General features: G+C 34.2%; 2 protein-coding genes across 2 annotated transcripts; both read left to right on the top strand.

Moving 5' to 3' along the window:
* The first annotated feature begins 20,668 nt into the window (after window positions 1–20,668).
* Window positions 20,669–60,118, top strand: LOC149797585 (uncharacterized). The gene is made up of 4 exons (XM_089960778.1): window positions 20,669–20,950; window positions 30,150–30,318; window positions 53,269–53,328; window positions 59,685–60,118. The coding sequence occupies exons 1-4, from the start codon at window positions 20,717–20,719 to the stop codon at window positions 60,116–60,118; spliced, it is 897 nt and encodes a 298-aa protein (XP_089816904.1). The 5' UTR covers window positions 20,669–20,716.
* LOC149797586 (uncharacterized) lies at window positions 30,784–32,616 on the top strand. Its single transcript, XM_089960168.1, has 4 exons — window positions 30,784–30,805; window positions 31,013–31,139; window positions 31,740–31,958; window positions 32,442–32,616. The coding sequence occupies exons 1-4, from the start codon at window positions 30,784–30,786 to the stop codon at window positions 32,614–32,616; spliced, it is 543 nt and encodes a 180-aa protein (XP_089816294.1).
* Window positions 60,119–68,004: the final 7,886 nt, after the last annotated feature.

The raw sequence follows: 68,004 nt of genomic DNA, 5'->3' as shown, positions 1-68,004 counted from the left end.
CATTTCTTTTCAGTCTAAAGTGTGGATGCATCACAGCTAAAATGACACGCAAAGCACATCAGAGTTTCTATTCAGTCTAACATGTGGCGGCATCACAGCTAAAATGATACACGAATCTCAATAGCTCTGCATTGCAAATGAAAAGAAATATCACACAGTAAATCCAACAGAAATATAAATCCTGAATGAGAAATTCTGTACAAAAATCATTCTATATAAGAAGATAAAAATTAGTAGCAAATCAATACAATGAAAAGATTTGACATGAATCACTGTTTTATCGAAATTCTCAAATTTATTGAAATAAATCAGCTGTTCCAATCAAGTTAAATCAGGAACTATGTAAGGATCCTTTGTAGAAAAATATGTGACCCCCATTTATGAGAACACATGTAGAATAGCTGGAGTATCCAAGTTGTAGCAATCTAAGAACTATCCCTAACTTTCAGATGTACCAGAATATCGTAAACTGCTAGTATTTAACCAGTCTTTACTCATGTCATGCCAAATATACTCCATCTTTGATACGCTGGCAAAGCATATAAACCTCGTTAATATAATTAGGGCCGTTAGCCAAGAAACCAATGACAATGATTCAGTTAATAAAACTAGGCGCTTTATCAATCATTAGGACTGTCTTGCTACATTTACTACAAAATATGGATTTATATCTTCAATATCCTTCACCGTATGAATTACTTGACTAAATACAGAACCCTCAACACGTTTCAGGCAGTGCTTTACTCTCTTGATATAGGGTTACGACTCCATGGCCTTGAACTACGTAATAGAAAAGGGTGAAATCCGAAACATGTTGTAAAATGCAGAAGACAATTTATTTCCGTACAATACAGCTGTACAATTTTAAACAGATGCCGCCACACGTGAGACTGAAAAGAAATATTACACAGTAAATCCGACAGAAATTTAATATGAAGAATATGATTCTTATGATGTACTTGTACATAAGAATATCACAGCTCGTTTTATTTCTTTATCTTTTTTTTTCTGAATACCTTTGCAACGTTTTCGGATTAGTTGGGTTCATTAGGGTTGATATAACCTCTCCGATTTCAGGAATTCATGAATCACTGTTATTTATTAATTCTTTCATTTTAAACATAAATTATTATTTTAATTTAAACAAAACGTGTTGGTTGTGATGGTTGTCACTTTTTCTTTTTATGTATTTTAAGCCCCTATTTAGATATAATAACGACTGTTTATTTTCTTCTTGCATTCAACAGTTCTGCTTTATTAGTCCTTTATTGCGATGTGTAATTGGCTATACTCTTTCAAATGTGTGATCCCCCTGAGCTAATTATCCCAATTATAATGTAAATAAAAATTGCACATTGGGTTGACTATAAAAGGGGAAAACAGAAACTCTCCAAATTTAATTTTTAAGTTGTTGTAAGGTATATATATATATAGAGAGAGAGAGAGACAGAGACAGAGACAGACAGACACACAGCCAGACACACAGACATAGATTGATAGATATATATTGATAGACAGACAGAGGATAGATAGATAGGTCGATAGGTCGATAGATAGATAGATAGATAGATAGATAGATAGACAGGCAGACAGGTAGACAGACAGACAGACAGGTAGGTAGATAGATAGATAGGTAGGTAGCCCTACGCCCTAGGTCCATCTAATTTCAGATTGGGCCCGCTCTGTTTTCTAAAGGAGGTGCTCGTCGGGCTTGTCAAAAGTAAAGGAATCTAACTTGGTAGAGAAACCTTTGATCGAGCTTATGAAATGCGGAAATGTGTTTTCAAGATGTTGACATAACTGCCATAACACACTCAATCTGATTAAAGTCGGATCGTAACCGTCCTACGTGAAGCGGAGATAGACTTTAATCAAATTGTAACACGGCATGTCATGATAAAAATCACGATTTTCTACTCCAAGACCCCTATCAAGGTGTTGTTTCGACAAAACAATTTTCAATGAATCTTCGAAACCAGAAAGAAAAAAAAAACACGATCAGTATATACACGTTACGCATAGCATAATCGAACTGTAAACAGTCGTGACTGGAGCTGATATAAAACTATCCATTGGGCACGGTTTTGATTAAAAGGCAAAGCGGTCAGGTATAAAATACATTTTCATAAAATTATTTAATCGGCTGACAAAGCTAGTGACATGTTGTTTGAGAACTGTAGTGTGCTAATTTGCATACGTACGTACGCTCAGGACATGGAACAATGAAATATAGGTTAATCAAAGATATGCAAGATGCCTGATGCAGAACAAAAGTTATTATGTTTCATTGCTTTGAAAGGGATTTTTTAAGCCATATGTATCATAAAGTTTTGACAAGTTTTTGAACAGCGGCAACGTTTCGTTGAAGTCTGATCGTACTGCATACACAAAACGCAAAATTTGATAATTTTAATTGTCAGAATAGTGTTCAGGTGTGATTAGTTTTTTGAAGTCGATGTGAAGCAATTAGCTATCAATAGTATCCTTTACGCCCAGCAAAAAATAATTTGAGAACAGGTCGACGGACTTTTATATTGTGAAACTTGCCAGCAAAACAATAAGATGGTGGAGAGGCAATTACATATTGACGTACCTCAACTTGATTATGTCTATAATTGGCTCAGCGAATCCATCAGTGAAGTTTAAACACAGGACAATCCAGTCTCTAGTGAGTATAGCGATGAACACCAATAACACTAGCATTGCCTTCAAGTCCCCCCCCCCAAATGAATTTATATTTGAGTTGTATGAATTGCAGCCCTGAGTGACAAATAATATTAAAGACGGGGAAATGTTGGGCGTATAGAAATTAGAGATCGGGCTTGTGGAATTTCAGTCAGGGTTTGTGATTTATTTTTTTGCGTCACTTGGGCCTGTGTCTAAATCACATTTTTATCGAAAGCTTTAAACCTTAAAAAGCATAGTACATGTATATGTATGTTGATATTTTTTCCTGATGGAAAAACGTGTTGATTCATGATGTATTGATTTCGTGATAACATATATTTAATAATGTATGTTATTTTTGTAAATTTGTAATTACCATTACGTAGATGTTGTGCCAGTAATCATACTAGTATACATTGTTAATGAAATATATGTCCAATATCATCGACATGGACAAGTATCTAACTACTTTGACTCATGAGAAAAACAAATAATCACTTACACTAGTCTAAAGTTTGTCTCCTCAGTTTCGTACTCTACCAAATCAATATCAATGCAATCTGACTTAATACGTAACCCGAAGATAATAGGGACATGTTACACGCACTAATCTACGAGATAAGAAGTAACAACCGCTCAAATCATTAACACTCCTCGTTTCAGTTTGTACCTGACTGTAACTGAACAATGAATACTGACTTTTATTGAAAGTATACTTTTAGCAAAATGTCAAATCTATTGTTTTTAGAACCAAATCGTCTTTAACATTATGACCTTACAATTGTACTTAAAAGAAACGATGAAACGGGTATATACCCATTGGTAATGCAAGTGGAATGAGAAAGAGCTGAACATTAAAGGTAAACGAGGAAGTAAAGAACAAAGAAAGCATGACCATAACGTTTAAGGCTATATCATAAACGATAATCAATAAATTATTAATGACTGAAGATCACCTAAAATGATTCGCGAGAAGTCATACAATATAAACCATAAATGATGAAAACTAGTAACTATCAACGAAACGTGGGAAACAGCAATAAAATTGTATCATTGCATTAAGATGTATGTTATTGACTATTTATAGCAGATAAAACTGTGAAACCTGCTTAAAACGAGTGGGGCAGGTCAAATAAATGTTATGACCATATTATGACGGCAAGCATTCGTGTTTAACTGTGTAATATATTTTGTTACAAATGAATAATAAATGAACGTCACATAAATCATGTTCTACCTTTAGCTTTTTTCCAACCGTCTTAATCGCTCCGACTATTTAGAAATTAAATTGTACATGACGTCAAGGTTGACAGATTACAAGCAGAGGAGATTAGACGAATTTGTCAATTATTTCCACATGTACATATGCATAAAAACACATATCATTGATTGCGAACTATAGTTTACTGCCTTGTGACATATTAACTTAAAAACTTTATTCCATAGATAAATATAACTTTTTTAGTTTTTATCTTTCTTTTTAACTTTGTCAACATCTGTACACATACTTTTTAACGATCTGTCTGAATATCATTGAGGACATTTTATAAGAACAAGAAAACATATCGTCTTAAAGTATACTTTTTGTATATTGTTGTATTCGGTTTGATAATTTACAACCTTCCGTTAGAATGGTTAACAGAGAACTGGATTGAAACTATTCATTATCTTCGATACCAAAAATAAAAATGTGGTTTCGCACTTTCAACATGTTCCATGTTTTCAGTTGAACAAGGACAACATTCTGAGGAAATGAGCAAAGAAACAAATATTGTTTCGAAAGTTATATATTCAGTTCTTTAGAATAAAAATAAGAAGTGTCGTCAGATTGTGTTTGAACACACCTATCTGTATACATCAAAATGAATTAAACACTGGTGGTTGATACCTATATTTATATTCATATTTTTCAGAAGGACCCATATCTACTAGATAATGAGTAATCTTTCAAACCCTTTCTATTAGTGTCAAACTTTAGTACGAAGATAGTGACTATACCTGACAACCTAGCTTATACACCTGTTCATTTCAAAGCAATGCTCGTTAGGAATGTAAATCTGGCGATTCATATCATCATAGTGTCTTACATCTGTTATGCAAAAGTAGGATTTAGCAATGGAAATTAGGGGATCATGCTAATTAATGGATATTAAATGACATGTCTAACTGTGTAGTTCCTTCCCGCCGTTACGTCATTTAAATAAATAATTACATCTTATGTATACTGCAGGTTACCGTGGTAAAACACTGATATTTTTCACAAGGCAAAGCATAATTTATTAAAAGGTGTATTGGTAAAATTCTAAAATATTTTAATTATTTCTAAACGCAAAACTATTATATATATATATATATATATATATATATATATATATATATATATATATATATATATATATATATATATACATACATACATACATATATACATACATATATAAGGAAGTGTGTTTGTATGTCTGTGTGTCTGTGTGTGGGTGTGTCTGAAAGAGAGAGAGAGAGAGAGGGTATACATGTGTAATGGAGAGGGTTGGGTGGGATGGGGAGTGGATTCATTTTACTTTTATTGGGCCTCGTAAATGTACCGCTCACGTACCAAAGTAAAACTCATATATCCAACCATGTGTTAGTCAGATAATTAGACACAAATGTGTTTGAATAACTGTGTCAATATAATGTTTATCGTTACGTAAGGGTTAAATCCAAGGTTTAATCAGACTTAGACACCTGATTAAAGTAACAAACCTGAGATCCTTTCATTATGGATCTATTCAAATAGTCTGAATCAACGACATGGACCAAACTGTGTACCCCTAAATGGCATAAACTACGCAACAAAGAGCAGCACGTTTCAAATACCATTACAAGTGGCAAGGAAGTTCCCTCATAGTGAATATTAATGAAAAGCGTGTCAGATGATCCAAATTTAACGATAATGCCTATTTCGGCTATATTTGAAATTATTCTCTGCATACTTAGTAGATTACCTTTTTTGGGAACACGGGATTAATGTACATAAATTCGCAGTGTTTTTCTTTTATTATATCAGGAAGAGTGGTGACGCATTATGTTATATTTTGTCTAAATTGTATCAACTAAATGCGCTATGCATTTTCATTTCTCGGAATTTCATTCGACCATTGAAAACTTCGTTGCAATGTATTCTATTTTTATTATTTGTTACCATTTAAGGCATTATCTCATAATCTATCTTTCGTTGAATTTTTGGCTGCTCATCTAAACAGCCTTTGGTCTCTTTTATCCAGTATTTTCTCCTTTTGTTTAGGAAGTTTCGACAAAATACAGCCGAATGATGCAATAACCCTTAAAATGTATGTAAGACGTCCTTTCGCACTGATGCAATGAAATAAATAGATGTATTGCAGAAGTGCCGTCCCTGATTTTTGCCATCACTATTAACAAACATATCGCTGAATACAGTCTTATATATGATCTCACCTTCGCTTCATACGCACACACAAACGACCACCTTAGGTTCACCTTCATCACAACTTCTTCCATGAAAATCAAAAGAGTAATCAATCAGAAGAAATGTTCAAGCACAGCAAATATAAACAGTTTTAATATATTTTAGTGTTTATAGAGGTCACATTTAGTCAACAGCTTTCTAAATCTCCTCTGAGTATTTAGCTGGCTGGAAGACAAGCAAATACCATTCTATTGTTAATGATCAAGTACTTAACCTTTATCCATATCCGTTTATTTCCTGATTATAAGTAATGAAGTAGTTCTTGTTGCAAATATAGCAACGGCTGATGTTTCTGCTTTAAACGCATTAAAATTATATTGATCCATATATATATATATATATATATATATATAGAGAGAGAGAGAGAGAGAGAGAGAGAGATATTCATAGTAATGCTATATTATTGCATGCTAGATCACTTCAAACTGCTGGAATCAGAAAATTCGGATCATTACAAGAAGCTATTTTCCACAATTTTGGCGATGTTATTGCATATAAAATACGCACATAATTAATGCGTCATTTAATACAATATATTGACAACTGAATCTTAATCTAAGGTAATATTCTACATAATTTATAAATACTGAGCGTATCAGGAGGCTCAAAACATAGCGATGACACGCACCAAAATATGACCGATGAACTTCCAATGTACTGTGAGAGACCATCCATTGTCCTTACACAAGATTTAAAGTTACTTTGCATGTTTGTCACGATATATAAGAATCACCCTTGTGCTCCCGTCTTAGAGACACCAATTCTTTTAGCATGATGTATAGTATTATGTATCTTAAATTCACTGTGCACCTGTCTTGGGAGAATATTTCTACACTGACTTAATGGAACTTTATTCGGGAGCAATGGTAGCAAAATTGCGATGTAAAGGAAGGTACAGTCTGTCAACCTGCCAATTATAATTTTAATCGTCATGATTACCATAGTCATCAGAAATATAGTAGTTGTACCATTCAACATATCATCCAGTAACTGCAACTACGAACTGAGTTACTAATTCCTTTTGTTCGTTATGTGGATTTGACAAGTCGGACAAAGAATAAAGGTGCAATGGAAGAAATGTATTGAATGTACATTAGATCTAATGCAACATGATACCTACATATGAAACATGTATCGTGTGACACTAATGGCATGTTTGAAAAGCCCATTATCCCGTGCAATGTAATATATTTTAATACAGAATTTGAATGTGGGTCAAGAGAGGTTTCCATGACAATACCTACACAAGCAACTATTCCTTAAAGTATTTCAGCAAAGCCCATCCTATTTACATGATCACTATTACCAGCTGAAACTTCTTCCATCCCTCTCTTCTCACAAATCACTGATTCGTGTATTATTTAGTAATTATGTCTGACAACTGCACAGACTTGGATCTCTTTAATCAACTCGTTTGAAAGTCGGTTAATGTTTGCAGCCTGAAACTTTGACGATAGTGCATTATCCAGTACTTCGGGCTTTTTCCATGAAAACATTATATTAATGACATTTTACATATCTCTCTCTAACTTTCGTCAACTTTATTTCTTGTTTTAAACTGTATTATCGGTTAAATTAAATCCTACATGATATTCACTGCAGACTCCTTTTTTGAATTATAATCATAAACCAATTATTATACAGTCATATATTTTTCTGTTTTTTTCCTCTCATTTTGTGGCCTGAGCATTCGTTCTTCCATCTTTCTGCTAATCCTTCTGTGCATTTCTTCCCTCTTCTTCTTATGACAGTGACAGGTTGCATTGTATACGTTGTATTTTAAAATTTTGTGAAATTAATCCCGTTGCGCTAAAGTACGAGGCAAAGTCCGTCGTATCGTTGATTTTATATCTTACATTACGAATATCATACTTTACCCTGTTCAAATATTTCACATACGTATATTTTACGCTATGTCCTGTTTAATATTTCACATAAGAAAAACATCGGACTTTTCTCATTAGACCTACATCTGTACAAAGTAAGGAAAGGTTAAGCTGTAATGATTTCTTATTTAACAATATCTCTATTACATCTGGAACGAAGCTATCACAATAATGTTTAGTTCGCTTCTTGTGTCATTCATACACTGCAAAATTATCCGAGGTTTGTGCTACAATGCTTGTATTAATAAATATGATAAAAACAGTCTAAGGTATGATACTTTCACAAGTCCAATATAAGTAAATTTGTATTTTTGTGTATTAAGACTGTTTCTAAATCTTATATTATCCGAGGAAATTGAGCTAAATCCAGGCCCAATATCTGTATAGTACGTTATCTTTTGCAAATGTAAATGTTAGATTTGTTCGCCATAAACTAGATTTCGTTGCAACACATTTTGATGACTTTAACATTATTACACATACGGGTACTCATTTGGATAACAACATTACTGGTGATGAGCTAAAGTTATAGGGTTTGATCAAACACATCGTGGGGGAGGTGTAATGGTATATACTTCAGAAAATTTGATTTTCAAGCCACGTACCGATCTATTCTTACGTAATCTAGAAAGAATGGGGGAAAATTATGTGTAAAATGTTTGAAATACTTATTACTTGCATTCTACGTTTCCCGCCCCCCCCCCACCCCCCCACCCCCATCTGCGTCGTCGTCACACTTCCGGGACTCGCTCGATATCGCGATGAGCGGATATTCAATATCTGTGATAATATTATAATCACGGGTGAATTAGAGGACAACCTATTGATCAATGCTGAGTCCAGGGGGCTCCGAGAGGTAAATAATGCTTAAAAATATGCAGCATATAATAACTGACCCGACCAGCATAACATATACAAATGCAACCCTTTTGGATCCTATTATTATATCTCCAACCATATGTTCGTCATTCCTGAACTATCTATGTTGATTTATGTATTTATCGTCTGCAGGGTATACTCAGCCATTTAACAGCAGTCATTAGCAAGGTGCAGAGCCTACAGTCTACCGGGGAACTTTGTCAGTAGACCGCTGTTCACAATGTGTGATATGGTATTTAGAGTACCCATCAGACAAGGTTGACTGCAGAACGACCCGATCCTGTCCAGAAACTGTTCAGCGTGGTCCACAGATGTGGAAGGTTGAAGCAAGGAGGGCAGACAGATAGCTCAGCTAAGAGAGTGATTTACAACACTCCATGCTGAAATATATGCCATATCTTCCGGCAACGTGCTAACTAGATTGGATGTCTCGAAGCCAAGACTGCTGGATGATCTCTTGTGCTAATATAAATGATCGCAAGGAGACATGCTTCTTCATTATTCGACTGTAATATAAATATACCACCAGTTATAAGAGAGAAGTATGGCTTTATCATTAAGCAGATTCGAACAAATTGAATAACCTTATATCAAGCATAGACTGGACAAATAATTTAGGAGAATATAGTGATGTAAACGAAGCCGATTCGCAGTTACATCGTCGTATATTAAATTTGCTGAAGATTGTCTAATATTTCGCACAGTAACCGTTAGGATGAGTGACAAATGTTGGTATGACAACACAATTGGCAGCAAAAGCAGGAAGCAAGACTTCATGAAGGAAAGATATTCCTAGTAATAATAGGCCTACAAGTCATTGAGAAACATAGAAAATATTATATAACAAAGTCAATAAAAAGATTAAAAAAGCAAAGAAAACAGTTATTAGTAACACGGGAAAAGTTGATTTTCTTGGTGTTAACTCGAAAGATTATTGGACACTTGTTCGTCACTTTGGCAAAGAAAAGTATTCAGCATCAGTAACAACAGTAAGGGGTATTAATATGGATGGATCTATACATGTAACGTTTGTTCACGTCGAAACGGCAGAATCTCGTAACATCTTGACATTACTTTGATCAGTCTAAGAACTTGGATCAAACATAATGATAACTGCCCTAAAGACACTTAAATAACAATTAAGCCGAAAGACGGTAGAAAGGATATATATTATATACATCGGTCTCTAATTAGAATACGCTGATGTTCTATGGGATGGATGTTCGAACCGAAAACTTTCTCAGATTAGAAAAACTACAATTAAAAGCAAGGAGAATTGTAACTGGGCTTACTAGACGAGTCTCGTTTTATAAAAAATGTATAAAGAAACTGGTTGATCTAACTTGGCAGAGAGAAGACTGGTTCACAAACTTGTATAAGGAATCTCTCATATTTTGATAACCTATTAGCACCAACGGTTGGTGCGACACATATGTATATATTTAGAAATAGAAATAACTTAGATCGACGTAAGTAAAAATGAATTCTTACACTCTTCTCTTCATGTTTGAAACTCACATCAAGATTCATTAAAAAGTGAAAGTAAGTATTCTATCTTCAGAAGTAGAGTAGAATCAAAGACGATTCCACTGTCTCCCCATTATGTGACCGGAAAAATTGAAGTATACATTCTGCGTACTATAATTAGTAATAATTGTAGTGATTTACTTAATGATTTATATTCTGATCATTTGAGAGATTAGTGCATTAGTTGCGTGCTGTGATGCAATAGAAAAGGCACACCATTACATATTTATCTGCAAATACTGTGCTGAACAGCGTAGGAACTGATTCAGAATTTAAATCATGTCATGTACCCGGAACTTCTTACTAATAATGCATTATCCAGATCATCTCGCTTTACAGCGAACGTTAATAGGAATTTATTTGACTTGTTCCAAGCACATATTCAAGACATGGAACGCTTTCCATAATTAAGGAGTATTCGCAATTTCTCTGCGCTAATAAGTAAAGCTAATTTTAGGTATAATCCACAAAGACACGATTTTATTAATTTCTCAGGCACTTAATTAATTTGGGTGCATATACTAATGACCAGCTTCTGGCACGATGATTATATTGCCATTAATGATTTATTATTAATTTCTCTCTCTCTCTCTCTCTCTCTCTCTCTCTCTCTCTCTCTCTCAACCATTTTGTCTGAATCATGCATCTTTTCTTATAAATGTATAAAACCAAATTAATGTACTGTTGATATGTATGAAAATTTCATATCGATTGTAGCGCAAGCACTAATTCTAAGTTCTGAAAACTTGTAACCGGACCCAATTTGTATCGATTTATTGCAATAAAATACGGTTGAACAATTGCACATTGTATAGACTCGACCATTGATGTTGTAAGATATAACTTTGTTCGTATTAACTATTGCTATATATATATATGCTGCCAAAAAGCTTGCTTTACCGACGCTACGCTAATAACTATGCTCGAAACTAGTGTATTGATGCGCACAGCATTGTTGAATGATGACAACTGCACAGTAATTTTGAGCCGTCGAAGGCACAATCATTCCTAGTCAGAGATACAGTCTCGCAACAAAGCAACTCTTGTGGGTGTATTCTAGCTTTTGATAAATAATGCGACAGATAAAAATTCATGTCCTATTAGGATGTCAGTTGTGAACCCGTTTTACAAGACTTGACTGATGATTTCTACAATTTATTCAATATACATTCTTGATGGTGTTAAAATATTTACCACAATAACTTTATCAAAGCACGGTGTTGACCACAGTAAAGCAGAATTCAAATTTGACTTTTGAAGAAAGAAAATAGTTACAGCTCTTAAAAATAAAGATTTCGTTTTTACTTTGCCTCTACAGGGTTGATAATATTATCTGGTAAAATTATATGTGGCAATTAGGTAGTCGATTGCTTGCTAAGTGAACAAGGACTAATAATTTCTACAGATTCTCCGACAGCCATTTAGACCAATTGACATTTTGAACAACTTCAAAATATGGCGTATTCGGTTTTCAGGGCATGCGTAATTGCTGCAAGGGAACAGAGTTTTCATGGAATTCGTTTCACGTCCTATTGTTCCATAGGTATACCATATGCTAATTATTGACACATGCAAATGATCAAACTGTTATATAGTTATATACGATACGTAAACCACATATGTTATTCATGGTTTTGGCATTAAACTTTAAATGAAGGTCACAAATTATAGAGATCAGTCTGCTTTAATGAGAAACGAAAGCACGTGATTAGCGACATTATTACAAATTTCAAGCCAATTAACTCAACGGAAACCAAAACCACAACAGGCTTCTATCAACACGACAATATCATATGGCATCAGAACATTCTGTACATTACGATGCGTCATTTGACAGCTAAAATTAAGATATGATGATACTCTCACGACCGAACATTATTTCACAGAGTGCAAAATTAGTATAGATTTTATTGCAATTTTTACATAATGTGTATAATTTATAAAAGTATATATACTGATATGCGCTCCATATTCTGCATCGGTATGATACCATTTTGTGTGACATGAGCAGGAGAGTGGTTTAGTAAGAAAAAAATCTTACTACCGCAACATTGCCGGTGACTATTGGGAAAGTTGGACTTGCAGTTGTGTTCCTTACGAAACTAACCACTATAGGCTGGCTTGAAACCATTGAAACGCATACAAATATATTTCTTCGCTGAGGACATTTAGGTTACAATATCCGAGATATATTATGTATTTGAACTTATTTAATTAAGTGTCTGCATGTATTTGAACTTATTTAATTAAGTGTCTGCCTTCTTATGTCCAGTACGAAGTGCCGCATAGTGAGACGTCATAACAAATCAGCATTTTATAGCTTACAATATAAGATTCTCATTACAGAACAGTTAACCAATCGTGCCAAAAACATTCAGATAGTTTGACCCTTATTAAAAGTATGCGCATGCGTGACATAACAATAATTAATATTATTAAAAATGTTCAAAGTGAAAACTACATGAAGTGTTAACATCAAACGTATTTACAATACATTTTAATTTCAGTTTCAAGAACAATTGAACATATTTGCAAGTTGAGATAGAACGTTACTCTAAACAACAGACACGAGAATATATCTTGAAAACAAATGTAACATCTGTCAAATAAACTGAAGGTGGAACAATTCAAACTGAAGAATCCGTGACGTATATTGTTCCTAAATCACCAGACAGGATACTTTCACCGAAGATAAAATATCCAGGTAGAGTTGAATATGGGGATAATTTAGAAAAATAAAAGCGGAAACGTTTAAACACGGCAATGGGCTTTCATTGACGTTAACACAACCCATAAACATACAAATTAAGTTCAAATCTGATTGTAAGTAACGATATGCTTTTCAAAAAATCTGTTTCGTCCTTTGACTTTGAAGACGACCATGACTTCACAGAATACTTTCGTTTTTGTGACTATGTGAGTAGTTGATCAGGTCAATGACTGATTTTAACTGTCTGTGGTACACGTGTCAATTGATGACACCTGGGTTTGATTGATAAATAAAGGATATGCAGTTTTACTGCAACCCGGCACTCTTCTGCACTACCTCTGCATTCCTTCTCCGTTCACAATCTGCAACTCTAGTATGGAAGACACTCTCCAAGATGGAAAACTGTTGAGTAAGATCTTCTCAAGACTCAGTGTCAATGTGGAAATGTTTTAAGGACTTGATTGAAGACGCGGATTTAAAATAATACGTCGACGACAAGGAAGCGCGAGGTATTCCACTCAGAACTTAATATGACGATCATATAAAACGTTTTACCAGTTTGCATAATAGTTTTCGTGAAGCAGATAGAGTCTCGTACGACTTTTTGGGAATACCCATGGTGATCAATCCTAAACATGCAGAGGTTGCCACGCTGCTGAAAAACAACAAAATACGCCTGAGTGCCATCTAAGCAATCCGCTTCGAAATCTCTCGACGTTTTGGAATTATTCGTGACGAAAGATCAATAGACGAACAACTCGCTGTTATGCACCGTGACCTCAACGCGGCACAATCACAGCTGAAAAATGATTGCAATGTCCTACAACCATTCGGGGATCTACTCAGTGCCGTCGAAACCGATTTAGATAAACTGACAGAACTGACAATTCCTCTTGATTTGTTTCTATATTTTTTAAATGATGTTGCATGGCAATTTTCATCCCTCTGTGTTAAATTACATCATTACGCTGATTGTTATGATTTGGATTAATATCATGCCAACATAATTGTTGTTGTAAATTAATCTATCAGATAGGGAACTGATTTTGGATGGATTATCACCCTCAATAATTCTGATCAACTATATCTTGCTGAGGTAACTTAATTACGTTTACGTGCATGAGACATTGTTTACAATCTTTCACTCACAGTTTTGAACCTACTCGTACCGGATTTCGGACAGCTCTTCAATTAACAAGTGTTTCGTCTTTAGGCTCGAATAAACAGCAGCACAAGAAAGAGATAAAAAAAAACAAGCTTTGAACAATTTAATAAAAAATACTGTTAAAATGAAAAAATAAGAATTTATGGTTTCAAGAATCAAATCCAAAAATAATCAAAGAATAATCTACTAATAAAATTTTTTTGAAGGACTAATTGTGAAATGCTCTAGTGAATTAATATTCGAGTTCCGACGAAGAATCCAAGACGGAAGGCGATGACGTATGATGTTACCTGTACTGTGCTGAAGTCTACTGTTCCTTTTAGCAACAAGAAATATCACTCCGGTTTTGGAAATCCGAATAAATTCTGATAAGTGATGTCTCTGTTGAAGAATTTCGTATGAGCACACGTATATTATCAGGAACAAAGAATTAATACTTTTGAATCCGAATAATTCGAAAACACTCCACACGACACGGCAGATATTTTCCATTGTAAAAGCCCAGCTGAGATTGTTTCTCGAAAACGATGGTTTAAAACTTGAGTTTTACGCTTCGGATAAAGGCCACGTGATCATCTTTACATATATAAATAAGCACGTAGACTCTGCATGCCTTTGATGAGAACCAATCATTTTACTCCAAGAATAAACATTTTATAAAGTTGTTTACTTCACTAAAAACTATTTACAATCCTAGGGTCTAGTATCCAATACATGCTCGATATCACTCTTATCGCTTACACAGTAAAACAAATAAAACAAGAACTTGCTGACGTGACCATCACGAAACCCCAACCAAGGTCGGGAACCAGGTCAGGCTTATGATTACAGATATGAACAGTCAAGTTCAAACTATTTTCTGGAAAAAGTATGAGTTCTTAGTAGACAGAACTACATTATTTTGACATATAATGACATAAGAAATATAAAGATTTTAAAACTTACAAACAATTAAATCAAATAAAAAAATCAAATCAAATATACATAAAACATCCCCCATAAAGAAAAATGAAGATTTGTATGATAAATCTTTCTTTTTACCACAGACAAATTATACATGAGGTTAAAAAGAACTCATATAAATTACACACAGTGTTCATGAAATAAGACATTGTTATACACGGAAAGTGCGTTTGCTTTTAAATAATCATTTCCCTTAATGTGGCTGATGCCAATATCATATGCCCGTAACAACAAGCTCTAATTTAGTAGTCCTTGATTTTTATTATATCTTGCCGATGAAAGTAAGGGGGTTCTGGTCACTAAACACAATAATTGAAGAAGGAGATGAACTAAGGTAAACTTCAAAATGTTGTAATACCAATATAAAAGCCAAATGTTCCATCTCGATTGTTACGTAAATTCTTTGATGCTTATTTAATTTTATAGAAAAATAGCACACTGGATGATCAATACTATTTTCATTTTCTTTAATCAAAACGGCTTTAACCCCAACATCACTTGCATCAACAGACAGTTTAAATAATTGGCTGAAATTTGGAACTGTAAGAACTGGCGCGATTTTAAGAATGGCTTTCAACTTGTCTAAAGCCTCCTGACATTTTTCAGTTCAAAGGAACTTGATTTTCTTACTAAGTAAACTTGTCATGGGTTCAGCAATTATAGAAAAATTGAAACAAAAGTTCCGATTGTATCAGGCCATACCTAAAAATCGCGTCGGTTGCTTTTTATTAACAGACACGTAAAATTCAGAGATAGCCTTGACCTTAGCATCTATTGGTTTAACTTGACAATGTCCCACGAAATGTCCTAGACAAGTTACACTAGCACGGCAGAACTCACTTGTAGATAAATTAATTGTCAAACATGCATCAGTGAGTCTGTCAAAGAACTTCCGAATTGTTCCTAAATGTTCTTTAAAGGTGTCTTTGCACATGATGACATCATCGATGCAAGCATCACAATTGTCTAGACCAGAGTTAATCATATTCATGAGACATTGAAATCTACTTGGCTACCCTTTCATCCCAATCGGTATTACTTTATATTGCTAAAGTCCATTTGGAGTCACGAATGCCGAAATTTCCTTTGTTCCTTCCGTTAGTGGAATTTGTAAAAATCCTTTCAAAAAGTCAAATTTGGTAACATACTCGGCATTTCCGATCATACCAATACAGCCATCGATTCTTGGTATTGGAAATGAATCTGTTTTTGTCACACTATTCTCCTTCCTATAACCAGTACAAATAAGGAAAGTGTTATCTGGCTTTGGAACAAGTATGCATGGTGAACTCCAGTCACTTTTACTCGGCTCTATAAAATCATTCTCCAGCGAATACTGGATTTCTTTTTTCAACTACTCCTGTTTGAGAGGGTTCATCCTGTACGGGTGTTGTCTCAGATGCTTGAAATTTACAATTTCAATGTCATGAAAAATTGAGTTTGTTCTTGTAGGAACATCTGGAAATACTTGCTCATATTCAAATAATAACTGTTTAAGTTAATTTCTTCTTGCTTTTGCAAATGTAAACGTTTCTGGTCCAGATGATTCATAAATTCTGAATTTCGAAGATTTGCCACTCCAGTATCAGCAGAATCCGATAATATTTCTTCATTAAATCTTCACTGAGTGGGAAAGGTACAACTAAATTAATTGCATGTTTAAACTGGCTATCTCTTCCAATATACTCTTTAAGCATTTTTATGTGACAGAGTTGTTTTAGATTGAGCCTCCCATTGGTATGAATAATGTAATTTAAATCATTTATTTTCCTGTCAACAGTGTAAGGTCCCATATTACGTGGCCTGAAGATGATTTTATGGTATGGGAAAGAGCGCCATGGCCCTATCACCAGGCTGAAAGCTCCTCGTGACTACATTTTGGTTTGAGTAGAGTGCATATTTGCTTTTGGGACCTCACAAGCATTTGAAAAAGTAGACTTCAAATTGGAAACATAATCATGAACATTAATTGCAGACTCTTCCTTAGAAAGAAGTTTCTCATTTAATAACTTGAATGGTCCACGCACAATGTGTCAAAAAACCAGTTCAGAGAGACTTAAGCATACACATTCTTGAACTGATTCCCTAACAGCAAACGATAGTAAATAAATCCTTTCATTCCAAACTTTACCCGTTTCAATCCAATATGATAAAATCATATTTTTTTCAAATTCTGAAGGAATTTTTCTAATGCACCTTGACACTCAGGGTGATAGGCAAAATATCTGAATTGTTGGATGCCTAATTCGTACATAACTTGCTGGAAAATTCCACACATGAAATTTTAGCCTTAGATAGACTGAACAGACTTATGAAGGCCAAATTGAGTAAAAGCATTTATCAAAGCTTTCACTTTTGTTTTAGATTTTATATTTATCAATGGAATTGCCTCTAAAAACCTTGTTGGCGCACACAAAATGGTCAACATGTATTAGTTACCTGATTTGGTCTTAGGTAAGGGACCAACACATTATACCATAATTCTATTAAATGTCTCGTCAAAGGCCGGAATAGGTTGTAGATCAGCCTTGTGTATTTTATGATTTGTTTCCTACCTAACAAAGACTGAAAGTGACCTCATCAAAAGTCTGACCAATACATGTGTCAGCTAAAAGAATACTTTCCTTATCTACATAATTCTCAAGATCTTTCTTTGCCATAACTCTGGTAACTGCACAGACTGGAAATAAATCAGGGAATTATTTTACAATTGGATCGACTTTCTGATCCAAGCAAGGCTTGTCAGTTACAAGTGGATTAAACCACAACCTTGTGTCCTGCTAGGTCGTTGCCTAGTAATAAATTAATGCCTCAAAGGATAAAACGGAGAGTGTTCCGGCTGTCACGGGTCCTGAGACTAAGTCTGATGACAAATTTACACAATGGAAAGAAACATTAGCAAAGCCTCACTCTACTCCCTGGATAAGAACACTCGCATTAAAATACTCTGAATATCTCTTGTGTCCCTTAATGTTTTAATAGGGATAGGTTTGGCCGAATCTCGCAAGAGTGATATAAAACCCGTCGATTTGAATGGTTCATAATTCTCCATAATAAAATAAGACTTGGGTTTGTTAGACCAAACAAATATATTGCTTTCAATACATGACCGTGACCTTGACCTCTTAGAAATAAGAGCATTTTGGATTAGGTCCGTCTTGATTCTGATGCCTATTTGTCAATTTGTAGCAATCAGAAATAACGTGTCCTTTATTCATGCAATAGGTACACGTAGGAAGAGACCAGGATCTTAAATCAGTCTTATTAAAAGCTTGATTTTAGAAGTTATGCCAGTGTGAGTTTTAGAAGGGCTTGTATTAGGCTGAAATACGTTTCTGCCAGAAGACTGCTGAGTAGAAGTTTTATTTAAAAAAGGAACTTTATGAGTTAAAGAATACTCATCAACAGGTTAAGCAGCATTCTCCAAGGTTTCAATCTGATGCTCGACAAGATAAGACTTAATGGTACTATGTACACAGTTTTTGAACTCTTCATGTAATATGAGTTAAGATTTTCATAATCTTGTTCAACTTTCTTGGCTTAGCACCATCTATCAAATAACTGCTCTTTTTCTCTAGCAAATTCGACACGAGTTTGTCCAGCTTCTCTCTCTCTCTCTCTCTCTCTCTCTCCTTCCCTCTCCTCTTTCTCAAATTGTAGCTTTATTTGTTTGTTTGGTAATAATAACAATTGTTATTTTTCTTTCTCCAATTGCAAATGCATTTTTTTCCTTCGGAAGTTTTAGCTTCCTCAAATCCAATTTCATCTTATATTATAATTATAATTCCTTTACTTTTATATCAGAGTCTGACGCAGGCTTACTTATCGAAACCTAAGCACTTTTATCCAAAACATTCTTTTCTACCAAATACTGAACCAAAATATTTATTATTTCTTGTTTCGTTAATGAAGCATATACCTGAGATAGATCGTATTTTCTGGCAAGTTGAATCAGTTTGTCTATTTTGCAAAGATCTAATTGTTCCTGGGTATGGCTTGAAAGAAAGATTTCTACTTTTGATGACATTTTAGAAAATGCTTGCCGATTACACTAAATATTTCAAAAACATTTGGAATTCAAATTTTTAAAAAACACAAAGTTTTCTGAAGTATTCTCGCCAAACTCCAAAATTCTTGACGAGCTACCCAATTCTTATGTTACATCTTTAGGCTCGAATAAAGAGCAACACAAGAAAGAGTGAAAAAACGAGCTTTGAAAAATTTAACCAAAACCTTTTGTCCCTGAAAAAATACTGTAAAAATGAAAACAATAAGAACTTATGATTTTAAGAATCAAATATAATAATAACCCAAGAATAATCCACGAATACAATTTTTAGAAGGCGCTAATGAATTCATCAAGTTCGAGTTCCGACGAAGTATCCAAGATGGAAGGCGATGTCGAATTATGTAACCTGTACTGTGTTGAAGTCTACAGTTACTTGTAAAAACAAGAAATCTCACTTCGGTTTTGAAAATCCGAATACATTTTAATAAGAGATGTCTTTGTTGAAGAATTTCGTATGTGCACACTTATATTGTGATCGAAATATGAAATATAATAGATGAGGACTAAAGTGCAATTGATGAAGCCATTAATATCGTTATTTGTGCTATACATGTGTAACTTTACTTCTGTAATTACTTGCAAATGAACCAATTTTCCTTTGTGTGGTTAAACGATTTTGCTATCCGTTTAGGACTAAAATTTGCTATCCGTTTTGCGATACGCTTATATTAGTTGGTATTTTATCCCAATTTTCATTCAATCGACAAGAATGTAATATATTTTGACTCAGAATGTAGTATATTTTGACTCAGAATGTAATATAATTTTGACTCAGAAATATATTTTGACTCAGAATGTAATATATTTTGACTCATAATCTAATATCCTTTTACTAAGAATGTAATATAATTTTGATATGTCTGGTAAGTTCGGGTTTTTGATTTTCAAATAATCAGACATCTAGGGTTTATTAAAAAATATCCTACTTAAATGGAAAAGTGACATTTTTTGGGGTATTCTGTCCTTGTCGTGTCCACGAATAAGCGGTTCCGAAATGTATATATTCTTTTGATCCAAGGCTATCTATGTAATCACTCTTTACTTTAAGCTCAATCAGAGAAGTGGAATTAAATCATTTCGTCACCGAGCCATAAGCGTAAGACTGCCTCGGCTGTCATCAGAAGAATAAACGTCACGCTCAGGTAAGCCTTGGCCTGTTTGATCTTCCGTGCAGCTATTGGGGCGGGACACAAACAGATGCATACTACATCACTCCATCACTCAGATCAATAACTGTCACAAAGATGCTTTTCCAGGGTTAAGATTCATCAGCAATGGTTTAGAAATCGACACTCAGTGCTTATATGATCTGTTTTCACCTGTCTTGTTGCATACGTTCTTGTCTATTGAACAGCGCATAATGTCCATGTTTTCAAGGACGCGTACTATTGCAAGGAGGAATCGACGACGGTATAGTGGAAATCCCAGGAGAGGGTCAGCACCGGTTGTGCTCCAGCCTTCTTCCCCTTCTGCTCAGAGTCTTTCAAGGTCCTATCTAACGCCTCAGCATTCGCCTGCTAAAAGTATATCTTTCTCATTTGAAGAAAAGAACGGACGCCTCAGTGTACAAGCTGAAACTCTTTCTGTCAGAGCTGTAAGTTAATAACATGTCGTTTATGTGTTCTGACTGTACATCTGCCTGTGCTTTGTCAGCTTAATTGTATGTATATGTGTATGTATTTATGTAAGTATGTATGTATGTATGTGGATGGATGGATGAATGGATGGATGTATGTATGTATGTATGTATTATATATGTATGTATGTATGTATGTATGTATGTATGTATGTATGTATGTATGTATGAATGCATGTATGTACGCAGGCACACATGAACGTACGTACGTACGCATGTGTGTATGTAAGTGTTTCTGTATGTATGCACTCATGCATGTACGTAGCTATGTATGTATGTATGGATGGATGGATGGATGGATGTATGTATGTACGCAGGCATACATGGACGTACGTACGTACGCATGTATGTATGTAAGTGTTTATGTATGTATGCACTCATGCATGTACGTACCTATGTATGTATGCATGCATGCATGCATGTATGTATGTATGTATGTATGTATGTATGTATGTATGTATGTATGTATGTATTTCAGCTGTCATGATCCTAGCACAGAGCTCCACAAATTTATTTGTTTTGACAATACATAGACGTGTGGCTTTTTAACCATCGTTTAAAACTAAGGAATGTCGATTGATTGGTATTTTTTTACTGATTAAAGTTTCGTTTATTATATTTTCTGTGGTATGGCTCACAATTAATATCCACAGCTCTAAGTTTGATCAGCTGTTGGATACATATATGGTCATTTTCGATAATATCCAACGAAAGTTTCCGCAAATTCTTAATGCTTTCCATAAAATGTTGTTTCTCTTCAAGGTTGTCTAGCATCACATTTAAATATAATAAGTACTGTAAAACTAGTTATGCAATCACTTCAAAATACTTTTCGAAAGCAAGGCAGCAAGAGAAAAGTTAAAATATGAAAGGGATACCAACATGCTAGGAAAACAAAAATTATATTGGAAAGCGGAGTTTCATTTTAAAAAAAGATTAACTCCAGGAGATGTACACGTGGAATTGAAATCGAAAAAGAGACAAAAAACTTTATTTCAACAAAACCTGTTATAATTTACAGGCCTTTTAACAATTATTAAAAAAAATGCTTTAATCACATAATTGCTATAATATCATAGATATGGCCATTTTAACTGCATACTATCAAAATGAATTCCTAATCTACTCTTAAAGTCCACATTTTGATTGCAAGTTGATTTTCCTATATATCGGGACAGGGTAATTCTCCATTTCAAAGTCACCCTATCTTCATATATTGTACATATATTGGGCCACATCTTGCTTTATATTTCATCCCTGGTTACACTGTACTACCGTTTAATAAGTATCCATGACTTATACTGCTAGTACCCTGGAACGTTCACCGGGTAATCCTGCACTGAATTGTACTCAACAGTATGTATAGTTCAGTTCCTAGTGCAGCTTCGGACAAATATTGACACGTGTTCCTCGTGATGGTCCTTTTATATGTTTGTTTGTTGCGGGGTGGGAGTGTCTCCTAGGTTCATTGCAGCAACGACCACATGGATATCGTTTCAGGAGACCGGATACGGAGCCACCTTATTGCGTCTAAATTAAAATCATTCCGCGCACAACACAGTTTCATCTGTCTCGATAATTCTGTATAAAGAACAAACACCTATCAGTAGTGTCTGCCTATCTTCCTGCTTACACGCAATACTCTCTCTCTCTCTCTCTCTCTCTCTCTCTCTCATTTGGATTTTGAACATAGCTTTAACAATTTTTCCATCATACTGATATGATGTCTACAACGTGACAGTTTATAGTGATGTATACCGCAGGCATATAGCATGATGACCCACCCCGTCACATTATCCTGGCACCATGCCGACCAGTCCTAACACTAACCACTTAAAGCTATACGCTTAGTGATGCAGCTCTTAGCACCATTTTTTAAGTCTTTGGTATCACTCGGCTGGCGTTCGAACCCGCGACCTTTCATGATTGAATATGGGCTCGTGTGTATAGGCAAGGATATGGGTGCCGTTAAACAGAAGACCCGAGTTAGAAATCACCGTAGAGTACGAATTAAACACTCTCTAACCTGTATGATAGTATTATTTGTATCTCTCTCCCTCTCTCTCTCTCTCTCTCTCTCTCTCTCTCTCTATATATATATATATATATATATATATATATATATATATATATAGATATAGATATAGATACATACATGCATGTCGAACATAGTGTCATTGTATAATGCAAATATCAGTAACTTTTACAGTTATTCGGAAGACTACGGATAATTGAAAATTAGGCGACGTAGGTCTTCGATTATTTAATAAATGTCATCCTTGGATTGATATGAACTCGTAAGAATAATTGATTTATTTGGATTTTATGCAGTTTATGTTTGAAAGGCAGTTGCAATATTACACAAAAGTACTGCCGATAGAATATGATGTCGATTTGTATATGTGGCTGCATAGAGTCAACCACGGGCCCATATTTCGCCTATGCTTCCATTATTTGGTTTTCCATTATTGTCTTAAAATATTAATGGTCACCGTTATTGTCGGTTGGAGCTCAGGAGATGGTTGTAATCAGATGAAACTTAGTAAATCGTCTCAGATCAGTGGATATTATTATTTTGCCTCCGTTCGTCTCTACGAGGTGAAACTAGCAAATATGTTACTATCTTGTGGATGTTTGACCACAAAGCACATTGACCCGTTTTTATTAAAGCAGATATTGTTTTGTAAACCAAACTATTTTAATTGGCTGTGGCTTTAAGACCTGTCGGGTTTACAATATAGCATAATCTTCTTATGTATGACAATTATGTTGATTACTATTACTATTAATCTGTATTTTATAGTTACTGATTGGCGTTATTGCTCATGCGTCTTTGCACTCCTTGACTGAAGATATTTTTGTATGTCTCTGTAGTCCCTGTCCGGCATTAGCACTCGTGTTTCTTTGTAGCGCTTGAACGGTGTTAATGCTGTTGTGACAGTCTTAGTTATTTTTCACAAGGGATTGATCATATGTAATATCACGATAAAACCGTCTAATTACGAGAGATCAAAGTGACCATGGTATCAATATGTACTAGCTGTCTCGATGAACGTGGTGGGAATAGTTCACAGTAATTATGAAATGGAGAAATTGTTTCATTCGTTTCATTTTTCTGATCGTCCATTTAATATGCATTCACATAAACGGAGAGTATAATGGAATGATCTATAGGAAGATTTTAAATGACTAAAATTACAAAGAAACCACAGAAAAAAATGGTTGAATATCATTTCATTAATGAGGGTCTTAATTAGGAGTCCTCTTATTACGTTCGTATTTGAAGAACATTATTTAGCCGCGCACACGCAGGCATATAAGAAGCCATTCGTATTATTTCAAGTACACAGACGTCAAAACTATTTTTAAAAGATCTAATTTACAAAGACTTTTTTCTTGTACTTAAATAGCATTTGAAAAATGGAATGAAAAAAATACTAATTGCAAAGAAATTATGTGTACATATAATGACAGCAGTAAAATGCCTGTGTGTTTTTAAATGGAGTGTCCGTTATTTTCTTTTATGTTTTTACTTCAGACAAAAACCACGGTCTTGAATACTTCCGTTTGAAAGTTGCAGTAATTAAACTGCCCGTTGGTATTGATTTCTTTATTGTTCTCACGAAGTACACTGATTTGTCTCTTAGGATGTGGCATCAATAAGGGAGACGTAATAAACAGTACAAATGGTAAATTAATCCAGGAAAGGATTGATTCCAGACCTCTTGAGAGCATAAAGTCTACAAATCAAGCAATAAACAGACATTACGGGGATCCACTCTGGACAAATTCAGGAGGGAAAATGATCCGTGAGAGTCTGTATAATCCACATTGGCGTTAAAAGTGTTGTTCAAGAACTGATAGAACAGATTTAATCTTATGAGAGGGTCCATACTGTGTCCCATTTTGGCTGTTTTGGCATGAAAGGAGCAAAGACATTCCTTCAGATAAATCTAAGAGACATTACAACTCCGATAATACGAAATTCTATTGATTTTTCTGAAAGAAAAGGGCAGATGTGAACTGAACATCACACGCAGTATCATTGCACCTTTTCATGTATAGCCTGATAATACCCCGTATAGATCAATAACTGTGTTTCATTAGATTACAACGTTAGTTAGCCTTGGTCCTACTTTTGTAGAAAAAGAAACAAATGATAAAATAATAAACAAATGCAGGAAATTAAAGATAGATAGATATCATCAAAATGTCTAGGTTCTTCATTCGTCATTCAATAGTTAATTTAATAAATGTATCTCGATCGAATAGAAACTGCATTATTAAACATATTCATGAACAATATTATAAGATATTTAATATCATAATAAAGCTTGTGGTAAGGACATCACCATGTTGTTGTGTTCCATTAACTTATGGACACGGTTCAAGCCGTTATAAAATATATATATATATATATATATATATATATATATATATATATATATATATATATATATATATATAATAGCAATTATTAATACTGATATCAGCTGCCAAATCATTAAAAGATTATAGGCTATCTAAGATAGGAATACGAATCTCCAGTTCGACGTTTACCTGTGTAACCATGGATACATCGGGACTTGTCAGCCACGTCATCTATAATCTTGTATAATACCCATATTACCAAGGATACACTAGGGCTTTGAATTGATTAGATGACAATCAGGTATATTTACCTCTGTTATGTATTTTAAGCAACAACAGTTATTGATATCAACTCCGACATAAAGAGCAGTGACAATCTTTTATTTCCAAATTCATGGTCTTGATTAGACATCAACAGTTCACTTTACATGTTAGCTGTGCTTTGTGAAGATTAAAAAATGAGATCTTATCAATGTCGTATAGCAGCTTGCTTTTGTCTGAAATGTAGCGGCTAAGTGATCATATCGATTGATAATGATAATAATCGATTACATTTTGAATATCGTCTGATGATCTTGATTGCATGACTATTATTCTTGCTTTCTTCACACCCTCCAATTGAGCGATGCTTTCGATCGATATTATGTTGACGAAAGGGCTCGAAAGAGGAAATCACATGATTGATCCTCTTTACTGAAGTAAGACATGAACTGACAAGCGTTATAAATATGATTAAATATACATGTCCGTAAAATCAGATAAAGCGAACCATCTTGAATATTGTTCTAATGCATAATTAATTATATAATTCACCGCCTTTATTTACATAGGCATATATTTACTCATGGAAACCTCTGCTAATGTAATCCAATGTACTCTTCTTAGGTGATGTTTTATTCCGTATGGCTAATTTGAAAAAGGCAATGGATAAATCAACTATATGGCCCATTTAAACTCTTGATATTATTCCATTCATTTACATATATGGGCCTTTTAAACTCTGAGTACAATTCCATTCATTTATATGGCATTTAGATAGTGTTCATTTTAATAAGTAAATTCTAGAGTGTGTAGACGGAAGTAATTCTACGGATCCCGATTTGTGTTGTCCAGCGAAAGCTTTGACAAGTTATTGGTGCATTCCTGCAGGACAGTAATAATGTTTTATGAAAGTACTGGTCGACCAGACGTAACATTTACCCATTTAAATATCTCGATAAAGTCGAGACTGTGTAATTGCGTGATCTTTTAAACGCTATATCCTGTGAACAAGGTACGCTAATACATAGATTGTAAATGTGGAAAGAAACACAATATATATATATATATATATATATATATATATATATATATATATATATATATATATATATATATATATATATATATATATATATATATATATATATATATATATATATATATATGTATGATTACAATAATGACAATGTAATGATGCAAATGTATTGTTATTTATCTTGCACAATTTCATATAATGTAGCGTGTGACCTCATTTTGAGAATTTATTGCAGATTACCTGGACGTTTTAATTACTTATTGCTATAGGGTATGTTTTAGATTTATTTTATTAACTTCATTTGTATCTAACATAGAAATATATTCACTAACATTACTCAGGAGATGAGAAAGCTATTGCAACTCTGATGCATGTGTACTGATTGTCTTCGAACGTAAGATGATTTATTGCTCCAAGCCATCTGAAAATCATGACTGCAATGCCAAAACTGCGAAAGATTTCCACCGCAAATGTCATGGTTGAAATGTTATAACTACGTAATTACTCCACCACAAATATTTTAGACTCACTTTACATTTATATTACGGTAAGCGTGTACTGCCTCTACAGCAATCAATTGATTTTTTCCATAAAGACATTTATCTTGCGACAAGTATGCAGATAAACGTGAATTATTCTTATATTATTAAAACATTTACACCGACCCACGAAATCTACAACAGAGGGATAAAAACAAAACATAAAACTTTATTTGATAAAACACGATATTGCCACAAAAGGTTTCCTAAATGTTGAAGGGTTTTGTTTCTACCCACATTAGTTTTATTGGATAATATATACTTTTAATATAAATCACATATAGACAGCACCCATCGGCCGCTCTTGTTATGTATCTAGTTTGGAAAGGTATGCATCTTTGTCAAAAATGCTCATAGCTAATCGAAATTTTCTTTAAGAACGGTTGTAATGTTGTTTTTTTTAAAACTCACATTAACGATTTTACTAGAATCTTGAAACACTGTACCTGCTTTTTCTTGTATGTGTTACCTATTCACTATTTCATCATCTATTTATGATTTCTACTATAGTAGAAGAAGGAAAATGTTTTACTTGGTTTACTCACAGTCCAATATAATAGACATAATGAATATTGAATCCTCATTACATTAATTGTCTGCGTGCCTCAATTACATCAGTACAGCTATCACGTTTGATTTCAGCGAGATATCTCACAAATCAATTTGTACCTCTTCATCCCTGTTTTAATTGGCACTTTATCAAGTCTGATTATTTCTCATGATACGCATTGTCTCATGCTTTTGGATACACATAACACGACTGAAAAGGTTTCCAAAGTTTGGGCAGTAATTAGGCGGATTCGAGACAAAGCCTGACCGATTGTGTTTTTCAATGGATATCCACTTATCCGCGTCTGCGCATGAAGTTTACATTGTCCTAATAACCTTTTAATATGTTCCCTCTTCGGTCAAGATATGGCTCAAGATTATTGGTTCTGATTTTTAAATGTGCTGAAATTGTTGAATATTTCGTATACTTGTTAAAAGTTGTACGTGTAGATGGTCCCTCCAGAACACGTGGTACAGTAATACCTCGTGCATTCGCGTTTCTGGATTCGCGAATTCACGGATTCGCGAAATTTTCATTGGTACCCTCTACGTACATGTTTTCTTTATTTTATTGAATTGTACCTTCGTTATATGACTTTTGTGACATATGAAGTTTACCTAGTTTACCTTCCTGGCAATGGCAAAGAAAATGTCAGTCATTAAGTTTACAGTCCCATTCGTTACTTGGTTTTACCTTACTGTGAGTGCAAAAGAAAACGGCAGCCAATGAATTAGTATAGGGGTAATATTAGTATACATGTACCCTACTGTAAATGCGCTAGTGTGGCAAATACCCATTAGGCGATACTATACTCTATTTTTACGTCAACCATTTATTTCTCTTTTTAAGGGTAATGTATTAAGCTAACTTTTAAATGAAATTAAAGTGCTTTGGGAGCATGATTTGGGTCATATTTAGGGTTTAAACCCTAGAAATAAGCATTTATTAGCATTTTAGTGACTCGTACCAAACATTCGCAATTCCTCCTGATCCGCGACTGGTTCTGGAACCTAACCTCGCGAATGTTCGAGAAATTACTGTATTAGGGTTAAATATTTTGTTTTAATTTTGTATTTCAAGCATTTGATGAGTGTATATTCTTGACTCAAGTAGTGCTTCGAAGTTCATCTAACACGCACACCATCCGAAAACGCAAAATGCTGAAGAGATTTATTAGAGACAAACGAAAATAACATCAAAGGAAAATGCACATTCAATGTTCTTGAGTGTACGATGAACATAATTAGCATTTTAATGTTGAGCCAGATATTCTGACTTTCGTGGTTAATATTCACTTTCAGGAACATTGAAGGGCATGCAAAGCTATTAATATTTTCCTCAGGATGGTATTAGGAAATGTTTGTATGTATTATAACATTCCAAATAGCATAACGGCAAGAACATTATATGCAACCAATCGTAGATGTAATTTTCATTTGCACCGTAAACATGTCCGATGTTAATCCTGAATTGCAATATAGTGTGACCTGTGTTTTGGCAAATCAAGATTGCAAAAACGTACCATGTTACCTAACAGTGTTTAAACATTTAGTCAAATCTATTGGATTTCATGTGGACAAAATAAATCTATTATAGCAGATGTCAATCTGAAACATTCCATAATAATGTGCACTTTAAAGTATTTAAATTTATTTTTGCAAGGTTTTCTTATATAATTCCAACGACCCAAGAGATATTACCTCGTGCGATATCAAGCGGTTGCCCAACTGTCGCCCAAGTTGCCAGAATATTCGCCCATTCTGTTCTGAGTGTCAGTTTCTTGCATAATATCTTTTAATTGTGAGGCTTTCCAAATGAATGCTTAGTTTGTTTCCTTCATTCCAGAATGTTAGCACAGAAGCTTTTTATCATTTTGCGACTTATCTTGTCAGAAATATACCCATTCATTTTCTGTATGCATGGCATGAAGAAAAACATTTCACTTATATTTAATGCATATTTATGATGCAGCCTGATAATATGTAAGGATATTATTAATTGTATTTTTCCCACATATACGGTATCAGTTGTGGTGTTTCTAACGTAATTGTGTAGCTAATTGATCAGTGCATGTCTCTAGATGTAACGTTCATATTGATCGACAAATAATGTGAAATTCATTACGGCAAAATAAGCTATCATGCAAGCACAGTTTATATTAAAAACAGAACGGTATTATATGAAAAGAAATGCATCTCAACCCGAGGGTGAAGACTGAATCACAAAATGATGAGCATGGTTAGTGTCGATGCAGAACAACGAAAACCAGAGAAAAAAATCATGTCACTAAGACAATCAATTAATATTATGTTCGAAAGACTTTCAGATACAAAAACTTAAACTATAATCAATAGAAATAACGAGCAGCAAACTATTTTTTTGGTTATATCTCTTTTTTAGCACAGTTTGCCACCAGTCGAGAAGCACTATGAAAGCGTTGTTACGTGGCAGGAGTCGTTTGAGCGTGACCCGTCCTTCACCCTTCTGAGTGGTCTGATGGAAGCAACAGAGGAACACGTATCTGTGTGTGAATTTCTGTACCGTGCCTTTAACATACTGTGTGGAACATGTGAGCTTCTTAAATACATTTAAACCTCTATTCCGGCAGAACTTGATCTACGTCTGGCAGTTATTCTAATGTCATTTCTTCACCTCTAACTACCTTTGATGATTCTTTATATTCAGGTGTTGAACAAATCTGGGATTGTCCTCTATTCGAAATGAAATCATGTTATTAGTACTACTGCCTGCATGCTTAAGCTACGTTAACATTAGATATTTACTTTGTTTAAAACTTTGCTCGCATTTATGCTCTGTCAATGTAATTTATTCGTATTTAAGGTATATAATTATTACGGACTTGGTGTGCTTAAAGTGCCTTATCAGTGTATCTACATTAATTCAGTTTATTTCTTGATGAATGAGAATATGTATTCCAAATATGTATATAAAAAATCCGATTGAAAATTTTCAGTAATAACTGCATGGGAGACTACTTAATATCGCTGTTGCACCTGTTTACGATAATAACCGAATGCAACCGCCGACAACTTCCGGTATTTAGTGAAGACAAAACGTGACGTCACATTTCGAACACTTGTTCCAAACAAAGACCGATTTGGTATCGTCATATTATGGAAAATCTTCAGAAACTCAACACGAAAGCTGCGATTGTGACGAAAGTGAATTGCCACTGTCCTGCGGGTCTTCGCCATTTGAAGATGGGAATTTAATAAGCTCGTAACAGTCTGATAATGGTGTAGAAGCGGTTGCCGACACCCAAATTAATCCGTACCAGTTTGAAACCTATATTTCCAATAGCGACGAATCCGACGTTCCAGATGAAGATGACGAAGAAGAAAGCCAAGGTAGAATGACGGACAATTCATGGTAATTGTTTTCCGAATATGTCTACGGCCTAAGTTACGATAAATATATGTATCCGACGATATTTGCAATACTGTTCAACAGTCTCCTGTTCGTCTACGAAAGGATGTTTTCTCACCTGTAATAAAGGCTGAACAAGTGTAATGAATTTCATGGCTAGAGACGTATTTATACGTTGATGAGTAAAAGGTACATCGGATCACAGTTGAACCAATTGATACGATTTAGAAGTACTTAAGATTCCTAGGAGAAAAGGTCCTCTTTTGCACAACTGTTGAAATATTCACGATATTACTCTCATGACATTAAAATTAAACTAATATTCTGTACACTGTATTATAAGTTAAAATTTCGAGTTTCTCATATGTATGCTAATAGTTTTAATAAACTATGAAATAAACCCTTTTTTATGTTGTAGCGCCTACTTGCAACTTCTATTTTCTTTCATATCTAGTGTAATGTTACAGTACTGTACTAAATGTATACCTCTTCCTGACTTTAGTCAGTTTGTGTCATTGTAATGCGCTGATGATGTGTTCATAAATATGAGATTAAATCTGACAAGCACAGCACTATGTATTAAAGAAGAAAACTCTAATTTAGGTGTAATTGTGGACATTGTTTGGTATTGCCCACAGCAAGGGATTGTGTATGTTGTTGTGACATAGAGAAGGTCACAAGTGTGAGCAATGAATACCAGGGAATACGATGTATAACACACCATCCAGGGTTCATTGCAGTTTGTCTCGACATCCATGTTTTAAAAGTTGCATACTACCAGTATAGACAACGCTTCGGAGAACGTCCAGAACGAGGAAATGAGTAAGTAAAATGTCTGAGTAATTTTTTATGTTCTTTTGTTTTCATAAATTTTGTTTTCATGATATATGCATGACAGCCTAGTATTGGGGTTATTAATACAGCCAATAAATAAACCACCTTATCCAGTCATTTTATGACCCCTTCATTCATTGAACCCCTGTTCTGAAGGCCTGCGCTGTCTAACCTTTATACCACAGTGATACTGATAAATCATGCCAAAACACAGCACATATACATGTGCTAATATTATTTCATTTTTGTGTCGGAAACAAAATGGATATATATATATATATATATATATATATATATATATATATATATATATATATATATATATATTTTATTTGAATCATTTGACTGTATTGATATTCTTAAATAAAGATAAATCACACCGGGCCTCAAACACTCTCTACTCAAACTGTTGATTTCCTAATTTGATCTAATGCGCAAAGCATAAACTTAATTTTCAAATTATTATTTCAGAAGACATCGGTATACAGCATATAGACAATTTGTTCGGTGGTGTTGGTACTTCATGGGCAAGAAAGTGAGGGTAATCTTTCCATCATGTGTTGTTCAGAGGATACGCACTGCCATTCCTGATCAAAACCTGAAATACACTGGCTTTCATGATGCTGAGAGTGATTACACCTGCTAAGAAGATTCTGAGTAGCAATATCCTTATCAGGAATCTCATACAGACTGCACAATGGTGGTGGTAAATCTACCAGAAGTTTGACTCCTTGATCATTCATGCGAGACACCTGTCCAAGTGTGAATGCTGTTTTCATCAGACATTCAACACAATCTGTAATTGAAGGTAAATTTAATATGCATTGTATTGTACAAGCCAAAGACTGCAACCTTTTGTTGAAGTTAATACATGAATTAAAAGTATTTGTCTTTACAATTGTTTGCATCTTTTATTATTTTACCACAGGGCAACATAGTGTCTTTTAAAATTAAAGGAGTGTCAACTTTAACAAATCGTTTGTCTTTACTGTTTGAATTTAATTTTTAGAAAATAATATAGTTACTTACACTTGGTACAATATTATTATAGCTCTAAGGGATATTTTCCTTTCTGTTCATTAATTACTAATGTATATTTTCACCATATGTTGACTCAACAAGGATTTTCCTGGCAGTGTATTCTCTTTTCTTGCACTTTGGATAAACTATTTTATATCTGGCTCTCCCATACTCAGTCCATCCTTGGTCTCCTTGGCTGTTTTCATTAAAATGAAATGCAGCTAGCGAAAGCCTATTTCAAAGTAAATAAAGATGCAAAATACAGTATATAATTCTATCAAAAACCAGATAATTTATTTGTATAGATAGTTTATTTGCAAACATTCGAAAACACTAAAAAATATTATACAATTGTATCTTGCAGGATATTAAAAGATCGGATCTTGATATCTATAATTTAATTTGAAGACGAATAGAATGGACTTTAATTAAAACACTGAATATCCTGAATCCGTATTTATGTGTGCAATAATTTAAGATTTACCTTGGAAGCATTTCATGATAGGAGAAACCAATCATCTTTGGTGCAAAATGCTTGATCACGGAGTGGTATCCCTCCAGTGTTGAAGTTTGTTGTCCGGATGACAGCATTGGTACATCTTTTCTCATTTGTCTGCTGGTCACAATCCCTTCAAACGTTTCAAATACTTTAGATTCTATAAGTTATAGAACATATTCATCAAAGCTCGGTTTTATTTGAGAGCATTTATAAGTCACTTATACTGATGGCTATTCACTGATTTCCCAAAAACAATTAGTCACGATACGACTTAACAATTGTTGTACATGACAAGACCACCACCACTGAAAAAATCATAACGAAATATTGTAAAATTTCTGTTACATTTTGTTTTGTAGATTTTTATTAATTGGGGATGGGAATAAACCGCATCATGTTTGTAAATATTTATATGTAATCTGATGCACACATTAGTCCGACAATGAAATATATATGTAGGCCTTCTAAATCAACCAGCAGAAATATTTTTTATTTCCATAGTCAAACAATGTTGAAGGCAACACGAAACTTTTGACAATATTTATCAAATGTTTATATCTCAGTTCTTGATTTATTAGATATTTACTGCATTTGTTTTGGAAACTATGAAAGAACGTTCTACAGGGTACAAATGGAAACAATGTGGTGACTGATCTGTTGAATATCATATATATATAATAATATGGTACTTGTCATTAAAAACCTCACCCTTGCTGCTTCTCTCTTTGAATAGCCCCTTCTTATGTTCTATGGCGGTGACACTTTACAAGTAACTTCCTCTGATGGTGATACGATTTCAAGCCTACACAGCTGATGTTTTGGTGTTGAAGGTTCTGATACATTTGCAGTTATCTTAGCGTTGTTGTCAGTTTCCTTCAAACAGTGGATAGAAGGGACAGCATCATCATTGAGTTTGACTTTCTTTGGTGCCCTATCCATATGATCAACCTCAAATCTGTACCTCAATGGGAAGCATTCTGGTGTGAAATGAAAGGAGCAGATAGCAGAAAACTCAGTTGGACCATCCCAGTTTGCTCTTTTGATTTTTACAAAATCTGTCCACCTACGACGAAGTGAATAGTCTTTCGGAAAGGAATGCATTTAAAACCCATCAGCATTTGTATTCCCACAATTTGCTGCAACACACCTGACCCCGCTGTAATTGCTTGTACCTCCACGATCTCCTATTGGCATGATTGTGATGATAAAAGTTTTCAACCTAACTAACATTGAACGAAACACGTGCTTTGTTTATGTTTCGGAAGTAATAAAATCGGTCCGATGTGTATTATTTTCAAAAACACACCTGAGCGTATTTCTCAGTTTTCATGGCGAATTTTTCCATCGGGTTTTTTATACCGCTTCCAGACTTTATTTTCTATTCAAATAATATTGAATTTTATTTACATTATCTACACTGGTATGGAACTTTAAAGATTAAAATATTGCTTTCAACATTATGTATAACTATACTATCAAATCTTTTAATGAATGACTTATTATATTCCATGGAGAATCAGTGAGGAATTGTAAACAGTTCTAAGCGATTCATTGTCTGACGATGGAAATATGTGAAAATATACAACGAAAAATATCTTGATAAAAACTCGCATTAACAGAAGACTTTAACGGAGCTCGAATAAGAATGTTCGAAAATATTCACTAGCAAATGGAATTTTTAAATTGGCCATGGAGAGAAATGAAGCAAAAATGTCAAGCGATATTCTGTAAAGATACAATTAGTTTTCAAATTAGATATCTTGCATGCATTTTTTCCCTTTCCTCCCTAAAAATAATAAAAGATTAGTAATGGTAAACATAAAACACTATGAAGTGGTTTAAAACTTGAAGTGCGTAAGAATAGTGTAAAGTGGAAACGTAATCTCAATCACACGCACACACACACATTTATATATATATATATATATATATATATATATATATATATATATATATATATATATATATATATATATATATTTATTTATTTATTTATTTATTTATTGCGACTTATCTTGTCAGAAATATACCCATTCATAGTTGTGTAAAGTGGAAATATCATTTTATAGCTCCTCCGGCGTGTGTGTATATTCACACAATCACACACACACACTTATGTATATATAGATGTGTGTGTGTGTGTGTGTGTGTGTGTGTGTGTGTGTGTGTGACAAATAGGATAAATCAGAATGCAACAAACTCGATGAAGAAAGTGTCCAGATAAAGTTAAACAATTGTGTTATGTTTAAATTTCATATAAAATAACTGTCTAAAAACACACGATTTACATCTAATACGCATTCCTGGACCTATTACTAATCATAATAAATATAATTCTACAAAGTATTTAATAACATTGTAAATAGATGTCCTAGTCATCTGAATGTCACTGATGCTTCACATTTCATTTATTTCACTAACAACCAATTTTAACGGGGCTGCATGTCTTTCATTGGTGTGCGTTTCGTTAACTAGTATGCAATATACTGGAAAAAATATATCTGACTGGACCAGTCGTCTATTTCCGATAGGATTGTTTTTAACCTATGTACTTTATTCGGGACCAGACATGGTAGCTGTATCTAATTGTCTGGCGTTTGGACCAAGAGTCTTTGTATGAAATGCTTTAGGCAGATATTTTGCTTTGACATTCAGGGCTGTCAACCCTTGATAACACTGCTGTATATGTATGTCACTCAAGGCAGAAACACATTCAAGCAAGCTATGAAGCATAATATATTTACCTGTCTTGGTCACTGTCAACACAGTTCATGCCGCATTTGGAAAGCTTATTATTGGAAGACTTTAAATGAAACCATATCGTATCGGCAGTACTAAGGACGTGAATGGATAATCAATAAGACATTAACAGCTGATAAACAGCTTACCAAGAATGCGTATAGAAGACAAAGTTTCCAAAGAAATACCGTTCGATAAGCACAGTGATTTTAAAACTAATTACAACATTTCTGTCAATCAGTAGACTGCTTGCTGCATTTCTTATTGATTGGCCCCATGAAAACAGCTCACATCAGATAATGCTGTCAAAAAACAACCCGTACAGTCGAAAACCAGTTACATATGTACGTTACCTGTGAAAAAAGAACATCTCATTCAGTTAAATATCGTACTCATGGTGATTAAAACATTGGAATGGAATTACTACGAACACACAATTGACCTATCGCCAGTTGTCAATCATTCTGCTCGACTGACCAATCAGCGAATGCTATTATACACACCTCCAGGCACTTTTTACGTCCGCCATTTTCCTCCGACAAGCTGCTACTGTTAAAATCGACTCGGCTATTGTATATGAATATTTTTGTTTCAGTTCTTCAGTTGACTGCTTCCAGATCATAAATATGTCATCTAAAATTCTGAACCAAAGAGATGGATTAAACTTTTCGTTTTGAATAAAATCCTTTTCTAATTCACCCATGAAAGGGCAGAGTATATAGGAGCCATATTAATATCCGTTATCTTTATGTAATTCGTATTATTAAATTGACAATAATTTTTTTCCAAGATAATTTTTTATTATTTTACAAATATCTTCGCTAGATAGTGTGATATTATTAGGATTGTCATCAAGAAAATATGTGGATGCTTCAATACCATCTGCATACGGAATGTTGGTATATAGTGATGTTACATCTAATGATAGAATTGAAATTATCAGATAGATATGACTTTTCGACTTTTTAATGAAAGTAGTTGTATTTGTAACGTATGAAGGAAGTGATTTCATTAAAGGTTCTAAAACACTATCAATAAATTTGGATAGGTTTTCAGTATATGAATTACAACCTGATATAATGGGTCGTCCAGGAAAATTTAAAAGTAAATTATGGTCAGGATTTGTATGAGTTTTGGGTAATATGTAGAATTGAGATGTACGTATGTTAAGAGGGAAAGTATCAAATTCTTCATATACGGAATTATTATTTTTGAGGTGTACGTATGTTAAGAGGGAAAGTATCAAATTCCTCACATACGGAATTATTATTTTTAGCGATCTCATTGATGCATGTTGAAATTTTTTATTTAATTTCTAATTGACGTTCAACTTCTTTAACATAATCATCTTGGTTCACAATAATAATAGTGTTTGCCTTATCATCCTTTTAATCACTATACTGTCGTCATTCATTAGATTATATACAGACTTAATTTCGTCCTTATAAATATTGCTATGATATTGCTTTAATTTAGTTAATATCTCTTTTGTGATCGCGTATATATATATATATATATATATATATATATATATATATATATATATATATATATATATATATATATATATATATGAATCACGTAAAAGATGACTTAATTCTGTTATCAAAAGGTTATTTGGGTGACAAATTTTGGGATTACTTCTCCAACCAATTGGAGCGAATTCTCCAGCCACTCTGTGGCGACTTCTCCAGATACGTGGGGGCGAGTTATCCGCATACCGACGTAACTTAGAGAAGTGAAGCGATGGATAAATGCTCTGGCTTTCTATCTCTGTCTCAATGTTGTTTTATATGGCAAATATTACTCACCAATATAGTCTAGTATATCTTTTAATGCCATCACACCCGCCATTTTCACAGAATGTTTGTCGGAGGTTAAGAAGTTGTCAAGTCACGTGTTCGGTAGGCGGAGCGATCTACCTTCTGGCGTAAGGTCAATTCGCTTCGGTTGTGTCTGCTTACTGCAATAAGAAATCTCATCCATCTTTCTTCATTAGGATTTTATTGCATGGCTATTCCATAATGCATTTTAAAGTAGTGTAGTTTGAATCAATTCAAAGTACCTTCGATTTAATTTGTTAACGACAATAATGTCTTAGGATATAATGCCAGACTGTGTTAACTTCTGCGATATAGCCATTATGAACATGACAGCCACATTTCGTAACACAATCTACTTATCATTACTAGAGTGTGATGCCTTCGCTGGACTGGTTCAGCGTTGTCATTTTTGGTACTTTTCAACATGGCTTTTAAGCCCGCGACCTTTTCATCCAGGTAAATATTTCTTAATTCCTATTTCCTATATGCTATATTTGAGAACGCACAATAAAACAGAAGAAAAACGAACAAATTAGTTCCCATTAAAGTTCCATAATTTTAGATATATATTTAATGTTAACGATATAAATGATTTTTCAATGCAGCGCAGAAATAGTTCCTTTGCACGCACACAGTGACAGTGTGAACAATATTTTCTTAGCGTCACCATATAGTAATGGTGTCATTTTTTATTCCGAAGTGCTATTGGTCAGCGACCAGTTAGCACAAATAATATCAAAACATGTACAATTACACATGACTCCATGTGAATTCGTTTCTACTACGCTTTGCCGATTTCACTTATTGATTTACATCAAAATTAGAATTTATTTAAATTAGACAATAGAAGACCGATGATCAGATCAAATTAAATCGGACAAATTTGCCATCTGTTATGACGCTGGCATTTGTTCGTGGATAAAACTTACAAGCTATTGTTTGCTAACGACAGATAATCAAGATAACGTTTTAATTGCATGTCCTATCTGAACATTTCCTTTCTGTAATTTTTTTTTTTGTGTACATAATTAGTTTGTGTCTGCAATATTCTGCAAATTAAATATTATTGGAATTATTTCAACTTCTAATAAATTTTCTTTAGAGTTTAAGAGAGTAAAAGTCGGAAATGATACAATATGATTTGTTTCTGCTTGTGTCTTGAAAGAATGTATAATAAGATCAACAAGTTGATAATCCGACTGAATATCGACTTACTGCAATAAAATATATCTATTTAATAATTAATAACCATAACACTGATTCAAAAATATTATATATTGTTTCAGTTTCAAGCTTCATCAGTTATATAAGAGTATTCAAATAACAACCTTAAGGCTAATATAAGATGGAACCAGTAATGAAAACAATGATAGTTGTATCCTTTTCTGGAACATAAAATACCCTCTTATATTTAATGAACAGAATATTATATAAATCTTTGGTATCGGCTTTAAATGATATAAACTGAGAATTTATTTAATTACACCAAGTATTAATATCATGTATAGGCGATACAGTATCTTTTTTATTTCTCACTTAGCATTGGTGTCAATGTCACGTGGTAAGATTGACAGTGTGATTAATTATATTTAACAACAGTTCTCCATAAAGAACGTAATTCAAAGAAAAACAAATGCACACTATAAAGAAACATTTAGTGTGTGTGTCCTGTTTTGTAACTGATCTGAGAACATTTTCTGGATTGACACATGACGAATGCAGCATAATCCGAGAAAAGTGCAGCTTCACGCTTCTTTAGACTCTTTAAAAGAACAACGCAAAAGTTATATATTGTGTTAACGTTGATGTATAGCAACGAACTGCAGGGCATTGGTTGACCTGTAACCAATGAAAGGTCTTATATAACTTTCATCAAAGGAAGACCAATGGGCTTGATAAGTTGTCTTAAGTTGAAGAGAAACCCTGCTGTAATTTACATAGTTTCACGACTGTCTTTCAGACGTCAGCGTATAAAACGCAGGAAACATATTTAATAGTCATTACTACAAGTTGCAGTTGAAGCATATTATGGAAACAACATCATTACGCTGCTAGAAACTCCATATTAACAACGGATATATATATATATATATATATATATATATATATATATATATATATATATATATATATATATATATATATATACGAAATATTGACTTTACAATAATTAAATATTCATAAAATACTTTTCATAATCCCCCAAACGCAAACACAATTCCTTTGCAATGGCAATAGAAGAACATACGATTATATCAAAATTATTTCAATGACTTTGCATAATAATTGTGTACTCCTTCTTTATTCCTACTCGCTGTTGATCAGCGTTCTGTCAGTATTCACACTGTCTCATTATTGCATTGCATTTATTTTCATTAAGAGCTTATTAAAAGGTACCCTTTAAAAACAAGCTGAATTTGGCAAATATCTGGCTTTTAATTCATCCGAAAGTCCGTCTTTTTCAACGCCAGGGAACTTCAGTAGTTGTTAGACCCTGAATTCTCGGTCGGAAAGGTTCGTTTTAGGACAACACATCGACATTATTGTATCATGCAATGGTATAAGGAGCTATTGAAACGATGTTACAATGACCCTGCATATAGTTCATATGACTTAAATTTGCACCTTTCTGGAATATGGATCTGTCATTTACTCTTGATGTGCCAACTCAGATTTTGAAAGACATGAAACTTAACGCAACCAGATGTGTCTTTAGATCACCAAACTTTGCAAGCAGAGAAGTTCCTTTCTCAAACTGGAAATATTGATCGTGTTGTAAGGTTGATTATAAAACATCTTTGTATTATTTAATACTTTCATATAATCACTAATGAAAATCTCAGGACTATATAACTGATATGGACCAACAGTGTTCAAGAAAGACCATGTCTGGTATTTCAAGAAGCTCGGGTAATATCATTCAGTGTCAAAATTTTATATACTGTCACTTCTTGGAACAAGATGTCACAATCCTTGAGAAACGATTCATCCATTTCAAAATTCCAAACTGAAATTGCCAAGCGCATACGTTCTGCACACCGTAATTTGCACCTGGTAATAGAAGAGTTTCTGAGCTATTAAGCAGAATGCGACACAAATGCAGTTTACTCAATTTTGATTCATTTAGATGTAAATGTATGGCTTTTCCTTCCGGTTCTTGCGGATTTCCAATAGAATACTGTCATCGTTTTCTCTTTGAATGCAGATGCTTTAATACCAAAATGAGCGTCTTCTGAGACAATCAGGAATGACAATTAGTAATGATTCTTATATATCTATATATAGAAACGAACTTTAAACAGCTAAGTAAAGACGATATGCTACAAAGGCAATGAAGCCATTGTACTTAAGTCAACAAGATTCACCAAAATATGATTCCTTTTTTGTTCTCTTATTTCTACAGTTAAACCTTAGACATACGGAGAACAAACATATCATGCGTGAATTAATTATTTAATTAATTAAAACCATAATGAAGAAAAATCTCTAAATTAAAACTCGTTTCCATTAATTATTCCATGCATCCTTATTTGTGATATTCTTTGTAGATAAATATGTTTAAACTAGTAATTACGGTAATTTAATCGCTAATGTACTGCATCCACAAAAGATGAAGAGGGGGTGCTGGGTGGGGATTATCATAACATATAGCTTTACATTCCCACATTGTCATTTGGTTTTCATGGGATGCTTAGATCTATTAAGATTTATGAACTGAAGATTTTAAATCTTTGAGAACCCTTACAAATGGCCCCATCCATCAGCAAATCAAAGAGAAAGACGGTTTATTCGCAAATAAATACCATATATTATGTCATGCCATATTAAATTTAACAACAATGAAAATGACGATTATGAAATGGACTACTCTGACGATGTTTGGGGTGGTGATTGAGATGATTGATTATGATGATGAAATATATTAGCTTTTATTTTATTTTTACCGGTGTAATAGCTGGCATCTGTATTATAAATGATCACAAATAGAAATGCGACATAGCTAGAGTGTGTCTTAATACCTTGTGTGCTGTCGCAGAGGTGGCCATGATCAGCTATGTGTCACCTTTTCCCTGCTTGTATACATCAAATTTATATTCTTTGCACATGGTGCATACATTGAAGTATATTTACATTCGAGTTGCAGGAATAGAGTAATGCCTATATCCAATATAACAGGGTATACGAGACAAAATATGTACCATTATAGCTATTGAGAAAATAGCACGGTCATTCAATTTGGCCTGCATTTTGCCCATGACTTTGCACAAGATCGAAAACAGTTTACAATTACGTTCGGCGAGCCTTGGTAGTTAGTATTAATAGAAACTACACCTGAGAACATTCAATACTAACTTTCAATCCAGTATCCTTAGCAAGCATATCTTTGATCTTCAATATCCAGGTCTTTCTGATAAACAGATTTGTAATCACGACTCACTCAGGCATTGCTTGATTATACAGATGTTTTCAGAAGGCGGAATAATGTGTGATTTCATTTCAGTAGTGCGCGAAACAGCTGCAACTCGCCCAGATGGCACAGGCGTATCCTATGCGCCATACTAAAGTATTAAATTCAATATATTAACACTGTATCTGTCAAGCCCCCCCCCCCCATGGATATTTAAAAACGTGTGCAAACAAACCAGATTTTGGGTATCTGGTTCGTACAATTCCCATCCCACCAAACTCCACACTAACCCCAAGTGAGAACTGAAAATCACTTGGGGTAGAAATATAGCGAGAGGTGGGGTTAATTTCTTATTAGAGAAACACGGTAACGAAATGCAGTCGCTGTATGTATTCGTTTAGATCTGGATTATTTCACCTACTAAAAAGTGCTGGTCATATGAGCTAATATTCTCTACCATTACTCTCTCCCAGATTTCCTCTCCATTCTCGTCCGAGCTCAGGTATAATCAGACACGTTTCCGTTTTACAACCACGCACTTCTCGCCAGGGCTGTTCGAAGCTGATGAAAGATTGATAGTCTCTAGCCAAGAATATGTATCTTGGAAAATTGTAGTCCACGCATATACAAGCCTAACACTAGAGGACAGCCCTACCAGACAACTATGTCAGTCGACACTATATTCCAGAGATGGGCCTACGTGCAGAAAATGTAGTTGCAATACACATTCTGATCGATAATGCCATCGAAATCTACCTAGTTTCCAAGATGTTTAAGATCGACTACTTGGCGTACCACGGAGACCACAAACACCTCACTCTCTCCAAGCGGTTACCGGTATTTGTTGATGTTACCAACGTCTTTGCCTATTTGCATAACAAAGACACGGTGCATAGCAAAGCACTTATCCAGTTGGTAAAACTTCATGAAATTCTTCTAGCAATGCGCGTTCGCAGACGAGAACTGCTGGCTGTCACATATTTGTTTTTTATCTGAGAAATGACGATGACATGTGTCAAAGTAGTAGGTGATCTTACAGGAGAAAGGAAATGATAACACGGAAGATGGAGACACACATGAGTACAAGGAAGGTGGAAACGTCCTTAGTAAGAAGTCGGAAAAGGTCTTCCGAGTTTACCTTCAAGCAGACTAGCCATATTGTTCCACAAAGTGAAAGAAAAATCGTTTCTACACTTACGATTTAGACGCCTTGCACCACAGCAAAAACGACATCAGGTTCTTAACAGAACCCCCGTTTAATTACACTACATGTGAAGCAAAGTAGGTGAAAGCGACGCAGCAAAACCTGAGAGAGCGAAATCTAAGCAAATCAAAGCAAGCAACACCGAAAGCGGCTTAATGCACGCCGCATGGGCCACAAAGACCGTCAGGATGCATTTGCCAAAGATGCTTAGCAGTTTTGTCGTGTACTTTGTGGACAAGTATACGTTCACATGGGGGCTTTGGATTTGGATCTAGAAAATGCAGTAGAGTCAGCGAAGGCCATCTGAATAAAAAAAGTACAAGAAATAGTTTGGAACTAACTTTGAGTCCTGCGCAAATGGATCCAAAATTATTGGGGACCTTGCAGCAGCTAGTGGTGGAAGTTCCATAAACAATAGACCGCAATCGATGCGAAATTGTCAGGCCAGAGACAACAGACAGTTCCTCAACCTGCGCCTTGTGCCAGTGCTAAAAATTAAGGAATGCAAAAATGCGCTTGATATCTAAGCCGGAGAGTACTTTTGCAGTCATTTTGCAGAAAACATCTTTCGGAATGCAAACCTAACCATTCTATTTCTGTAACCATGAAACGCCAATGGAGAGTACAGACAGACATTCCAAGTCCGTATGTTTCCTAGACGTTCTCAGAGTAGAATCTCTTGCAGAAAAATACAACTTAGTTCGATGCATACTAGGGTAGGAATGGACCACAGAATGTAAGATAAAACAGAGGCTAGAAACACATCAGCATAGTGTTTTTTGGAAAGTCTACAGGCTCAGTTCAAAATCATTTTCATGCATTTTATGAGAGCCTACAAGTTAAGTCTAAGGCGATGAAATGACATGTAGTTACTGGAATTTCTGAGAATGGGCATACAAGATACAAACCGTTGATATTCCAGAGAACCAACGAATGTTTAGGGTTTTCCCAAGGCGCAGGTATTCCAGTCTTCTGTAGACTGGGGATTAGGCGAGTTTCACGTCCCAGTTATCTACATATTTTCTGTCGAAATATGCGTTGTAGAACGCATTGGCGGTGTTACAGTCGATATTGGGAACTGTTTGCACCGTAAAGAGGCTGCGGAAACAGTAACGATACTGGGGTGGTTTTGACGGGACATTATTCTTTATCCCTGTAGACGTTCCGTTTTTTAACTAATCTACTACTGTTAAAGCAGTATAAGTGTTTAATGAACTTTATATATATATATATATATATATATATATATATATATATATATATATATATATATATATATATATATATATATATATATATATATATATATATATAATTGTTTGCATACTTTGAACGCATTAAAATATCCTGCACGTGTTACGGTTCAATTTAATTACATAGAATGCCAACTGCACAGCTTACAAGTATCTCAGGTAATATATAACAATTATAAATGGATTGCTTTTTAATGGATATATTTTTAATGTATATATATACATATAGCATTATGTCCTTTCCAGTCACATTAACCTGATATCAAGGACAGCCAGTTTTAACACTAAACTTTTAATTGTGAGCGCCTAGCGAGGCAGCTGCTAGTACCATTTTTATAAGTCTTTGGCATGACTGGACCGGGGTTTGAAACCGCGATCTACAACATCCGAGAGGAGGTGTACGCTATAAATATAAAGGTCACCGTGGCCGTCAGAGACTGATGTCTATTACACGACCGTATATATATATATATATATATATATATATATATATATATATATATATATATATATATATATATACATATATATATATATATATATATATATATATATATATATATATATATATATATATATATATATATATATATATATATATATATATATATACACATACATACATACATACATGCATAGAGAGAGAGTGCATGAATACTTGTGGTTATTTTGTAGCCATACAAATGATATAATGATATATCATATTGTCGAGAGTGGGAGGAGCATCTATGTATCGATTCTGTGGCAATGGGAGGAAAAATGGATGGTGTACTCAAGAGTATGCCTTGCATGCCGTGAGGTCTATCGTCTTTGCCAGCGACTAGTGTTCAGCCCATTCAATAGTCGTGAAGCACTGGGGCTGGTTAATTAGAGCATAACAAATTTGGGACATTGGGCCCTTCCCATCTTTATGTGGTTATGCCAAGATGGCAGGTTATATTAGCTCTATTTTTCCAGACCAGATAAAAGAATCTACCTAGTTTTTGGTAGAGGGCAGGTCAATTGATTGAGTATTTGGGAGGGATCGATTCTACCTCCCTTGCAGATGGCGAGTATGATGCCAATTTAATGTCACTGAAGTCGATGGGCAGGCTTATTTGGACATCCCCGACTGGGATCTAAGTCTTCTTTGTCTCTGTGTGTATGTCTTAGCGGGTTTGCATAACGGTCACTGTGACCGAATCGACACTAATTGACCAGGATACTGTTTCAATGTTAATCAGTATATCCCCTCGGTTTTCGACCAAGGCAGCATCGCACGACACTGACAAGCAAGGTAATTATCAGTATGTAGTCAGCATATGTCCTCGCCCAGGCAACAAAGAGACCATTTTGTTCAATTAGTTTGGGTTTTAAAGAGCATCTATATCTAATTGCGTTTCATCTTTTCTTTACTAGAGGCTGTCAACATTAATGGAACAATTGCCATAATGAACTCAAAATGTCACTGACTATTATAATAAGATAACCTCGGTCAACATTATATGGGATAACATGCGGGTATGTTCTGTATTTAAATCAATAACATTTTAAAACTATTGTTCATGCTTGATAACGCATATATTCATTATTTCAGAAAAGTAATTGAAACAATTTGTACCAGCCTGAAGACATAATTGATCCGTATTTCTTCCACATGTTCTGGGAGATTTTAATGTCTTTCAGATAAAGGATCAGTTCAAACCATCCATATTTTCAGCAACATAAAGGCACAATTGTCTTTGTCTTAGTCACTTTTCTGGTTCACCGTCTTCACGTTTGCTTTACAATGTTATAATGGAACCTGAACATTTTAGATATTTGCATATTGCAGGCTGATGACCATCTTCTGTCAAATGTATGCAACCTCAACCTAATTCATGTAAACAAAATTAAGGGAGGCAAACAAATTAGATTTTAAGAAGGTGTAAAATCAAATAAAATGAGAATCCTAAATGTTACGCACGTGTCTTCTTACTTTTATTAAGATGCTTTCTTTGGATAGTCCGAACAAAAAGTGTTATCACAGGAGAGATTTAAATTCCTGTGAACATCAAAATAGTGTTGTCTATGAATGCAAGCAACAACCCATGGTTTATACTGCGTTGCGCAGACCTCTCTCGTTTTAACTTCAACGCCATTAATATGTTTGTTTGCAAAACAAATTTCCCTTAAATTTCCAACCACGTATTTCTTTCATTGTCTAGTTAAGTCCTTAATGAAGACGTGCATTCAATATTTTCATAAATAGCGCCACTGTGCAAGTTTTAATCAAGTTTGACTAATGATTCCAATGCTAGTAGTGGTGATACAAATCCAGTGGAAGAATATGATTCATGACGTGCTTTAGGTTTCTAACAAGGAAAGAAAATTAAGTTTGGTTCTGGATTCAGATTGCCATTAGAGAAAGCCATAAAACATCAATCAATGGCAGAGGTAATAACACAAAAAACATTCGCGACTCGAGCATAGTATAATGAATTTTGAATTAGGGCCTTTGCCAATTATACTTCTTATTCACCATGTCCGAGCTAATTATTATTCATCTGAACTTAATTTCAACAGAACTACGAGACGAGTAATAACTATAATTAAAACATGTATCTGAAGTTCTGTATAGTGTATACAGTTAGTTAGTTAGTTGGATTATAGTGGTTTTCGTTCTTTTGAACATGTACCACTTTTTTATTCACGCACTGCGTGATTTTTAATTACTCCTGGGGGAAGGAAAAGGAGCCTCATCCCCCAGGCTTTTATGTACTCAAAGAGTACTTTTTAATTTAGCCACTCATGTGTAGGACTAACTAGTCCTTAACAACCTGACTGAAAGGCTAATAGACATGAGTGGGAATAGTCACACCACACACTCGTGTTTCTTAGTTGGATTGAAATGCCCCAGGTGTCAAACCAAGCAGTATGTGACTCCCGCCACGATTGGTCGGCAGCGATGAGGTCACATTAGGACACCCGGTCTTGTGGCATTGACGAAGTGGCCCGCTTTTTTGATATCATCAATTGCCTTTCCCAGTCCGATATTCCGGTAGACAGAGCCTTCCTTTTTTCCACTCTGTTTAGGTGGTGCAGGTTCATCAGCTTCATCGCCGCTGGATGATGATACTTCCAGGGCCGCTGCCAGCGTGGAAGTTTCAAATTCTTCAGCGTCGTCTGCCAACATTGCCTGGATTTGGCTGAGTATGTTAGTAGAAATAGCTGTGGAAGCTTGATTTAAAAGTTCAGCCAGATGTTGTTTAAGAGACAAGGAGACGGTTAAGAGTATTTTTTTTTTTTTTTTTTTTTTTTTTTTTTCTTTTTTTTTTTTTATTCATCAATTCCTTATTTATTTTGATTCCCTATCTTATTGGTTTGGAATGAAAACAGTGTATACAGTGTTATACGCAACATATATCAATCTGAAAGGTAACTCCAAGATGTGAGGACGGAAATAATTGTATGTAAAAGATTTTACAAAATATTTAATTGGTCCGTAACAATTTTGAAGACTTATGAAAAGTACCTAATGTATGTATTCTGGTCATATCCCTTAACAATAATAATAATAATATCAATACTAATAATAATAATAATAATAATAATAATAATAATAAGAAGAAGAAGAAGAAGAAGAACAAGAAACAAAAACAAAAATAAAATACTACTACTAATAATAACGATAATAATACTAATAATACCGTTTATTTGTAATAAGACCACTGGCCCATGATACATATCCATACATCATGTGGTATAAAAAAAACATTATAATGCGTAACAAAAGAACATCGTATTTATAAGAAGTAATATACATGAAACTAATAGTTATTGCTCTTTTCGGATATAGGTGAGATACAACTTAATATTGCACAGTAATCAAACAAAAGGATATAAGGTTAACCTTAAAACTTGTGAGGTGCGAGATTTGTGATGTAGATCTCAAGTCTTATGTAGAAGTTGTTTCGGTTTCTCTAATCTTTATGGCTTTTATAGTAAACAATGCTAAATTAGTCATCACAATTTAGTGGTATCATTGTGTATAAAGGACTTACATTTTCCTAAAGTTGGGTTATTATATACAATGGTGGGTAAGTATTTTCCTCGTATTTCTCCATATAGCGGAAAAACAGTAATAAAATGCAATTCATTTTCTATGTTACCGTTACAAATTTGACAGCATATTTCCTCATAGCAGATACTTTCATATCTTCCTGTACTACCTCTCACTGGGAAGTTCCCCGCTCTAAGCAAAGTTATTATGCAACAATGATCTTTATCTCCCAACAATTCTAGATATTTATGACAGGTAAATTCTACTCCTAATGACCTACAGAAGCGCAGTCTTTCCAACGACTTAATCTCATCCTGCAGCTTTCTTTCCTGCAGATATCTTCACATCTCTTGCTGACCAGCCTAAGAAATATATTTTCATCATGTACACCCTGTATACACCAAATACTGACAACATCAGATGTAAATAAATGCCTTTTTAACATAGTTAGCCCAGAGATCACCACCCCCATCCTAACTGTAATACGTAGCATTGTTTAGGATATATGTCTTCTGGCATTTTTAGAATTCTTAGCCAAAATTTCAAAATATGTTTATATCGTATACACTGCATAATAATTCTTCCTAGTTCGTTATATATGAATGCATTTGAAGTAGACTTAGATGTACCTAGAATATATTTACAAATGACAATGAGCCTTTTCAATATCATTAGCATCATAAAAAACCACACCTCAGCTCCATACATAAGTATGGAAGCTACCTTTGCGTCAAGCAGACGAAGCAATCCCGTTAGAGGTAATCTGTCCAATTTTGAAAGAATTTGTTTCAATGTATGCACGGCATTCAACGCCTGCAAGAATATATAGTTTTCTGGCCCGTATACCAAGAGTGTGTTGAAGAAAATATGCATCCTAAATACTTATAATAGGTTCAATCTTTACCTCTGTATAGCCATAGTACCAAGTTCGTAACTTCTGAGATAGCAACCTCTCCGAAATACAACCACTCTTGTTTTCTCCCATATTCACCTTTAATTTCCACTTTAGGAAATATGTATGCAACTTATTGAGTATATTTTGCAACTGGTGAGCAGTGTCAGCAACTACAATTAAATCGTATGCATACAACAGCGAAAATAGTTATAAGGCTTCTACAGACACTCTCCTTTTTCTTTCATCTAAAAAGGTTTTCAAATCGTTCAAAAATAAAGAAAACCTTAAAGGCGATCAAACACAACCTTGTCGCACTCTCAAAGGGTAATTAAACACGTCGGTAATAAGAAAGTTGGACTTAGCACATGTTTTTACATCCAAAATAAATTACATTAATGATTCTTAACATTTCTCCACTAATATTTTAACTAACTAGCTTTTGGTACAGTAAAAGTCTCTCTATCCTATCAAATGTTGTTTTTTTCATAATCAATAAATGCTGCATAGAATCTACCCCTGGGTTTTCTTAAATATTTACAAATTAAAGTATATAATATAAATATATTATCTGATGTTGAATACCCCGCTCTAAATCCTGCTTCTCTTTACCAAGTAATTCATTTTCCTCCACCCATTTATTATGTTATTTAAAAGTGATATAAACACTTTGCTTAATACAGGTGGTAAACTAATGCCCCTGTAATTGAACTGTTCATTTGTATCCCCTTTCTTCACAAGAGTTATGATGACAGCCGTTGACCAATATTCTGGATAATATTCACCATCGAATAGTGTATTAAATAGTGTTCTTTATATTGGTGCAATTATGTTGCTTGTACATATAAAGAATTCGCTGGATAAAGCATATATTCCCCCAGCTTTGTTATGTTCCACTTTACTCAATGTTAGGCATACGCCTTCTTCAGTGATTGTTCAGTCTAAATTCTCGTAAAATACTTGAATGTTTTCAGTTTCCTGTATCTGGTCAACATAACTTGAAAAAATAAATAATTCAGAAAACTGTTCATGCCAGGTTGTAGACGTGATATTGCTTTGCATACCTGTGATTTGGTTGTTTACAAGGAGCCAGGAAAAAGCTGAGTATGTTTAGAGTGTAATGCATATTAAAGGTTTTACTTTTTGTTTTAATTCATATTACTTTTGCTTGCTTCTTGTTAGAAACATATATATTTATATCAAATGTATTATCTTCAAGTGAGTCACTTTTAAGTTTTAATCTAAACTCATTTAGACATCTTAAGGCTCGCGTTTGGTGTCTGTGCAATCTGTATCAAACCAAGGCTGACATTTAACAATTCTTCTTGAAGATGTCACAGCTAGAATTTGCTTTCTATTGATTGTTTTCATTGTGTTTTCTGCGTCATGGTATAAATCAGTAATTGCTTCGACGCATTCATTAAGTTTGTTATTTTTTATACCATGTTATCTTGTCCATATTTTAAGATAATAGATGTGTGCAATTTTGTATAAACGATAGACCTTCTTCTTTGTTCCATAGATATCTATTTATTTCGTTACTCCCAGAGACAAGTATAGCCTTTTGCTCTAGTTTACCCATGTAGACAAGTGAAATGGGCATGTGTATTGATTCCAAGGATGATATACTGTTTACAATACATACGTCGGCTAAGCCATAATCTAATGTTGAGGTCGAATCACCATGCAGACATAACCATTTAATTATCCTTTTATCTGATGCACATCTGCCATTACTGATTCTCAATCCAGTCATTTGGCATAGTTTAAAAAGTTTTTCTCCTTAGTGATTTCCTTCCTTTACGTCTTGCTTAGTCCGATAAGACATTACTTCGTCTTCTATATAATTGAAGTCTTGAAGCTGGTAAATAATACAATCATATTTGATAAATTCTGGTTCCGTTCCGGTATAGACATCAAAATCATTTGTAATTGTTTCTGTATAGTCAGCATATTTCATTTTCAGATGAACTAACTCATTTTTTACCATTGCATATACATTTTCTCTTGAATTAAAAGAGGAGTATTCAGGTGACAAATAGACAAAACCAAAAACTGAAGTTAAACTGCAGTCTGCTAGCCTTAGACGAAACAACTAACCAAATATTTTTTGTGGCACATTTTCCTCTCGATATATTCAATTGCTTGAAGAGAGGTTCATGAACAAAAACAGAGATGCCCCCAATTTCTTTTAGCAGATTGTGATTCAATTCTTGCGTTATCAAACTTTTTGTAACCATTAATATTAAACTGGTCGATAGTTTCTGTCCATATTTCAACAAAACCATGCTATACCACATTTGTCAACTTAATTAGAAAATCTGACCTCTCTTCTCTAGAAAGTTTCTCACTTAAACCAGATATATTCCATACCAAACCACCTAGCACAGAAGTAGAACCGTTCTCCTCACACACATTTTGTAGACCTCGGCCCGAGTCCTATATTTTGTCTTCAACAACTGCATCATTTCTACTCTCATCAAATACATACCTGTAACCGTCTATTATTAGCTCAGCTTATGATATTTGCAGACTGTTTTTTCCCTTATTCTACAGCTTTTTTCAATGACTGGTAGAGATTGGCACGAGCGTTTCTCACTCTGAATGAAAAATCATCAGCTACGTGTACGTTAACTGGTCTGCCAGCTGCCGCTGTGTTTTTATTCTCGGACGTGGTCCTCAATGTTTCACGGGCGTCTTTCCTTGTTTATCTATAGCGTCTCAGCACTTTCTCTTTGTCCTTATAATTTGAAAATGTAACAATCACGGTTCCTGGGTTTTCTTTTTGATCTCATCCGATGGGCTCTCTCAACGTCTATCCTCTCTGAATCTAAACTATGTGCATCCCTCATATACACTTTAATCGATGTATCTGTATCTACCTACTTCTCTTCGCGGGTTTCAGGCCCACCATAAACCAACAGATTCTCTCGACGCTGCTCAAGCTCTTGTTCGTTCGTCTGCAATCGCGTTTCCAATTCAGTAACTTTCTTCGTCAGGTTCTCAGTCTTCTTGCATAGAACCATATTCGGATAATTAAGCAATTCATTTTTATTTTTCAGCTCATCTTAGGAACATTCAATAAATATAAATCGATTCTTTAGTTTCCTTACTTAATTTCTTATCTCAAGCATTAACTAATAATAATAATAATAATGATAATAATAAAAATCATCATCATCATCATCACCATCACCATCATCATCATCATCATCATCATCATGGTCATCGTCGTCCTCATCATGCTTGTATTATTACATCCAACAGAATGACAGGAAGACAGCGGAATAATCCTTCCACGAATGCAAGTAAATGAGTCAAAAGGAGTATCATATAAAAACAAACATTACGATAGATTCTGTGTTTGAGTGAGTTAGTTATTAAATATAATAAATTTTGGTTGAATTAAAATCTGTGAAATGTGTTCTCTTCTTTTCAGGGCCTGTGATGTTGGTTGTTGTGATCATATTAGCCATGCCACTGGCCATGTTCATTTTAGGTAATGTATCAAATTACGGACTTTTACTTCAATAATCAAACTGTAAGGTTAAATTATAAGTTATATATATATATATATATATATATATATATATATATATCCCAGGAAATAATTAATTTTCATTCCAAATCAATTAGTAGTGTCATCTGAACGCCACACTTCAAAGTTGGCTCAGCATATGACAGTCCCAGTTCATGGATTGTTTACGTATGTTTATGTATTAATATGAACCGTATTTGAATTCCGGCGATTGTCTATCAGCAAAGGCATAAATATGCATTTAATATTATAAAAACAAATTGAATATGGCACATTTAATACTGACATTAAGTGAAGTTCTAGTCAATACTAAAGACATATTCTTAGGTCTTAATAAACATATTCTATGCACACTCGTGCATGCATACATACATTATATATATATATATATATATATATATATATATATATATATATATATATATATATATATATATATATATATATATATATATATATATAATTACGCAATATATATAGCCATGCTTATGCACACACATACTTCTGTAACTACATGCATAGATACATACGTATGAACATACATATATATATATATAATCACCCTCACATGCCTTCATTTGCCGAAAAGGAAACTCGAACTCACGTGGAAAGAGGTGAGATGGCAAGTGCCTTGGCCAACGAGGCTCTTAATTTTAAAGTGCCATTCGTTTTGTTAGTACGTCTAATTAGTGATTTGAATATAATATTCCTGATTTTTAACAATGGTAGATTTCACTGACTTTTAGTAGTTTACTAATTGCATGTTGATGACACCAAGACCGTATTACAAGTAATCAATTTGATGAAATTTAAAGGTGAGATTATCGTAACGTCATCAAGCGCAATTGTTCCGCTAAAGACAGTTCCTCATTTATGAGACACTAAACACGCAATCGCACGAAGATTTTCTGCTTTATATCACATTCTAATTGCAGACTAATAGATATATCGAAATACACTTGTATAGCGCACGTATCATCTGATTATTTTACATTATATGAAAATATGATCTTCAGAATATCTGATAATGACCGAGTAGCTACAGACGTGTAATCAGTCTGGTGTCATGGGGTGAAACATCACACACACAGAGAGAAAACAAAATTGAAAGTATCGGACTTGTTTACTCGAGTATATTGGCAAAGACTTAATCATAGTATTTGTTTATTCCTTCATTTTTTAGTATTGTATCACGGAAGTTAGAAGAAATTTGTATTGTCTGTCTTTGGAAACCTACTGTGTAGGCGACTGCCTGACACTCTGTCTACGTCAGTTCATCTCAGAATTAAAATTATTCTCTCCTATGCAAGAGACAGATATGGACGACTCATAGTGATCGTGCGATTAACATGCTTCTCCAAGGACACGTGCTAGAAATTAAAAACAATGTTTAAGCGAATTGATATAAATTAGACGCCACCATAGGTTTACGTTATCGTGTAAGCATCTTGCACGTTCGCCAAGTAGCTAGAAGGAGAATGTGAATGGCTCTATGCTATTATTACTCCGTGTAATTATTTACACCAACCTACTGTTGTGATGATACGTCAACAAAATCCAGATTGATAATGACAGTTTTTATGTATTTCCATTTAATAATAACACGCAAGATGCAACTGTTTTGCAGAGCATAGGTTACCACTTTCAATCACTTAAAAACACTTTACAAGTAGTGTCAAATGGGGGTTGTGAGATCTCGTGGACGCGACCAGGAATACTGTTGACAATTACTTCTCAGCATCTGGAATTCTAATGGCATTCGAAACATTTTGTCTTTGACTGTCAACTCTATACCCTTAGTACCACCACACTATGCATTGTGTATCCCTGATTACTGTGTAATATTTACTGCTTGTTAGTAGTTACGTGTTTAGCCAATTTTTATCATCGTATTAGTTATCTAGCGTAATAAATACAATGCTTCGCTATGCATACCACATATACTGTATTGAACAAATCACGAGTATGTTCAAACAACCTGTAACTGATATAAACACTAACACCCATAACAAATCCGATGAATATGCATCGGTATTTTAAATGACTTTAGAAATGTTAGCAGAAATCATTACGCTTAGACGTTCTTGGTTGTCAAAAACCCACCTTAGTTTATGTTTAATGAATTGATGGGATGAGTACATGCGTATATAAAACAAAAGCATGATCCAGGATGTTAATAGTGACTCACAAAAGCTTGCACTTATGGACTTTAATTCAAGTAGTCAAGTCATTGAACCTTACGGATATTTTCTCTACATTTTTGTTTATATAACTCATAACTAATAATCGAAATTTCTTCTACTGAATTCCAACTTATTTTGATTTATATCCAAGTAGGAATACTCCTGACTTGGAAAAGTGCAAAAATCGTTACAAAACCTGGCATTAGTTTATCCTTTTTGTTTTTTATTAGTGGTAGTAATAATGGTAGTAGTAGTAGTATTTCATAATACCCTTTCCTATAACCGATTTGATTTCACGGTGTTCCTTCAATATTAATGATACGACAGTTTCAATTCCTTTTGTGCTAAGTGCAATAATTATAAAATTTCTTTCATATTTATTTATTTATTTATTTATTTATTTTAATTTTGAATGCACGTGTCACTGTTGTAAACTCTTGGTCTAAATCAAATAAATCTTTTCCTTCCTTTTAGTTTATTTTGTTATATTACCTTGTACGGTTATTATTACCACTTTTCGATCAACATTGTCTAACGTACATGTTTTTCGTGCTCGGGATGTAATATATTGTAAGATTCAGTTAATAGATAGGTGGAACATATTTTACCCCTTTTGATGTAGTACTGAAAACAATGGATAAAGTGGTCGTTGTATCTTTTATCACATCTTTTAACATATGCTTTGTTTTGTTTCCTACGGCATCAGTCTTTGATGGGTTGGGTGCGGCTTTCTCTGACAAACAATTGCTATTATTCATAACTGACATTGTACTATTGTTAGATGCTGGTCTGTTGCTTATGTCAGTACCTTCACGCTAAAATTATTATTTCCTTATTATTATCTTCATTAAACTGATTATTTTCATCTCTCTCTATCAGCAAGTACTATAAGATTCTATATTCTTTTAGAAATTGTTGCATATTCCTCATATCAGTCTCGAAAGCATATAGTTCATGGTTTCACATATTTATGGGAAATACTGTTCAACACTGTCTTTGTTAATATATTTTTTCTCTCACAGCGTGCAATGGCTGTTCGATATCATGTAAGGTTTTGAATCTCCGCATGAACCGTTGTTGAAACTTTTGGATCCTGATCCTTCATTCAGTTCTACTATGTCCAAACAAAATGTGGCTTTACTTGGAACTAGTTCTAGATATATCTTTGTTTCTATTTTCAAACTATCATCCTACACTGTGTTGCATATATGAGAACAGGTGCAATTGTGTAATTAGAAACGAAATCAGTTACCTTAACAGAATCAGGTGAATTGGTGATACCGTGATTGTTGAAGATTAAGTGACTTGTTCTTGTTTGACACAATGTGATTAATTTCTCATCTAGATATATCTGTGATCACTTTATGATCATGTTTACATGAAAAAATAACCCACAAACATGGCACTAAAATCTTATTTCATATTTTAGCGCATATGCTGATGTTCCGTCTGTTGACGTGTAGAAGTGGTTCCGATTTGCATTTTCCGACACTGAAAGGCTTTTAAAATGTTAGATTGGATGACAAGTAGAGAAAGGAGAATTGCCCATGAAGATAACACGTTTGCCAATCCGGATTGATCGCGGGAAACGAACCCTTGTCTGTGTGGGCACGACTAAAACACCTTAGCAACTGCGACAAAACTGTTTCTCCTGTTGACAGTAATTCCTTATGTTTGTTTGCGATGACATTAATTATTGTTTGATACAACGTCTGCCTGATATAAGTAAAAAGTCTTAAATGTGAGTGATTTTTTCATCAGTTGTCAATTTGCATGACATTGACGTTTGTTTCCCCATTTCTTCCATCAGCTATCGCATTAGTAAGTTTATACAGATGCGTTCATTTCATTTTGAATGAATTCGCTAATTTTAAGTTTAGGACTTGCATGACTATTACATCCCAAGATACCAAATAGTTTCATGCATACGTTTTATTTAGTTTCTTAGAAACTTGCTTTAACCTGAGTCATTCACATGTCATGAACGTCATTGTAATAATAAGTTAGACCTGGGGAAATGTCAACCTGTTTTGAGTGAAATTCTTCTGCCTTCTAGTTTTATGTGTATTTACTGCTATTCCTTTCCAATTCATAATCATTTTTCTCTGTGCAAATTCGAATGTGTGTAATGTTTCCCATTTAACAATACGTCCTTAACATTCCAATTATATCACTCGTTTTCTTCATCAACCTGTCTTTCACATCCTCTTTCTATAAAATGTGCCCTTTAGTACTGTATATGCCAACTCCTTTCATCGTTTTTGCTTTTTCGTAGCAAGAGTATTTCGAGAAAGAATATATATGATGCCGTGCAAAGCAAAGATTAAAACCAATTAAAACCTGCTGTGTATGATCAAAGAAGACGACTTCAAATAAATAAATTTTGAAATTCAACAGATACTTAAAGCTAACAAGATACATGAAAAGTGCTATAGATCGAGCTACAGAAGGTTAAGGCCACAAGCAGACGCTGTCCTCTAAGATACAAAGTTAAAAGTGCCAAGACTGGCAGAAACTGTATTCCTCTCGTATTACAGGCTACCGAGATATTTTGCTCATTACTGACTCCTCTACAAATCTATGGGAGAGCTTGAAAGTATCAACTATGGTCGCATAGCGACGATCAAATAACAAAACAGACCACCTTGTACGAGCCTAACTGAACTTGAATCATTGTATGGAATCATGAACACACTTATGTAAAAATAGATTTTGTCCGATCTGTAGAAAAATTACAAATAGTAGTACATCCAGCAATTCAACAGCTTACGTTACTTGCAATATCAAAACAAATTATGTTTATGGCAGGAAAGCGCCTTTTACATTCTTACATGAAATCTATGCTCCATCAAATGTGCCAAACAGCTGACTTCAGGAAGGGAATCAAAACAAGGTTAACACAAATCTTGAGAACCATTTTGCATTAGCCGGTCACGTATCACAGACTCACGAATTCATGTCCATGGCGAACACTCGCATATAGAGTGACAATTAACATGATCATGCAGAGAATTAGAAGATGCTACAGATGTGACAACATATGAAATAAGACTTTAAAGAAAAAACTCTAATACAAATATGTTTTATGTTTCTTTCATTGATATGATTAGATAGTATTTTATTATTTCTTTATTGTCAAGCATTAACATTTGAGCAGTAATTCTTCATAATTATTCTTTTATCTTAAAGGTTTTATCCTGTATTATTTCGTTTTGAAGTTATTTGGGTTGGAAGTGTTTCCCCATTTTTTATTACCTTCATTATTGTTTTCTGTACCTTATTTTCCTTTAAGACATTGTTCATTGTTGACACTTTTCGAGTTTAACCTCAAATCGGAGCAACAATTGGCATTATTATGGTGACATGCCAATTGAACGGTTTCATCTTCCTATGTTTTCTTGGGTTGGAAGGACTTATTTTCAAAGGTTTAATTTTTTTTCAACTTTTATGTTTTAATTTAACAATTAAATGTGCGACTTATCTCCTGCTGACGTACAGTTCGGCTTTGATATATGCCTACGTATACATACATTCCATTGCCGTCCATAAAAACGTAAATATTTAAGCTTTATGTCTCATTCTGGCAAATCTTTCGGATAGAATGCTAACTAGTAGGCCGCTATTGATGGTCTATATGACAATAAGATGATATTTTTGGTAAATGACGTAGAAAATTTGTAACCCCCAAACAGTTTACCACTACTGAGGCGTATCTCGCTTGACCTTTTATAGGTAATATATCCCTTCCTGGACATGTAGCTGCTTGTATTTTAATTTGTTTTCACTTTAGTTGACTCTTTCATCATCTGATATATTTTCATCATAGTAGCAAAATGTAAATATGTATTGTTCTCACGTGTCACTTTCTGCACGTATTTCCATGACCCTTTTTCACTCTGAGGAACACCATCCTTAAGTTCGAAAATTAATGAAACATAATTGTTCCCAGTGCCGTTGTCCAATCTTACGATCTCATTGGGAATGAGGCACATATTTAAGCCATGCTCGTTAGATATATGTGACTTTTCAAAACTATTAACAAAGTGGACGGGTTCCAATCATGGTTAATAGAGCGGAAAGGATTGAATCTGTAGAATTTAATGACACTGAACAAATGATATTACCTACTTTCAGGAGTTAAGTATCTAGACGATTGTCCCAGGGAGCCCAAATTACCTGTCTACCTTCTTGTTGGTGGCATCTTTGGTACCATTAAGGTTATCCTGCTGCTGTGGATGCAGCTTCAGCGTCTGAGGGGAGATGATGATGACGGGATAAGGGATGATGGGAATCTTTCTACCATGGGCAAGGTGGCCAGCACTGCTCTCACCATATTTCTCTTTGTATGGTTTGCCTTTGGAAATTACTGGTTGTTCAGAATGGGAAGGCCAAATTATCGGCCGCTTTTACACGAGCCACGTAACTGGTGTGATAAGACAGTGCATACCTTCATATTCTGGCAGTTGGTTGTGTGCTACGTACTGTTAGGTTCCGCAATTCTTCTAGGAGTTATATTTGTGTGTTGTTTTGTCTGTTTAAAGTTTGCAAAATCAGGAGTGAAAGGATGACTTCAAATTACACATTACTTCAGTTTTGGATGTTAGAATTCATCATGTACACACACAAACAAACACACACACAGATATATATATATATATATATATATATATATATATATATATATATATATATATATATATATATATATATATAATCATCAACATCAATTTATTGATGTGTTTACTTTGAAAGTATCATTGAAACTATGAAAATAGAACTTAAGAAACAAATAAAATTATTGTAGCCAATAAAATCAGGTAAACTCATTCCATTATATATTTATTCGTGCATTAGTGCGATATATAAGATGACCTTTAGTTAATATATAAACATATATGTCTTAAATATCGCATGATGTATAGGTAAGATTCGGAACATTAAGACAGAAATTGTCAAACCCAGTATTGTTCACAGAGATGAGAAAATATAATTTAACCAGATAAAATATATGCTATGGCAGAGGCAACGTGTACCGGATATGGACCTTCGCTCGAATCCAAAGATGAAAAAGGACACGAGCATACAAGAGGTAAATGTATAGGTACGGCACACAAGGTGTGATATTTGTTCGTCAAACGTATCGCTAATTTAAATTATACTGAACAACGATGAAAAACATATGACATACAGTTAGGATTGCCTAGTTGATAGCTTCTTGAACAAAAGAAAAGATGTAATAACTAAGGCACTTGAAGATTGCTTACGATCTATGGAATAACCTCTAGAATTGATAGTACAATTATTTTGTAAGGATGAAATGTCTTAGCAGTTTGAGTATTCTCTAAAAGATACTGTATTGGTGTGCTACGTGTCTTAGCAGTTTGAGTATTCTCTATGCTCAATATTACAGTGATCCTCGATTCGCTCATTATGCAAGTGAAAATATACTAGGTGTAGATTATATCATTTTAACAAATATATAGCATTACGTGATGATTGAGGGTGACTTAAATGTTAAATTATCAGGTTATTATTTTGATTTTGCAAAAGAAATTATGTTTATTATTTGACAACGATGGTTGCATGGAAAATGATGGTGAATACGGGAGGAACGCGTCAGCATCATTAATAGTGTTCATGTAAGTCATCGATATTGATGGGTGGTGGTGACTCAAACAAAATAATTAATTCATTGGTGGTTTAAAAATTTAAAGACAGTATTTAGATAATTTACTCAAAGAAGACATACTTATAAAATAAAACAATTATATTTTTGCATTTGTTAGTAACCGATTTCGCAACTCATTAGTAAGAAGGCGTATCATACTGGACGCAATATTTTTCACTTGAGATTATTTTTCTATACTCGATCACTTGTTTTTTCAACAGTAGACATTTTTCAGAAAGTCATGGTTGGGATGCCTTAAATTTATAGTTCAAAAATGTAAAATATTCATCATCTATGTATCGTAAAGGCTTGTGTATTTTAAATAGTATGTAGACTTTAGAAACCGCAGCTAAGTGTGCATTTGATACATTTATTTTGACTATCTATTAAATGCAATGTAATGTCTCTTACTGTAGGCAAATGCGTTCAGTTTCATCTTCTCGAGTTTCATCCTCATACACTTCTGAAAAGATTTTACAAGTGGTATATCAACGAAGAAATCATGTGGGTGATTGCTAGGATGCAGCTAACAACAATATGTCGTAAGTTCGTTTTATTACTCTAAACTTTTTATCCGACAAAGCAAACTTGTTGGGCATCACATATATTACAGTGCCATGGTTTACGTGCCTTGTATTTACCATTTACAAACTCGAACTGCTAAATATATATGTATAGTACGGACCAAACTAACTGACCAGGGAAGAAAATCTTAGAATGTGCAGCTAAGTAATACAAAGTATTCGATTATAATTTCATAAGTTTGATTCTTTCAGTATGGAGATAAAGATAAAGAAACAATTTAAGAGAGTAACAAGATAATAGGATAGCATGGTATAATCATTTCTGTATTGTTGAGCTTATAAGTTAAAGAAAATAATAAATGCACACTTTGTTGCATTTATTCTAATTGAATCACTAAAAAAATGCGTGAACGATTGACTGTGCCAGAGTATCTTAGAGTATCTTAGTATCTGTAACAACTGACAAACGTCTCACCCTGTGAAAATTATTCTTTAGTAAAAATACTCGAAGAAAAGATTAACTGGAACGTGTATAACATGTTTACTTACTTAAATTATGAATTACCTTCAAACAATTAATCTAGATCTTCTGAAATGAATGACGTACTGCAAAATCAGATAATTATATACATACATAAGTATGTATGAGACTTAACAAAGAATTCCATATATATATATATATATATATATATATATATATATATATATATATATATATATATATGAGTGTGTGTGTATGTATGTATGTATGTACTCACAGACATTATTTTCTCATACACACATATAAACTGCCAATTGCATATACATGAGCACATAGGTATATTTGCAAACATATTGTGAGAAACGAGAAAAGTAATCAGTCAATGGAAAGAAGGCAAAACTGCTGACGTTGATGTTTTGGTGCTAATGTTTTACGTATTACGTGCCCAAGACAGTACTTGTATTCAATTTATCATTCATGATACACGTCAATCATGAACGCTCTCTCTCTCTCTCTCTCTCTCTCTCTCTCTCTCAAACTCTGCTCAGTGTAGATTGTAAAGCTCCATAGTATTACAGAGTATTTTTAATTGTGTTTCTCCTTGTCACTTTCCATAGTATCCATCACACTGCAATAAATTGTCGGGTTACTTTAAATACCTCTGAATGTTGAATCATGGACCAAACATTTCACTTACTGTTTATAAGCTTGAATAGCGCGATTATGTGTCACATTGTTTCTTACACAAGTCTTAAGCCTCTAGTTCTTACAATGATGTCTTTGCAACTCTGAGGCTTAAATGTTATTTAGTTATTTAGCTAATAAAGACATACTCAGTATTGCACGACGCACAAAACTATTAGAGAGTTTAATAGGCAAAACTATACCTATTTTACAAACGGCAACGGAAACAAGGAAAATGCTACCAAAAATTCAAGCAAAATACAACAAAAAAAAGCAAAAATGACGAAACTCTCAGAAATTGGAAACAAAATGGATAATTTTATTCGAATGAAAATAAAATATTAAATCGGATGCATTGGATAAATTATATCAATAGCCTTGAATGCGGCGATTTGTTAACAGTCTTGATGTATCACAATGATTTAATCCAAAATCTCCATGAATGAATTCAGAATGATTCCAAACAAATTGTATAGTCCAAGAAATATTCATGAGTACTTTTTCATCCTAGTGATTAATTAAAATAAATGAATCCCGTCATTTAGAAACGGAACACATCGTATGATTCCACTTGGAGTGTTAAGAGAGGAATGAATAATTCTGAAATAAACAGCCTTTATACAAAAAGCTAAAACACAATAGCAATAGCCAGAGTAAAGTCATTTCTTGTCTTCAAATTCGTACTTGCTTCTATAAAATTCCTAATTACTATAAAATGTTAGACCTTAAAGTACATATCAATGAACATGTTTACCACCAATTAAAAATTATCTAAACTGAAATTATATATATATATATATATATATATATATATATATATATATATATATATATATATATATATATATATATATATATATATATATATAATAGCAGACGGATGAACGTTATTAAGCAATAGATTGTTTTTTAATATGATTTAGACATTGATTATTTCACATTCACCATCTGACTTGTCTTTTACTGAGAAACAAATACAAAATGTCTTCACTGGTCCAATACTCGATACATGATAGTAGTAAAAATGAGATCAAAACATTTTAAACACAAGAATTTTTTCAGCAGTTGCAGGATATTTTACTTCGTGACTCAAAAGAGTTTGAAAATAATAATTTGTAACACCAGTTCTTGTCACAGATACAAAGACTGATATATAATTTTTGTATTTCTTCCTTATATTGTGTTGTCCAACTAGAATAGATATGTCCTAATGTACTGAAACTTGTCATCAGATAAGAGAAAGACTAAAAATTATGTGACTGAATTTTATTTAAGTAGACGATGCCATTTCATGTTATGTAATCATCATTCAGTTATTTCCGTAAACAGTCTGAATCACGACCGGAAGAAATCTGCTAATCAATAATATCTCAGTGGATATGAAAACATCAGAGGATGACTTGGAAATGTTATGATGTCTAGCATTCGTAACGATTTTGAATGCTTTGTTGCCTAATCTGTGATATAGCATCGTCTCTGATGCACAATAAACGTCGATATTTATAAGGGACAAATTCTGAGTGTGATGATGTGCTAAAATGAAGACAAAAATTAAAAATTATTTACACGAAAATTATGAAGCAACTATACTTTAATTATCTCTGAAACCCACGTGATGAAAATGTTCTCCTGGAAATTATGTTATTAAATGGCACTGACGAGCACAAGGAACAGAACAAATGACGTGCGATAGACGAAACACAATATACATTAGGAAAGGGATGAAATACAATATATATATATATATATATATATATATATATATATATATATATATATATATATATATATAACAGTTTCGTTGTGCAAAACGTGATGGGAAGTTTGTTGTTGTTGTTGTTGTAAGGTTTAACGCCATTTTTCAGCACACGATAAGCCATACATGGCGGCCAGTATACATGATGGAGGAAGAAACCGGGAAAACCCCGGAAAGAACCACCAACCCACGAGAAGCTAATGGCAAGCTTCCTCACATAGCCACATTAGCCGAATCAGAGACTCGAACCCACACAGGTGATGGGAAGGTAATTCAAATCGCATGGATCGATAACATCAATTGTTTGATAGTAAAAGATATTTGAAGATCAAACTGGAACGAATGATTGATTATTCTAGTGTAACAGTATGATGGGACTGGATTTAAGGAAGTCAATGTCGGTTTATAATGTAACTGAACGATGAATGAATCTGATAGCGTACTAGTGTGTATGACGTCTAACAGTCTATTTTCCAGATGTTTTAAGGGCATAAAGCTTTACAACTTTACAATGAAATGATATCATTTCAAAATGGAACATATCATATCACGTAACTTCAACGATTAATCAAACTAAATTCAAAGCATGTAATTTGGACACTAATATGACTAATATATGGATATGTCACCTTCGATAAGTTGTTGTTGTTGTTGTGGGGTTTAACGCCATTTTTCAGCACGATAGGCTATACATGGCGGCCAGTATTAATGGTGGAGGAAGAACCCGGAAAACCCCGGAAAGAACCACCGACCCACGAGAAGCTACTGGCAAGCTTTCTCACATGCCCACATTGGCTGAATCTTAGACTCGAACCGCCGCAGACAGAGGTGAGATGGCAGTGATCCGTAACGAAGAGCGCTTTAGACCACTCGGCCACTCGGGGCCCACCTTCGATAAGTAATGTATATGATTTTTTAAAAAGAAATATGAACAACATATAATTCTACCACCAATGTTATCAAAGTAACTGATTTATATACGAATATGAAGAATATACAATTATATAATCATTCATATAATGTTATTGTAACATGTTGATTCAAAAATGGAACATGAACATCTCATGGTGATCAGTTGACGATCACGACATATTTGTTTGGAAAAACCACAGCCAGAGAACTCAAGTGAATCGCGTTTCTCATTGCTGTTGTTGTAGTAGAGTTTAACGCCATTTTTCAGCACACGATAGGCTATACATCGCGTCCAGTATTAATGGTGGAGGAAGAACCCGGGAAAACCCCGGAAAGAACCACTGACCCACGAGAAGCTTTCTCACGTACCCACATTGGCTGAATCCGAGACTCGAACCCACGAAGACAGAGGTGAGATGGCAGTGATCCGTAACGGAGAGCGCGTTAGACCACTCGGCCACTCAGGCACTTTGAGTGTGTTGCATGAGTAAACCGGATTTAATATGTTAATATAACCACTGTACCCGTCAAAATTGTCTTCGTATATAATACCAAAATATGTTAGTACAAAGCGAAAGTGAGTTATGACAGAACTATGCAACATGAGTTCGTCCTCTGGAGCATGCGCAAGCAAAACACCGGTCTCTGATAATGTTGAGATGCAAATATTGTCACAAATCCGCTCCGGTGGCCTAGATGTCAGAGCGTCCGCGGCGAATGCGGAAGGTCGCGGGACGAAACCCCGGCAGAATAATAACAAAGACTTTTACAAATGATACTAACAGCTGCCTCGCTAGGCACTCAGCATCATGAGGTTAATGTTAGGACTGGTGGGCCAGGTGTCAGGATAATGTGACTGGGTGGGACATCATGCTGCGTGACTGCTGCTTGATTCCCCAGTGCTAGATACCATTATACATTGTCACACCGCAGATATGGTAGCGAGTAGTGAATGGGGTTTTCACTACTGTAGCGGTATGACTGAAAAAATGTTAAAGCTACAATAAAAAAAATCACACACACACACACACCTTTCAGTCTACTTATGAGTGCAACCAAACATTTAATAAATTAGTATTATCTAAGAATTTAAAGTGGGGTATTTCAACTTGAAATGAGACATTATGTTCTACACAAGAGGAAAGCAATGAAGGAGCTATCTAAATGTTGTATAAGCTGCCAAATCAAAATCAGAATTTATAGAAAACAAACAGAATCCAGAATTAGATATCACAGTTAGTAGAGAAACAGACACCATTATACTTTATTGATGTATACAACCTGCAAAGTGTTGGTCGCATACAGTAATATACAACTAGCCATGGAACACATTTGAAGAGAAATTTTAGACAAATGTAGACGCTGGCTTTAAGATAAAAATCAAAAACATGTAAATGTTATTCTGGCGGCGTAACAATTTTTGGGATTATTGTGCAATTTTGATCGGCAATGTTGATACGACATCTATAAAGAGTTTAGAAATGCTCTCATGCTTTGTAGACCGCTCTGGTAGTCTAGTGGTTAGATCGTCCGCCTCAAGGGCTCGTTTCACTAAAATGCGTATGCTTTGCGTGGCATACGTCTGGCGTAAGTTCGGCAACTACCTTGCGTAAGCAGAATTTACCCGTTTCATTTAAGTTCCGTAAGATACGCATTAACATAAATACTCGCGTAACTTTAAGACAAGCACCTACCTGACGTACGTTTAGCGCAAGGAAAAAATTGCGGCTTTTATCATCTTCTGACTTATTCAGTAAGACTTTCCTTTTTCTTCCCTGGCTCGCTCCGGTGGCCTATTGGTTAGAGCGTCCGCCTCAGATGCGGAAGGTCGCGGGTTCAAATCCCGGTCGAGTCGTCATACAAAAGACTTTTAAAAATGTTATAAATAACTGCCTCACAAGTCGCTCAGTATTATCCGGTTATTGCTAGAACTGGCCGGCCTGCTGTCAGAATAATGTGACTGGATGGGACATGATGCCACATGTCTGCAGAATGATGCCCCAGTGCTAGACATCACTGTAAACTACCACACTGTAGACATCGTGACGATATGTCAAAAAGATTGTTAAAGCTGCGTTAAAATTCCAAAGCACACAAAGTGAGACAAAGGAACATCGTCACCATCATGGACATTAGTACCACATAAACTTTTGCTCAGTTTGACTTTTTTGTTCTTTGGGATTTCTTGTTATTCTGCATCTATGTTAAAGTTGATAGTATAATTTAGCCCCAATTTAATCAAATCATCGGAATTATTTAAATTGATGGTGTATTAATATACATGACCCTATTTCATAACCTTCATGCTCGTAAAAAAAAGATGTCGAAACCACTACCAGCATACTATTCCAGTTTCACAATGAAGGCTGCTTTAATTTCCAGAACTTTTGGCAAGATACTTAAATATGTATACGTAAAATCACTTCTCT

Source organism: Sinohyriopsis cumingii, chromosome 6 (assembly GCF_028554795.1).
Source record: "Sinohyriopsis cumingii isolate HCF-2022 chromosome 6, ASM2855479v2, whole genome shotgun sequence".
In the NCBI taxonomy this organism is placed as follows: Eukaryota; Metazoa; Mollusca; class Bivalvia; order Unionida; family Unionidae; genus Sinohyriopsis; species Sinohyriopsis cumingii.
Note: the sequence above shows the minus strand (reverse complement) of the source record. Positions and strands in the feature narration are given on the sequence as shown.

Bases quoted from the DNA above. Each gene is read 5' to 3' on its own strand.
- LOC149797585 (XM_089960778.1), top strand. From the start codon at position 20,717: ATGTCCATGTTTTCAAGGACGCGTACTATTGCAAGGAGGAATCGACGA. The intron at 20,951-30,149 runs GTAAGTTAATAA...TCTCTTTTTTAG, and splicing joins AAACTCTTTCTGTCAGAGCT to CACAGTTTGCCACCAGTCGA. The intron at 53,329-59,684 runs GTAATGTATCAA...ACCTACTTTCAG, and splicing joins ACTGGCCATGTTCATTTTAG to GAGTTAAGTATCTAGACGAT.
- LOC149797586 (XM_089960168.1), top strand. From the start codon at position 30,784: ATGCAACCGCCGACAACTTCCG. The intron at 30,806-31,012 runs GTATTTAGTGAA...ATAATGGTGTAG, and splicing joins GCAACCGCCGACAACTTCCG to AAGCGGTTGCCGACACCCAA. The intron at 31,959-32,441 runs GTAAGTAAAATG...TTATTATTTCAG, and splicing joins CGTCCAGAACGAGGAAATGA to AAGACATCGGTATACAGCAT.